The following is a 72,089-nucleotide window of genomic DNA, read 5'->3' on the forward strand; positions in this document are numbered from 1 at the left end:
ATGAGAGACAGCAAACAGCAAAGAGAGAGAGAGAGTGACAGGGACAGATTAGTCCCTAAAGAGTGACTGAAGATCACTTTATTATCTGTTGTTATGGCCTGTGCCTATATTATTGTTCTTGAAAAGCTGAGGTGGCTAGTCCAATGATTCAGCCTCTTAAAGGATTTGTTGGGAATGAGGAAGCTGTCATGCAGTAGCAATCCAACAGCAAATGTAAGAAAACAGACCTCACAATTCCTATAATAATTATATTACTAGGCAGGAGGCTAAACAGGCTAATCAATAGGGGTTCTGTGAAACGGCTGCTTAGATTACTTGCCTGGGGGAACATGAAATGCAGAACAGATTGCATTAGCTCGAGACAGCAATTCTTTTGCCAAGGTATGTAGGGACGTGAGTACAGCCTTATGAAATGTTTGTAAAAATCACCTGAGTCTGGGCCTCCTTACAGACTCAAAACCCAGCCCAGGTTTAGTAAAAAGTTCACTAACCTTTCACATGAACCTGGACTAATTTATAGATAGGCCTGAGTGTGATGATGTATGATTGAATATGACCATTTACCACTGTTACAGAATTGCAACAATTCTTATATGAAGTATATCATGTACGGTCTCAATAGAAAAGTTATGAATTTCTAAGTATGATTATTCTGTTTATATGCATGTATCATCTTTGTAGCTGAAGTTATGAATATTACCTGTGTACTGGTATCTTACACACATGTTGTAGTCTTGAGTAACACCCTCCCCCTCAATAGAATTTACATTAGAGCCAGAGAGCTATGTATTGATGGCCTATTAAGGACATTCAGATCACAATGGGCCATTGAAGAAATTCATCCTGCCCAGTAAGCCTTTCCTGTGGACACCTCAGAAAGAATATGGGCATAGACTGCCTCTGTGAGTCACCAAATCATGTAAGGATATGTGATATGCTTATGGGACCCCGGACTCCATCTTGGGCCACTAATTTTCCATGCACCTGGCCTGTGGGCTTTGTCTGAGACAGTAACATTCCTTCAAATGGCAGAGGCTATAAAAAGGCACCTGAGACATCTGTTTTTTCTTCATTTCCTGCTTCATTTCTCTGAACAAGATTTCTAACAAGGAAGCTTTGAACAAGGACTGATGGCCCCTAATCTCTTTGGGTAATTTCAGAGAGACTTTTGCAGTCTAGCAGTTTATTCCATCACTGCTTCAAACCTAATATTTGTATGTCCATGATTTATTAACCATTAATAAATCTCTTCTTCTTTTCTTTTATTATTAAACCTTTAGTTTTTAGTTACTAAAAAACTGGTATCAGCATGATTATTGGGTAAGATCTGAGTTATATATTGCTCTGGTTAAGTGGCAGGTCCCTTGCAATTAGACAGACCCTATAACTGATGAAACTGTTTTTCAGTAACCGCTCATCATAAAGTCCAGTGTCTGGGTGGAGAACAAAGGGCTGGAATGCCTTTTTGACTTCTTGTTAACCAGTGTGGTGAGACAGTTCACTTTTGTTAGTGGTTTGATATAATCTAATGATAGAATAATCACCAGTTTGAGGTGAGTCTTCCCTATTTGTCAGCAGTCTGTCTTGAATTTGGCATCCTCAGCTGTCACCTGCTGAGGCCTGGCGGCACCGAGTTGTAAAGCTTGGACCCATATCTGTTTCCAACGTTTCCTAAAGTTTATGGCTCAGATCAGGCATTGTAGTCTGAATGAAAATGATATGATAAGTGTGAGTGGTTTCCAATGGGTTTCATGCAAAGCCAAATGAAACTTGGCCATTTGAACTGAATTTTGCCTAGAGACTTTGAACTCGGAACTCAGAGTGAAACTTAGGTGGAAACAAATAGTGACTTAAAGATTTATAGCCTCATGGTGTGACACTATCAAGGTTTGCACACTCAGTCATTAGTGTGCCTTAAGAGTGAAAGTCACCCCCTCCACTGCATGAAGTTTTATGCATGAAACACCACAGGAGTGGTTGGGAATAGAAATCAACTCCTAACCTGTGGTCAAGTCCTGGAGCTGCAATGGCACCATGGCACCATGTCAGCCCCTGTGCTCATTGCAAGCCTCTCTGAACCTGGAGGCTGTGCTCTGCTTTCTAGAACTCATGCTTCTGGTCTTGACCTAGCCCAACAGCCTCATCTATGCCAGTCTAGTCAAAGCTATTACAGACTCGCTCTACATGATGGCAAATAAGGGGCGTAAGATCCCTCACATGCACCCTCTCCATCTGCACTCCCTCCCCTTACAGCCTCACCTCTTGGATTAAATCTCTCATATACTGTTGGCCATATATATTGAATTTCACCCGCAATGCCTATATTTTAAACATTCAGGAAACAAAGCAGAGTTTACCACTTTTCTTCTTATTAGCAATGTCTGATCATATTGAATTTTGTAATTAATGGACGTGTGCCTCACGGTGCATTTTATAAACTGGAAGAATAAACACTCTTACTGCTTTGATACTTCCAGTCTGTTTAGCAAAATTCAATCTTTAGTTAGCTAGTGGCAAAACAAGTTTGACTATTGTTAGTAGTAAATGGCGCTAAGGAAAAGAATAAATGTTGTTTTACTGAAGTGCAGGTGATGTAGTTAATTTACTCCAAGCACAGCAGATGGCATGAATAAACTGTTCTTTGAACTCGATGGGGATATTCACCTGCAGACATTTACTCAAGTGGAGGAAACATTTGCTTGATTAGGGTTAATAATAAGGAATATGCTCTCACTTGTCAAGCTGTCTTTTCTAGACTTTCATTCTGCTGTTCTATACCATAGCATTCAGATTAGCTCTTCCCATTTTCCCCATTCTTTTTATTTTGAACACTTTTAAAAAATGTATAGGTCTCTTTTTTGGCTATTGTGTTTCTTGCATGATGTTGGTTGCATTAATTGATTCTACCACGTTAGTTTTTTAAGGATAAGATTCAAATCTTTTTTGGATTTTTGTGCAGTTATGTCTTGCAGGCATTTTTACCTGTGCTGTTATCATTTCAGAGCTCTTAAATTAAGCAGGATGGGTGGGGTCCATAGCTAGATTGCAAACTGCTTGAAATGTTATTGGTTGGTGAAGACAGTGGTGCTCTATCCTCTGGACCAGTGCTGAACCAATGTCCTAGGAAGGGACAGTTTTCAGCTGGTATGTAACTCCTAGGTCCAGATATTTATGGCATTAAAGATCTTATGATGTTTCTCATAAGAGTATGAGCATTAACCTCATTTTCCTAATCAAATTTCAGCTCAGATAAATACATTCTACCTACCTAAAGTCCCCCTGCAATTTTAGCTAGGAAAAGACACAGTGTTGTTATTATTGGTTGCATGCAGTACATAATGTCCAGGTGATGTTGTTAATTTATTTTTAATGTAAGGGATGACTTAAATAATACTTCGCTTCATTTTTGTCCTAAAAATATCCCAGAGTCAGCCAAAACGCAGCCAGGATGAAGATGATCCTTACTTATTCCTTTCCCTCCTCACTTAGTTTGTCAATGCTTGTAAGTACTCTAGCACTGCACATTATTAGTAATACTAAAAGGTTTTGTTGTTCTTTTTACAGTCCAGGTCTCCAGCCTGCTTCCGCTGAAACCAATGGCAAAAATTCACTTGACTTTGATAGGAGTAGGAGCAAACACTAAATGCGAAGGGAAAAACACTGGATGTTACTAGACTGGCTTGGTGGATATACACTCAGAGCCAGCCTAACCCAGATGCAGTCGTTATGAATACACCCACTAAATGAAAGCGTATCTAATTGAACTCCCCAAGTTCCTTCAAAGTTTTATTTTTAAACTTCTGGATCCTTCAGTCACATCTGGGCATGAAATATGAGGAAATACTTTGGAGCTGGAGACAGACAGTAAGCAAATAGCTAGACTTTTTAAAAAGCCTGTCCAGTGGAGAATTTCCCTGACATAGGCTGTATGCCACTGTACCTGCTCTCCTACACCCCAGAAAAAAGGAGCAGTTTGGGGCATGGCTAATGGCAGGAGTAAGTATAGCCAGAATTGATCAGTCCTGCTGGTATAATTTAGAGCAGCCATTAGGCAGCTCTAACTTGCTCCAGGGTTGGTTCCAGGATCAGAGGAGCAGTAAGGTGACACAGAGCACAGCTCACCTGGATTATATTGCAAATCAAGTTTCTGCATGCTGGGTCAGTGCCAAAAGTCTGCCTGGGGATCTGGTCCACAATTCAGAAGCTTGATTTGCACCATTATATGAGTTATAGTGTCTTCATTTGTTGTTACCTTTGTTCACTCGTGTTTGTGTTTGTCTCATCTAAGGCACTGTTTATACTCCCAGTGAAGTCAGTGGGAATTTTGAAATTGACTACAGTGGGAGTTGGATGGGGTCCTAGACTGAAAGTACTTCTGTAAACCGCCATGCACAATTATGATACTATTGGAGTATTCAACATTTATAATAAAGCTAAAACAACTGTGGACACTTGTGAAACTACAGACATGCAAAGTAAAATTCATCCTCGTGCAGAGGACCAGCAACAAAGCCTGTGCTGCCTGTAACTCTTCAAAATAGGGCTTACATGAGAAGTGAGGGCTGCAGAAGCCTTGTGCTGGCTCTTGGCACAGGACTGAATTTCACCTGCTGCGGGAGAACAGTTTGCTCCTACTGTAACCATGTGAGGTTGATGAGGCTTGTATCTGTATTTGTATTGATGCAATCAAACTCAGCAACACTTACTGGCAAAATCCTTAGGCCCAATATAATCCAAAAAAATGGAGAGGAAAAATATGCATAGACAAACACATCTAGTTACATAACTTACCTACGACTTTCATTACAGTAGCTGGGAGCTGCCCTACTGAAAAGAACAAATGTATGTTGTAATTTTTGTACACCCTTGCCAGCAATGACAAAAATGGAGAAATCTGCTCACACTGATGCTATTTTAATTCCAAAGTTTATTGCACTTTCTATTGGAACTATTAAGATAGGAACTGTGAGTAATCAGATGGCTTCATTCCTTTACTATCTAATCTACTGATTTATATTGCCTCCATCCTCATAGTATTTGAGAACCTATTGCACATTCTACAGATGTAAGTAGGCCTTGTGCATGGGCATCTCTCTACTGACTTCAATAGAATTACTGATGAGTGAAATTCCCTGAACCCACAGAACCTAAGAATTCAAGCTTTATGCAGCTGGAGTACAGGTCAATTGGGGCTATAGACTCCACACCCATGCCTCTCAAAGGCAGAGCCAGTGGGCTATTCATGATCTGGAGTAGCCATTGCACGAGGGGGGTCACAATCGTGCAAGATGATGTAGAGCACTCTGATGCTTTACTTTGTAAGGAATGTGGATCCTGTGTGTGTGTGCACATACATGATATAAGGTAGCAATTACCATCTGATAAATTGCAGAACCAGATCATAAAGGAAATAATAAATCCTAGTCCCCTAGTACTGCTACTGACTCATTTCATTTGCCCTGGTAGGACCGCCAAGAAGATTCTTGAGGAAGCCTGCCTGCCATGCCCAACATTATAGTGCCTGAAGTGGTACCTGTTCTGGATGTGGAACTCCCTTTGAAATTAATGGAAGGTTTCATGTGAAAAGATAGCAGGATCAGGCTCCAGTTTCTTTTTCAACTCTGAGTAACAAAAGAAGTCATATGAAATATCTAGACATCCTAGTCCTGCCTTGTGCAGGAAGCCCACAGCATAAAGTGAATGCCTTTCTGTTATTTTTTGAATGGTTGGTGCATGCGTGAACATGGCTCTGTGTGTCTGTATATGTGGTGTCTGTGTCTAAATATGTAAGTTTGTGTGAGAGAGAATCAATATTCATGAAGGACAAAAATACTAGATCACAAAAAGTGATTACTAAAAAAAGGGAGAGGGGGAATGAACAAGTGTGGGATTTCCCAGTGGATTTCTGCCCTTCAAATTTCCAGTTGTATTGCACATAACGTTCATTACAGCCACTTCCAAATTACCACTATGTGTGTTGCTCTGATTTCCCATTTCTGCTTTGGCAGTCTCTACTTCTACTTAAATGGAATCAGACAAGTGAGAAAGAACATGCATATTTTTTTAATCAGTAAAATCTTTCAAGTATTTTCTGATAATCCTCCAAGAAGCCTAAGAAATGTCTTTATTTCTTCCAAGCAATTTCCTAGCTGGTTCATTTTGCTGTTAGTTACAGTAAATACAGTAAATATATGCACACGCTCTTCCCCTTTTACACAGAAAGACTTCATGGGACAAATTTAATTAGGTTCAATAAATCATATCCTTCCTGTGTTGTTATTCCACAGTGGACTAATGTAAAGTTGTTACAACTGAGTAACTCAGGGCAGGGTTCTCAAACAAACCCTGCTTCACCTCCAGCATTTATAATAGTGCTAAATATAAAAAAGTTTTATTAATGAGGGGGGGGTCACACTCAGAGGCTTGCTGTGTGAAAGGGGTCACCAATACAAAAGTTTGAGAACCACTGGAGTAACTAATGAATTTGGCCTCCTACCGCTAAATCAGATTAAAAACAAAACTAATACTCTTCATTGCATGTTGTTTTATAACTTGTTTGATGATGACAATGGGATAGCAGTGCCCTTCTGATGCAAAACTGACCAAACCAACAGGATATTAAAAAAGTTTCTATTGGGTCCTGTCTTGCAAATCCATATGCAAATAGTTACTTTACACACACAAGTAGTATTACAGCCTTCGGGTGCAATGAGGCCACTCCCCTGAAGTGAACTGCTTCATTTCTGTAAGGGTTTGCAGGACTGGATCCTTCAAGCCTAGCAATTAACTACTGTGGGGCTGGGCAATGTAGAAACACCTAAGCCATGTATTATTTTCTACTACTTTAGGTTTATTTTCACACGCTCACTGGATTGGTTTACCAGTCCTGCGCTGTTAGTTTCGGCTGGTAATTTATTCACCCCGAGTATATACCAAATGTTAATTCTCAAATGTGAACATTGAGCTAGGAGATGTTGTAAATGTAAACAGTGCAGCCCCACTTCAGGGGAAGTCAGGCAGGCCACCAGTCTCTGGATGTGAGCATAGAAACACACCATGAAATACTAGTGACTAATGTCTCTACTCAGGCGGGCCCATCCCCCTCCCTTCTTCAATGTTACAATTGTTTCGCTCTAATAAATTGGTTGAGACTATTATAAATCCCCCCTCCAAATCCCCAGTAATTGCTTTCAAATGTTGGCACCTCCGGACAACTCGGAGAGGATTAAACGTCTCTCGCCAGAGACAAATGCCCGGATTGCAGCACCTTATCCCTCAGCTCCCGACAGGGAGCAGCAGCAACTTAACTATCCCCCCCCACAGCAGCTTTCCCCAGGCAGCGGCTCCCGCTCCCGCTGCAGCTCCACACACCCGCCCTCACGTCCCAAGGTCACCGCGGGGCCCGCGCTGAGGCGAGGGAAGCAGGCAGGGCCGCGTGCGCACCCGCGCTGCAGGTGAGGGGCCGGCCCGGAGCTCTCGGGGAGGGCGGGCGCGGCGGGAGTCGCTCCCGTTCGCATCCCCAGGGCGGGTGAGGACAGCGCTGGCTCGCGCATCCCGGCCGCCCCGCGGGGGTCCCGGCCAGCAGGGGGACGGGCTGCGGCTCTGCCGGTCCCGGGCTGCGCTGCGGCGGCGGCGGGACGGAGGATGGCTCCAGCCGGTTATAAAGGGCTCGCTGCCTCTCCCCGCCCCCTGCGCGGGCTGAGCCGGAGCAGGAGTCGCCCTCCTCCCCCCGCCGGCCTCAGACGGGGGCATGGAGTTGGCAGGAGCCTATAAAAGCCCCTGACGGCGAGCCGGGGCCACCGTCCTGCAGGAGCGGCCGGGCCAGGAGAGCGCGGCCATGTCCCATCACTGGGGTTACGCCAGCCACAACGGTGAGCGAGCCGGGCTCCAGCCCTGGCTGCTCCGCAGGCACCTGGCCGCAGCCCCCCGCTGCTCTTTGCGGGGCTGTCCGGGGCATGCCCTGCCTGGAGCCGGGCGGTGCTGCGGCTGGCACTGGGATCGCATTGCCTCTGGCACCAGGGGAGAGCCGGCTAGGGGCGCTGCGGAGGTGGGACCGGCCCCAGCGCGATCTACCCCGCTGAAGCCCATGGGAGGGAGCGCCTCCGGATTTACCCCGGGGGCGAGTGGGGAGGGCGAGATCGGAAGCCGGCTCGTAGGAGCCCCGATTGCTCTAGCTGGAGGGGGGAGGGGTCTGAAGTGCAATCACTGTCCCCCTGGAAATGCAGTTCCTGGCAGAGGCTTTGCCACGCAGGTGCGCGGTCCCGGGGCGATCTTCATTTTTCCAGCCCCACGAGCTATTCCCCCAAAGCGCTGGACAGTTCAGCCGAGGGTGACTCTCATTTGTGATGAAGTTTCTCTAACAGATCTGGGCTAGTGGGGGAGGCTGGAGCATCTTCTGGTTTCTACGCTCTTACAAAACTCGTGACAGCAATATAGTGTAGCTCTTCAAACCAGATGTTGGCGGGGGGAGAGGTCCGACCTCTGTCCCCTGAACATCTCAACCTCTGCTAAATGCCGTGAGGGGCTGGGCGGGCAGTCAGTGCAGGATCGGGCCCGCCTGCATCCGAGTCTCCTGAGTTCTCTCATTTAATGCGCTTGAGACCAGCGCCTCCCTAACGCGAATGGCCAGTTCTCGGGATCTCTGGGTTTATGTGGCAAGGACCGGAGCTGGGGAAGACAAGTGCATCCTTAAATATTGACGCAAGAGTTAAAGCCTCAAATGCACTCCTCTATTGCATTTGTTATAAATTATCTCCACCCTCTGTGCCTTGCCTGCATCTTTTTCACACTGGATCTGTGTGTGCTTTCTCCTGCAGGACCTGCCCATTGGCATGAGAATTTCCCCATTGCCAACGGAAAGCGTCAGTCCCCTATTGATATTAATACCGAGTCCGCTCAGTACGACTCTTCTCTGAAGCCTCTGCATTTCAGTTATGACCCCTCCACTGCCAGAAACATCGTCAACAATGGGCATTCTTTCAATGTGGAGTTTGACGACTCTGCTGACAAATCAGGTGAGTCCTCACTTCCAGGGGCTCCTGTAAGGGATTGAAATTGGACAGATTGGGAAGGGGAGAGAGGATTTTAACACTTTTCTCTTACTAAAACTGTGTGGTGAAATCCTGCTCCCACTGAAGTTGATGAGACTTTTTATCTCGTGGGCTCAGGATTCAACCCATGAAGATTCATTCAGTTCATTTAGGCATCCTTTGCTCTAATTAAAAGAAAGTTGATGTTTTCTGACTTTTCTTCACTTACCCTGATCCAAAGCCCACTGAAGTCAAAGGGAATCTTTTCAGTGAATTCAGTGGGATTTGGATCATGCCTCAAATGCACAATAGACAGAAGTAAGGTAATTGATCAGGGATGACAAAGTGTATTTCTCCACCTGAAAAATACTAGCTTTGAGTGATACCTGCCAAATGGTTACAGTAAACTGCAGGAAAAAAGGGACAACAGAATAGCAAAACAACTAAAATTAGCAACTTGAAATGATTTGGAAATAGCTTCTTCAGTTTTATATTTTTGCTGCCGACAATTGTAAAGCAGAAAAATGGGGCATCTCTCCAGGTCAGTACTGGAACAGTCAAGAAATGAGTTTGATATTCTCTAATTTAAATCAGCATCAGCCCTGGCATTCCCTGACTCTGGGCTTTCTAGATAAAGATGGCAATACATGTAGCATGTTCCCACACAGTTCATTGAGAGCTAGCTGTTCTGTGGTATTTCAGGAGCCTGTTCATTGTACTGTACTGACAAGGGCCTGATCCTGCAAATATCTATCCACATGATCAGTCCTTACTCACAGAAGTAGTCCCATTGAAGTGGATGAGAGTATTTGCATGAGTCTGGGCTACTTATATGAGCAAGGGTTTTGCAGGCTTGCTCCCTAACTATAATTTCTCAGCTGGTGGGATTTGCAGAAATCACCACCCTTGTACAATGAATGTGCCTCTATTTTTAATTTAGAAAGAGGAAAACAATCCCTCTGTAGAGACAGTAGCTGCCTTCTCTAGACATTGCCTGATTTAACTTGCTTGAGCAAGTGCCCTGTTTTTCCTAAGCAGTTCCTTGGCAATGTCAGTTAGGGGATGGTGCTGAAAACAAATTATCAGTGCCTACAACATCTTTTTTGTGCATGTGTGAGAGAGAAGCTAGGCAGCATTGTAGCTGTTCAAAATTGTAATGAAAACTCAACAACATATGTTCCTACCTGCCTTTAGAGTAAATGGGACTAAATAGATAGCTAAATGTTTCACAAATGTATAGGCAAGGTTATACAATGCAGTCAGAACATCCACTGTAGCATGAATATCTGTTTTGTTTCAAAAGGTGATTCTGACTCACAGTTTTCTAGTGCCCAATTTTGTGCTGAGAACTCTTAAGTCCTGTTAAAGTTGATTGGAATTGACATTGCTCAGCACCATGCAGGTTCAAACCTTTAGTGAATTTTAACTATGCCATGAGAATTGGGAAGGATGATGATAAATTGCAAAAAGCAGATTTGCTTTCTGATAGTTTACTAGGGCCCCATCCTTCTCCCTTTGCACGTGTGTGTGTGTGTGTGTGTGTGTGTGTGTGTGTGTGTGTGTGTGTGTGTGTGAGAGAGAGAGAGAGAGAGAGAAGATGTTGTGAAACTTCACTTAATTCAGTAACTCAGAAACAGAAAACTGCCAGGGTATATAAAAGTTTTCATAAATATCCTTTGGAAGAACAGCTCCTAATGAAAAAAAAATAGCACAGAAATTGAACATCTCTATTCTGTGAGAATGATTCACGCACAGCTACAGCTTGCAGAGAGTGAGAGGAGGAGGGGATGAAAGTGAAAATACAGCAGCTCTACAACTCATCAAGCACTGGTCTGGAAAAAAAAAGAAGAAAACATTATACAGATATCTATATAAATTCACCTGAGGGTTGATTCTGCAATCTCTGATAGTCTTTTGAAAATCACCGTACATAAAATCTAGCTGGGTGCACGCTGAGTTGATTTATTTGCATGCATTTAACTAGTTAGCCTAGTTTTACTAGCCTAGTTTTACAACACAACAAACGCTGCTTATGACTTGATTACATTTCATGCACTTCCTATATACAACATTCTGATGCTGAGCAGGATTATTTCTTTACCAAGTTCCTGGTTAAACATAATGTAGCAAGCACAAGGAGAAATTTTAAGAATTTATTTTATCTGCTATCCCTTTTTACATTAAAAATTAAGGACCTGATCCTGCAAATACTTACTAAAGGGTGTAGTGCTCACTCCCATGAGAAGTCCCATTTATGCTTGTGGGACTATTTAATGTAGTAAGCACACCATGTAGTAATAAGTAAAGCCCTGAGTTGTGACTAATTTTATACACAAGTAATTTTATGCAAAGTAGTAGTCCCATTGGTCTAGATCCTACAAACACTTAAGCATGTGCATAGCTTTACTTGTGTGACTAATCCCATTGAAGTCAACAACACTACTCTTGTGACTAAAGTTATGCATGTACTTATGTGTTTGCAGGATCAGGGCCTTATTGTTTACAGAATCAGGCCATGTCACAGAAATTATAGGCACAGGTTCTAATGTCTCAGTAAAAATAGGTGCAAGAGCAAAAAGCATGTTTTTGGATAAAATCTTTTGGAATTGCATCATTGTGACCATTATACAGTTCTCTGATTCAGACAATATTTAATGTGGTAATTATTAATAAAATCATTAAAATAAATAGAAATTAGAGATCAGAATATCTAGATACTTGATATAAAACATAGCCCCTAGAAAAGAAAAGGTTCCATATATATTTGTTATATAATGCATTGCATGTGTCTTCTGCATGACTAGTTGAGTTCTTAAACACTAATACAAAAAAAATTACTTAAAAATCATCCCTCTCCCTTGCTGAGGCACCCAGGTATTGGTCAGTGTAATAAAAGTGCAAAATAAATGTTTAAATTTCTTTAAAATAAAACCAATTCCATGTATCTTTTACAAATACTCTATTGTCATAGGGAAAAAAAATCTTTCATCTGCTCTTTTAGAAAATTTGCTCTTTACTAATAACAGGAGCTTATATGTGCATAATTCTTGATTCAGTTTCTATTTTCATTATTCCAATATCCCAGGCATGTTCAATATTCTAAAAAACTCCTTTGTATAGTAATGTTTTAAGATGGTTAAACTAATCATGATAGAAAAAGCTTTGTGACAGCTTTAGAAATTTCAATTTTTAGAAACCACTAAGTATTGAGAGTAACCTTTTTTGAAAAATGTTTTATAAAAGCTTTCAGCCCAATCCTGCAGCTCTGTCTCATAAGTGTAGTTCTTCTGAAGTTCTTGGGACTACCGATATGAATTAGATGGGCAGGATTAGACCCTGGGCTTTTTAAAGTGTGTCCTTAATATTTTTGGTTACTAGTTCAGCCTTAGAAATGCTGTAAGTAATGAAATGCCCACAAATCAATAGTGACATTTATTTTACTCAAGCGTTTCTCTATTTTGAAAGGCCATGATTTTCCCTTAGTATGGACATTTTATGTATTTTGTTTTATTTGCTATTTTACGGAAAGCTTTCTGAGACTGTTTGTACCAAGCAGGATAAAAACTCCTCCTTCAATTATTTTTATCTTCTCTTCATCCACTTTAATTCTTGTGGTTGAACTTTTCATTTGGCTTCTCCGTGTCTGCACATCATTTTGGAGGAAGCAGGAATGAGCTTCCCAGCCTGGGTCAACAGACTTCTGTCAGCGGGGGTCACACTAGCACTCTAAAAATAGCTGTGTAGACCCTGTTGGAAGTTGCGGCTTGGGCTAGGAGCTCAGGCTCAGAAGCTCACCCCACTCTTCCCTAGGCATCAAACCTCGGGCTGCAGCTTCAGAGCGCTGTCCATACAGGTATATAGAGAGTGCTAATGTGAGCTCTGCTAACCCGAGTACATCGTCCCGGGCTGAGAGGCTTTCTCTCAGGGCCGGCTCCAGGCACCAGCTTATCAAGCAGGTGCTTGAGGTGGCAACTCCAGAGAGGGGCGGCACTTTCACGTATTTGACGGCAATTCGGCGAAGGGTCCCTCACTCCACCTCAGAGTGAAGGACATCGTGCTGAATTGCCGCAGATCGTGATAGCGGCTTTTTTGGGGGGGTGGGAAGGAGAGGGGAGCTGCTTGGGGTGGCTAAACCCCTCGAGCTGGCCCTGCTTGCTCCAAAGTCCTGTATAGACATTCTCTGTGGTCTTTTAATAATAGTGAAAGTGTGAGTATTTCCTAGCAATGGCATTTAAAATGTCTGATTCTTTAAATAAGGGAAAATAGTCTCTTTGCTACAAGTACAGTAGGAACTGAATCAAAGGCTACAGTGTATCCATTCTGATATCTCAGAAATGCAACTACATCAATGGAACTGCTCATGGTAGTAAGCATTACAATCAGTATTTAGTGTTTGCAGGATCAGGCCCAAAAATATCATAATAAATGCACCTTATTCTTGGGATCTGTCTCTACTGCATTTGTAGCAAAGAAGATATTTGCACCTAGTTAAAGTTACAGGCACTTTAAATCCTGTTGTGAGGAAATAGTTACACTTTCACTATTGCTAAATGATAGCAAGAAACAGCGACTAACCAAAGTTGACAACTGACTTGCTTCAGGACAGCTAAAAGTGTCAAGAAAACCTTAACCTGCTTATAACCTGATTTATATAAAATTTCTCAGAAATGTTTTCGCAATACACACAGGGCCTTAATTTCAATAACATTGCTCACAGTAGTGAGCACTATGCCCTATAGCAGATCTCATGCTTACAGAAGCAAAGAATCCTGTCAATAATGAATTTGTTTTATAATCATAATATAAACTGATCTATTTTTTAGCTATAAAGATACATATAATTGGAAAGTCTGATTTAAAGCTCTACAGCTAATAGTAAATAGCCAGGTAATTTCTCCTTATGGCCAACTCTTTTTTAGTCGTTTCTCTTCTTTTTTTATAATTGCTTTTAAGATAGAGAAACTATTCTAAGTCAAGCTACAAACTCATGTAAATTAGACATTTTTATGGAAATACAATCACAATAAAACCTTAAAGTTACTCTGCCATCCCTGGGATGTCAAAATATAGGGCCAACTTTGACACTAGTACCGCGTGGAAGACTCTCCTCAATAATTCTAAGCAAGTATATATTTTTCAAGTGATTCTTTCTATAATGGAAAAGAATGGGGGCCATTCATGCACATTTCTTTAATTATGACTCAGTGTAAACAGACCAAGGAGTATTTGTTATCCTAGGAGAGAGCGTGTGGGCACTGCTTGGTTTGCAGTGAGTTACACTGAAAGTTGTGTTGCTGTTGGATTTTTCCATTTCCTACTAAAGCAATGATCAGTTTAGGGAGGAAACATATAGGTCTGCAGTCTTCAAGATAAGACATTCTGAACACAGCCTTTGACACGGGAGGTCTATTTTTAGGCCCACAAACACTGATGGTATAACATTAGCTATTGCCCAATGTTACACACATATATGTCCAGAATTCTAAATCGGTACATTACTGCATGTCTAAACCAATCTTTTGAATCATGAGGGGAACTGACTGTATAGAACTCCTATGGCTAAAGAAATGGAGAGGCTAACCTCTGTGCTTCAGGACATACCTGTGCGAGTCAGAACTTTCTCACTGTTATCATAGTCCAAGGCAGCCGTTGTATTATGCCTTTCAGTTATGTTTTAAACTATAAATCTTCTGGCCATAAATCAATTTTGGAATGGGCACACAGAGTGCGAGGAAACTCCTCATTTCATTCCACTCCCTCCTTAAGAGTCACTTCTACTGTGACAACGGAAGAAATTAGTCAATTAATCACAGCTAAGTTGGCCAGCACTTATTTTTAAAATATACATCTAACGAGATGTGTGCCAGTCATCCCCATATTCTGTTGGTGAGAGAGACAAGCTTTTGAACTTAAGCAGAGCTTCTTCTACTTCTTCTTCTTTGTGTAAGCTTGAAAGCTTGTCTCTCTCACCAGCAGAAGTTGGTCCAGTAAAAGATATTACCTCACCCACGTTGTCTATCTAATATCCTGGGACCAACGCAGCTACAACAACACTGCGTACAGTCATCTCTGTCTTTTCTGTTTGTCTGATGTATCACTTTCCTCAGCCTCTTTCATTTGTTCATTTACTGGCAGGTGTAAAAGACTTGTAAGCTCTTTGGGGCAAGGGACCCTGCCTTCCTATGTCTCAGTTCATCATTCATCAGATGGCAAGGAAAATGAGCACTCGTTGGTACTATTGTAATGTTTTGCAATACACAATACACTTTTTTAGTAACAGTTTCTAGGATTGTTCCATAGATAGAGTTGCCAGGAGAGAAAGTGACATATTGTTACCACTAATACAATTTAAAATCATTTTCATTCTTACAATATAGCAATTATCAATCCAAGGACAGCTCATACAGGATGAAATTCACCCCAGTGCAGAGGGTGCACACAGGGTCTGATCATTTAAAACCCATAGAAATTCCTTGCTAAGGGATAATGTAGGACTTAAGTGCTGCGGTGGGCCTTGTGCCCTGGTGAATTTCAGCCATAGAGGTTTGGTGTTTCTGATCTGTTCCCCTCCTATGTTAACAGCAATGCACTTTACTCACATTTTTATTCATGATTAATAGGGATTTCTAACATACATTATGTTTAATATGCATAAGTTGTATCTGCAAATGGTTTCACTATAGAGAAATTTGTTTAACTGTACCCATTGAAAACAACCTTTTCTGACTCTGTTAGAAGTAGGGTTGCCAATTTTGGTTGGATGTATTCCTGGAGGTTTCATCACATGATATAATCTTTAATGAAATTTTAATTTTTAATTCCTGGAGACTCCAGGGCAATCCTGGAGGGTTGGCAACCTTAGTTAGTTATAAGCCATTTGGGGAGCCTGATAGAGTAGAAAGTGTGTTTTGGGGAGATAAGATAAACGAAATGAAACACTTCTCGTTATGTGCCATATTTACACATACTATATATATATATATATTGGCAGCTTGACAATGACAGTGACTCACCCAGACTGAATTTTTCAGTATGGCCTGTGTGTTAACTAGGGACAGCCCACCCCTACTTAAGGACTCAAGACTACTGGGTGAAAATGTTCTTCAGATTTTTCCTTATGCCATGAGTCCACTGTGCATCCGTAGGGAGGTGTCTGTGTACCTGTATAAGCATGGGTGTATGTATGTACTTATGTATGCACACATATACACATTATATATATATATAATGCCATTAAGTAGTTAACACAATTATAGTTTTATATTATATATGTTTTATATATAAATATAAAAATATAATTGCATTAACTACTAATGGCATGAAGAGTACTCTGGTCAGCCTGCACGGGGAGTAACCGTATATCCTTAAACAGGGCAAGCTATCCTTAGCTGACACTCTGGCCGTATCAGGGTGAGTCACGGTCACTGTCACGCTGCCAATGTACAGTTTGTGCAAAGATGGCACATATTGGGAGTGTTTAATTCTCTTATGTTATCTCCTGAAAACACCTTTTACCCTCTCAGGCTTCCCAAATGGCATCTATTAGAGTCAGATGAGGTTGTTTATCAACAGTAACTGTCACATAGTTTTCTTTTGGTGAAACTTACTGCAGAGGTTTCCCACAACTTACTGCATCACAAGGTGAACTTGTCCATTCAGAACCATTGGTCCTGCCTTACTCTCTTACTCTCTGCTTATTTTGATATATTCTCCTAGGAGGGATGCTTGGGAGAGATAAAATAAAAGGGGAACATCTCCCCAAAAGTGACATTCTGTCCTGTGTATTGGCAGCCTTACAGAAAGTACGACTCGCCCTGGCTGAACTCTTCAGTATATCAGCTGGGGAAGCCCACCCACTACATAAGTACTCAGAATCCCTGAGCATGTTCTTTAGTGTACTCCCCATCCATTAACAGTACAGTGTGTTCAAGTATGGCATGTTTTGAGTAATATTATTTATTTTATCTCCTCAGCCTTTTTTCTATCATATATACATTTGTCTATATGGCAGTGCTTATCATATATATTATACTGTGCATATATTTACATATTATACACACACAATGTATATCTCTTCTATATCCACATTCTATAAAATCATTGTTTTCAAAAGGGAAAGGCAGGTTGTATGGGGAAGGTTATTATGAAAGGCTAAAAATTGGTGTTCTGTGAATGCTGGGGTTTTTATTTGAGAGGACTCTGAATTAGTACTAAATTCCATGGATTTTGAGCAGTGGACTTCCATCTTGCTTGGATGACTCTATTTTTTCAGCTATAGGAAAATGTTCCATTTTTACTCATTTCCATTTGAGGAGTAGTTCCTTATTCTGCATTTATTCAAATTAACAAGCCTTAGAATAGTTTATTTCCTACCAGTTCGATTTGTGTAAGTGGAAGATTTCATTCAATGTCTGAATTATTTCATGAAGGAATCTTGCAGCTTAGCCATTTGGATACTTTCCAAGAAAAGCCTTTCCCTAAATAAGATAAATTAGGGCTTGCTCTTTATAGTGGGTACATCCCAGCAATGTTTGGAATCCCAGCAGTAATGCCACAGTATTTCTGCAAAGCTTAACATTAAGGACCCGGCTTGTCTCTAAATAAGGTCCATGCTACCCACACAGGGTCTAAATTACTAATGCTCTGAAATAAATGGGAGAGGTAACTGCTCAGTAAAACTTCTTTTACAGTGGAATGGCCTGGTCCATGTAACCAGATACCTTTGATTGTGTAGATATCTCTTAATCAACAAAATATCCTTTTAGTTCTACACACTCTACAATCTCACCAGGAAATGTTAGGGCCAAATCCAGTTTAATCTATTCATGCAAGGAATCCCAGTGACATCAATGGGATTTTTCACATAGGTAAGGTGAGTAGGATTTGATCATTAAACTTTCCTACAAGTTAAAGCACACTTAGCTCATTTGTGAAGTGTTTTGAGATCTTCTTATGCTAACTTCTATGTAACTGCTTGGGGGATTCATCATCATCAGAAAAAAAAACAACACATTTGTAGCCCATCATCTGTCACATGAGCCTTAGCCACAGAATAAGAGTTACTGCTGAATAGAACATCCTACTTTGAGAAAGGAACATGTGACAGAGATTGGCTGTTTCCTTTTTCATCCCACACTCAGCTAACAATTTTTTTCTGCTCACATTTACTTGTGCTTGTGTTGTGCACCCATGGAAGGGCTGCAGGTTGGTATGCAATGGGAGGTACTATTCCTGCACAGTCACTCTTCCTTTCTGTGTGCCACAGCTACTTTTTGTAATTTTGCCTTAAGGCAGACGGAAACATATATGCCTGGATCTTTTGCAAATAGATTTAAAATAAAATCAGTTTCAAGAAGAAATGGGTTAAAGCTAGGAAATTCAGAACTGGATTTAAACTTCCCTAGCATTCAGGAAATGAATCAAGAAGGTTGGACTTCAGTGTTTTTAGTTGCAAGTGAAATAGATGAAGCAAGTAAGAGGGAAAGTTCACAGTATAAATGCTCTTGCAGTTCTTCAGGCAGCTATTAAATTGTGGGAATGTTGACAGCTGATAACATTAAGGATTAAAAAAGGTCTTGCTGGATAAAAATGAATTTCTAACATGTATGTTTTGCATGTCAGATTTATTTTAAACTTCAGTTCTTTGGCATCACTGATAAGTGGTAACAAAAATTAATAACTGCTTAATATGCACAAGAGAGCTGTTTTTTAATTAAGCCTGCTGAACTGATGTTTGTTCACACTAATCTAATTATTGTTTTTGTTGAATGATCTGCTCCTGTCTTTTGAATCTTGTGACTCAAAATAAGCTAGCACTGGATTTGAGAACCACAGAACAAGAAAAAGTAAATAAAAACTTTCAGGAGATTTTTGTCCACCTTGTGAGTTTTGTAAAATCCTAAGAAGATTCCTAAAGAAACCATACTGCAGGTAGATTTAAGAATAATGTATAGTTCTGCTTCTCAGCACACCTTCCATTGATTAATAGCAGCAGGTAAACCTTCCACAACTATGTAAAATGTTATATGGGATTCAAGAATGGAGGAAATATTAGTCCTTTTATATCTGTAATGAGCAGCTACTCTGTTAGCCAAAGAAAAAGCAAGTATGGTATTGAGATGTGTTTCTATAACTTAGAGCAGTTCCCTCTTTCTTAAAATGAATCTTGGCAATAATATGGACTAATTGGTTTTAGCAATATTTTTAAAAAAGCAAAGTTATTTCATTTGGAAAAGAAACACATTCAGAACAACTATTTTTACTTAAAATGTCCTAACTTACAGTGCTCTGCTTGAAACAACCATCCTTCATAATGTGATGGCTTTTAAAAATGTCTATTTAGTATAAAATCTATACATGTCTAGCTACCACAGGCAGAGATCCACTTTTCTTCACACATTATATACACTTACCTTGTAGTTTGGCAATAGGTAGAAAGATGCATGATCTGTTCAGCATTGACTAATATGTTTGAAAATACAATGACCAAAATAGACCATTAAATCACAAAGAGAAATGTGTGGTGGGAGTTCTGTGGTTTGAATTTAGTTGACGAAGGAATATCAGGCTAGATTCCTAAAGCAACTTAGTAGTGGTAATGCTCAGTGTTTCCTTATCTAATTTCAGGTGCCTAGAAAATCTCTGGGAATCACAAAGCCTGAGTTAGAGCTCCCTATACAATGAGTGAAGGGAGACAGATGCCTAAAAATGGGATTCACAAAAGCCAGCTCCCTGCCTAAGCTAGCCAATGGGAAATAGCCAAGCAAGGATAGTATCATAAGCCCCGTTTCTCTCAGGGAATTTGGCACATAAGACCAGGCTACAGGATAGCACCACCCTTGGCTTGGGGTTCTCAGCTGTAAACACTTTCCCGGAGTTAGACAGCTATGCTGTTTGGCAAGGATCTCGGTGGGGGGGCGGGAGGGAGAGGACGGAAGGAAGAGATGAAAAGGGCTCCCTCATAACTCACATAGGATGTAGAAGACTTCTCAGTTCATATCTCTCCTCTCTACTATGGGGGAAAGAAAGGATGTGAACAGGAATCTACCACCTCTCAGATGAGCTCCCTAGCCACTGGGCTATGGGATATTCTGATATGGGGTACCTTAAGTCTCTCCTCACATGGGACACCCAGATACCAATGCCCCTTTAATTATTTGAACAGTGGAACAGCTTTAACAGGAGAGAATGAGGGTGCCTCCCCATATCAGAATGTCCCATAGCCCAGTGGTTAGGCCATGTGCCTAAGAAGTAATAGATCCCTCTTCTCATCCTGTCTCCTCCTAGTTCAAAGGGGGCTTAAACTGGCTGTCTTCCACAGCCCAGGTGAGTACCCTAAGCTAAAAGTTATGAAGGATCTCCCACAGCTTTTTTTGTGTGAGCTCGCATCTGGGGCCCAATCAGTAAGTAGCCTCCGACCACACTTGCTAGATTGGGCCCCGCAGGTGAGTTAGGCAGAGGAATGCCGGTCTTCCCCTGGTTTGTGCATCACATGAAAGCTTAGGCATCCAGACTCCTAGCGTAGAGCAGTACTGCATTTGTCTAGAGGCACAAAATTTGGTGCCAAGCCAGTTTAAGCACCTCTAGGTTCAGTGGCAGTGGAGTGGGGCTTTTATGATTGCAAATGGGGCCTGATTTGGGGATGTAGGCACCTAACTGCCACTGTAGATACCTAACTCCTTTTGTGACCCTAACCCAAAGGGTATATTATGCATATTGCACTTAAGTTTTTCAAATCTTACATTATACCTACAAAACTGTAGACTTGACAATGGAAGCTAAGGTTGTTGTATATATCTTAAATTGCATTTTCTTGTGACTAAAGTCTTGAGTCATTCCCTTCACAGCACTGTAATATCTCCTATCCCCAGTTGTCAATGGGTATTTTAGTCTGTACTTGCATATAGTCAAAGTTAGCCAAAACTGAACAGATAGTGGCCTATTGTAATCGGCACTCAATTTACATACTCTCACACATGCACACACTGGAACAGTTATATGTTTGGACTGTTTGCAGACAGAGAAAAGCATCTTTATTCCATTGACCTATTTTGTTCATGATACATAATCCAGGCACTTTTACGGTAACATATAGCACTTTTCTATCACTTTGCAAGTACAAAATTGGGTTTTAGGGTCTATATCATCTTAAATTTTATTCCTAAAATACCTTTGCTTTTCAGATAATACCAGCTTAAACAAACAATAGATTGTGAGACCTAAATGTTCTGCAGAAGAACAATTTGGCCTAAACCCTTCTGTGTTTATCCACACGATTTGCTCCATTGACTTCAGTAAACTTACTTATTACCTGTTTTGGGCTTGATGCTGCACATGAAGACATAGTTTACCTGCCCTGAGCATTTTCCAGGCTCAGGGCTTGATCCTGCATCTCACAAGGGTGGGCTGTTCGGAGTATAAACACAAGCTGAAAATTAATGAGCAGGATAGGGAATTCAGGGAGCCCAATCCTGCATAACTGAGAATGCTACTGAGTGCTCTGGTTACACTAGGAGCTAGTTACTGTAGTAGCAAGAGTAATACCAAATAGGTGCCTCACTTCCAAACCTGTGTTTCCTCAGACCCAACTCACGTTCCACTCCCTATTTTACCAATATTTTGGGGGGATCAAGGGAGAGGCTTGAGATTTATCTCACTTTCGTGAGGAAGGCTATGCCTAGCATTTAACCTCACCTGTGCTTGTGGTTGGGCTTTACTCATACTTACAGTGAAGCACAGCAACCTTGGGCTCCCTGCCATGCACCATGAGGTTTGCAGGATTAAGGCCTAAATAGGTGACATAAAATGAAAGGGCAATTTGCATGAATAAAGCAAACAGGTTTAGGTGTTTAAGAACACTTTGGTGGAACATTTCTATATGGCCCTAGAATTCTGGCTATTCATCTTTCTAGAATTTTTTATTTATATCGTGACAGGAAAGTTTCTCACAAACCTTTCCTAATTCCAAATCACCTTGTATTATTAGCATGGCTGGTTAATTGCTGATGAATCTCATACATGAAAGGCATTTAAGTTTTTAGATGTCTGGTATAGACTAGGGCTAGTATTAGTATTGTATTGTAACAAGTAATCCAGAGCAGCTTGGTAGTATGCAGAGCATCAAAATGCAGTCTCACTTAGGCTAGGTCTACAGTACACACTTACTTCATAATAACTATGTTGCTCAGGGGGTTGAAAAATCAACATAGCTACTCTCCCATGGGCTTAGATCATCTTCATCAGAAGCGCTACAGCAGCGCAGCTGCATGAAGACATGTAGCTGTGCCAATACAAGTTTGTAGTGTAGACCTGCCCTTAGAAGCCCTGAGTTCAGTGTTCTGTTTTAGAATAAGGCTCCATAACAAAGGAGGTGAGGCAAATACTAATGGAGACTGTTTGGTTTGCAGTGCTGAGAGGCGGAGCGCTTGAGGGAACCTACAGACTGATTCAGTTTCATATTCACTGGGGCTCCTGTGAAGGCCAAGGTTCTGAGCACACTGTGGATGGAGTGCAATATGATGCCGAGGTAGGACTGGCTTTTTTTCTTATAGGGGACTGTACACATTAGGCATTTTTTCTTAAAATTTCCCATCAGTGCAACTCCCCCAGTGGCAGCTATGCTGGGAGTTCTCGCTGGTGAGAAAACATGGTGGTTCAAATGTCGGCTGCTGGTCTACAATAGTTCTCCCAACTACACAAGCGGCGACCCCAGTTTGAGAAACACTGATTTAGAGAATTCTTTTAAAAAACCAGAATACTTAGATTTAAAATAATTAGGTCAAACCCTGCAGTTGTTGCTTCAGCAAAATTCCTGCTGAAGTCAACTGGAGTTTTACCAGAATAAGGACTGCAAGATATGGCCCATACTTGGCATTTAGAAATGTTTTTGAAAATAAGTATGAAAAGCAGTTCTTATAATTATAAATATCTGTTGCACAAATTTCTGCAAGAGACATAAAAGCAAATCAATGATGCAACAATTTCATAGCTGTATGCAAAATTTTGCAAGTTTCAGCAGTGAAACATCATCTGTGTTAATGTTTAGTAAATGGTCATCTGTTGGTTGAGATGCTCTGGTAGATGGAAGGTGCTGTTTATAAATATCTCTTGTCTCCTTGATCCTAGCTTCACTTGGTTCACTGGAACACAAAATATGGTAGATTTGGTGAAGCTGTGAAGCATCCTGATGGCTTGACTGTGGTAGGCGTTTTTCTGCAGGTTAGTTGAACAATCACCTTGTTATTATTGTAATGTATTGTTTGTATTGCAGTAGTGCCTAGGTGCTCCATCATGGTAGGTCCTGTACAAACACAGAACTAAAACATTCCCCCACCCCAACAAGATTACAATCTAAGGCAGTGATCTCCAACCTTTTTGTGGCTGGTAGCACATTCATGTTTTCAGAAGAGTTTGATGGGCGCCAACAATTACTCACATACAGGGCTGGCTCCAGGCACCAGTGGAGCAAGCACGTGCCTGGGGCAGCACATGCTAGAGGGCGGCATTCCGTCCATTCTGCAGAGTCAGAGTGGTTTGGGGTTTTTTTTTTTTTTTTGGGGGGTTTTGGGTTTTTTTGGCGCCAGTTCTGGGCAGTGCAGAGAGAAGCCAGAGAGAATCTGGGAGGACAGAGAACACTGGCACCCGCAGCCTGCGGCCCTGGAATTCTCTGTCCCCAGCAGGTGCGGTGCCACAGCTTCTCTCCCCGGCTGGGCACTAGGCGGGCGCACATAAATGCCCTGGCGGGTGTCAAGTTGCCCGTGGGCACCAAGTTGGGGACCACTGATCTAAGGCCTTATCTACACCCAGAAGTTGTACTGCTTTAGAAATACCGTAGAGTTAAAGAAGTATGTCTCCCAGAGTTACAGTGGTATAAAGGTGTTTATACTCAATTAGTCCTTCTGTATGGGAAGAGCAGTAATATATATTGATCTATGGCTGTTCATACCAATATAATTGTGTCCACACTAGGATTGGTATTGATATAACTATGCCATTAAAAAAAAATCACACGGTATAAAAACTATATGTAAACCAGGCATAAATAAATATCTATTGTCCCTTTCCTTTGTCACTTCTCAATGGCAGGATGTTTTGTGCTAGATTAATTTGCTTTGCTTTGCTTAATATAAAGGTTGAGAAATACACAACCAGCTAAAGAAGATGATTTGTCTCTATTGTTCTCCCTCTATTCTGGTCATGTTGGTTTTGTTGGGAGTTTAAATTTGACTTCTGAGAAATGGACAGTTAAAGTTCAATAATACATCCACATACTTTAAAAAGAAAATCATTTTATTCAGTCCCACAATTCTTGACTTCTGAAGATTAGTCAGCACAAGCCATTTGTGCTGACTGGCAAACTTCATATGCTTTACAATGTGAGGGAACAACCACTTTCATCATTCATCATTATGAGAAATCTCTGTGAAACTAATTGGTGCTGTGATGATATAATTTAAAATGTGTCTTCAGTCAACTATAGTGGTAAATCTGAGCCACCACATATACACCTAATTACTTTCCTTTCATATGGTTTGCATTACAGGTAGGAAGTGACAGGCCTGGGATACAGAAAATTATTGATGCTCTGGACTCCATTCAAACCAAGGTAGTATATGATCTCTATATCAACTGACAACAAGCACAGCTGTTTTCTATAGTCGTCATCTTCAAAAGTGCAAAACTGAAGTTCCCTACTTCTGCTGTCTATATGCAAGTAATAGAGTAGAACAGCTCTCCATGTCATCAGCACGGATGCTTTTGTAATCCCTACCCTGATGAGAGCTCAAATATCTTTTTTTTAAAATTAGGCTAATAGAAGATATGCAGCATTGTAGGTCATCCAGCAATTGGAAAGAATTTCTGTAAATAATGATTTCAGATCTTTATGATGGTGTGCTTCTGGCTTTCAGTTGCAGTGGAGTCCATAGTTGTCATACTGGGCCAGGTTCATCCCTGGTGTAAATCAGATGTGTTATACTAATGACTGAAGTCAATGAGAGTTTGGCCATTAATGTCACATAGCAGAACCAGACCCACAAATGTTTATATTTGCAGTGTCTCTTTTGCCATCTGTGTATGGGATATAGATTATGGATGTTTGTGGAGGAAGAGGTAGTAACTTTAGACATTTGAAACAAGGATTGAGGGCTTGATCTTGGAAGGTGCTGAGCAATTTTAACCCCAACAGACTTCAGCAAATTGTAGGAGGGTCTCAGTACTGTGCAGAATTAGCATCCCTCTCTCTCTCTCTCTCTCTCTCTAAAGCAGGGGACGCACTTGGCCAGAAATATCAAACCTCCCTTAACTAGCTCCACTAATGCAAGCAAGGTGTATTTTCCAACTAGTCTTACACCACAGTTTTAACAGGCTGTTCTATCTTTATAGGGCAAGCAAGCTTCCTTCACAAACTTTGATCCCAAGAATCTGCTTCCCACATCCCTGGATTACTGGACTTACCAAGGTTCTCTGACCACTCCCCCTCTACTTGAATGCGTTATCTGGCATGTTCTGAGAGAACCCATCCATGTCAGTTCAGAACAGGTAAATCTTCAGTAGCTAAAGGTCATTTTTCTATATGAAAATACTCTCAGTCGCCTTGGTTTAGACTTCTGTGGGATCTTCTGCTGAAGCTGCAGTTTACATTACTGGAACAGAATAGAGTCCGATTGCAAAGCTTTGTGAAAGAGAAGATAGCATCATGAATCATTGGTTCAATACGCATATCTGAAATGGTTATTTCCTCCCCCTTTGGTAACTGTGTTCATATGTGTGTTGAAGTGGACTTTGCTTCTACTCAGGACAGGAGTCAAGTAGAAATGCTATTGCTTGGAATTCAGAAAATTTGCAGCTTCCAGAAGTTTGCATTTTATCTCAAGAAACTGTTATATTATGCAGCTTGATGACACTGGCAAATGCTCTAGCAGAGGAGAGCACTGACAACCCTCGTGTCTCTGGGCATTAGTTCTGTGCACCATTCCTTAATGAAATTATGTAGATGCAAATTTCGTCCTCAGGTCTGCAGTGGTTTAGCTAAGATGATAAAAATAGGACCTTTGAGTCTATAAATATAAGCCATATCTGAAGGGCTTTAGTTTACCCTCAAAGGCTTAAATCAATTTTACCAATGGCTATTGCTCTAACAATAATAAAATAATTGTGTTCCTTTACTGAGTTGAGATGAAAAGAAGCTGTGATCTGGTGCTGGGCATAATTTAATAAAAGTGCAGGGGAAAGGAAGAGGATGAACTATTGGAAATGTTCATTAAACTACAGTATCTATTACTACTACTGAGATACTTTGGAGTGAGTCTTAAGCTTGACCTCTTTGTTTAAGGCCACAGGAACTATTACTGATGATCAAGGGGACATGAATGTAGTCTTACAACATGGGAGAGAGGGGAGGGGAAATACTCAAATAAATGAGTGTTTTTCCCTTAGGAAAGCCATCCCCCATCTTTTCCCATTGCAAATCCATTTATCACATTGCGCCTTTCTAAACCAACTACTCAAGACCAAAGCTGCACAGACCATGTATTTTGTCACTCCTAAATGCTGAACAAATCAAGAAATGATAAAACAGTTTGGGGGAAAAAGGAAATCCTAAAATTTAGCATCTGTTGGGAATGTTTTCACTGGACTTCAATTCATAGTTGGCAACTGCTTTTCTAAAGATAAGTAGTTTTTAAAGATTTGTCAGGAGGGGAGGAGGAAGTTTAGGATTGCAAATCCATAAGAATTGCTATACTGAATTATTGATTATTGGAACATGTAGGATTGCAGCATTCTGAGCCATGTACTATGTTTCTCACTGAAGTTAAAGGCCTCTCGTAAGGCAGCTCTTTGTCAATCAGAGTGTTGCATGATTTTGTGTCACAGAACCATTCTACGTGTTACAAAATGCTGCAGCCCCTTGCATACTTCTGTCAGCAATTTCTATTGCTGTATGTTCTCAGACATGGTATTCCGAATAAGTTAACTAAAATGAGGACTATTTCTAACCTGCTGGTCACTTGCACTGAATTATATTTGTCTGACCTGTGTCACACATGAGAAAGCAGCATGAATAGCTAAGTGCCTGTGACAAATCCACATAGTGTCCTGGAGTGCTGGGTTTTGCAATTAGTTCTGAATTAGCTAAAGTATGTGTTTAAAATCACACATAGGCAGATAGCTCCCTATGGACCACTTCTAAAGAGTCTCTTGTGTGTTGATTATTCTAGCAGGTACCTCAGAGGTGTCACAGCGAGACTTGTTTTTAATGGAAGTACATGAATAAACACTGTATAGGGTCAATGTCCTTCTGCTTGGGAAACCGCACATTTACTTCAACTATTTCAGGGCCTGGCTGTCCCAAGGCACCTTTGGAACAGAAGAGTACTATGGCACAATTAAACACAAATATGGTTCTATTTTAGAGGGCTATGGAATTGCAGATCATGCTTTAGGATAGACCTTCACCCTCTTACTGTACTTTCCAATGGAAATTGAAACCTGCTCGCCCCTCACACCAGTTTAACCCCAGGATAGCTTCACTGACTTCTGTTGAAGTAATTGCTGAGAAAGGGATCAAGTAAATGTTATTTAAAAATCAAACTGTCAAAAGAGTTTCAGCTTTCAAAATAGTCAACTGTTCAATTAACCTATAGACCTGGAACAAATATAGAGCCAGCTCTGGCCCACTTTGTGAGGTTCCTGTGATTCAAAAGGTCCAGAAAACTGCCCCTAGATGGATTTATACCACTCTTTCCCAGCTGTACCAGCACAGAGGCCGAAAAGGATGTGTCAGGGGCAGGAGAGGGTTTGGGTAAAACACCTTGCACTGAGTTCCTTGGCCAGCAAAACAACAAGGAGGATGATCATTTAGAGATGTCTTTAAGTCACCTTTCCCCATGCCCTAAGATTTGCACTGTCTCTGGCTCACAGTATATACCATAAATAGATTTTTGGAGGCATGAACATGCATCTGAAGATTAATGTTGATCTTTTCTTTTTTCTCCAGCTGTGCAAACTCCGTGGCCTTTGCTTCAGTGCTGAGAATGAGACCCCGTACCATATGATGGACAACTGGCGTCCATGCCAGCCTCTGAAGGGCAGAGAAGTTAGAGCTTCATTCCAATAAGCTAAGCACTGAGCTCATAAGAAATTGCAGTGTTTGTGAGGGAGGAGTCCCTTCTGCTCAGCACAAATCAAACCTTTGCCAGCTGTGCACTGGCAACATGTCTTCTCTAGATTTCTCACTTCTTCCATTCAGCATCTGAAGTTCTGGCTAATGAAATGTGAAAGACCCTAGACCAAGAGAAAAAGGGTCCTAATGTGTGGGGAAAGGGAAAATCTATGTGATGTTTGATGATAATTGCTGTGACTGACTCTTTGGCTGTTTGGCCATGCACATAATAACAGCAAAATAAGCCATTTTAAGTAACCTCATCTACAGGTGATAATACATATAACTAACTGTTCTCAGTAATGTGAAGCTTTTTGGAAGCACAGGAATACAGAATATTTTGGACATTTTAAATGTGATTTAAGAGATTAAGTTATGTCAACATAGACAGTGAAAAGCAAATTAATATTGATGATTAAATGTCTTAGATTTTAAGAAACTGAAGTATAAATATTTTTTAAATTGTTTTACATTTTTAGCCATGGTATTATCAACCTCCATTATGTCTTAACGTTAGTGTGTTGGTTTTTTAAATTATAAAATGTCTTAAATTAAATATCTATAAAACTTATTACCATAGATATAATACAGAGTATCTTTCAATTAAAATAATATATGTCATAATTTAAAAAAGAAATGAATATTGTATTTTAGATAAATTCTCTAATAAAAAAATCTCTATAATTATAGTCCTGTTTCGAGACTCTTATTCAATCCAGGCAAATGGGACAGGGAGTTTTGTGTGTGTGTGTATAATATATATATACACACACACATATAATTAGACACATAGTACATTAATAATTAATTAGAAACATATAATACACAGGGACCAGTCTCACAGGTTTTGTGGCAGAGTTTAAGAAAACAGAAGCTGAAATGTGGACCAGTTTTGGTAAGAGGGTGATTGCCTTATACAGTCTCTGGTAGCAAAAAGAAGGCAACTATCTTTAACATACAGTATTAGCCTTAAGCAACCACCCCTGAGGATCAGCAAAACCATTCACATAATAGAGCTGCTTCTTATCAGAAAGGAGAACAAAATCATACTGAAGACCAAGTTAGGTTCCTAGGGCCTTAGGAAGATCTGTCTAAATGGCTTGATTTTCAGGCATGCTGAGCACCCAGCAGCTTCCACTGACTGCCCTAAACCTACATCAGCTGACCCCTCATTAAAACATGTGCAACAGATTCAAAGATAATGATGCTGAAGCCGGGGGTGCTGTAACAATGTACATAGTGAGGGTGCTAAGGGCCATTGAAATCCTGTCTATGATGAAAACCACTTCAAGCCAGAGATTGCAGCAGCACCCCTAGTTCCAGCACCTCTGGCTGAAGCTGAATGTGAAGACAACACACATGCTCAGTCAGGTACAGAAGGTGACTGCCTGCCTTCTCCATGGCTCAGGCTGACTGTGCTCAAGTTCTTCTCCTGACTCCCAGTCAGCTTCTGATACCAGTTTAAATCTCTAGTGCTAAGTTGTAAAGTCTCAGCTATATTAGATACCAAATTTTGACCACTGAATCACTGCGACAGTTGTGGTCCTATGGGTCAATGCAAAGCTGAAAGCCTAGAGTGAAATGTGTGTAAGCTGTGGATAACGCACCCTCAGGTGAGGAGATCCAGCTATGGAAGGGACTTTCAGAGGAGATTAGGAGAATTCAGAATATGGCTATTTTGGGAAACCCTGCAAAACCTTCCTTTTCAAAAAGTCTTGCCAGCATATGAATGACAATCTCTTCTTCCCAAATCATTGGGAATTAGGCATCTAATCTGTTTAGAAGATTTTTTTTTGAAAATCCAAGTAGGTGCCTATCTGCATCTTTAGGCACCTAAATACCTTTGAAAATTTGGCTTTTAGGCACTTTGGAGCCTAATACCCTAAATGGAACTTATGTTCCTAAATCACTGGCACTTGTAAAAATTTTACCCAACATATAAGAAAATACAAACTCTATCCCAAGTAAAACACTTACCTCAAAAAGAGAAGTGCCATAGATACCATGAAATCCTCTAGGGACTCCTCTATAACTATGGATTTTATAGAACCATAGAAATGTAGGGCTTGGAAGGGATCTTGAGAGGTCATCAAGTCCACTCCCCTTCATGCAGGCAGGGTCAAGTAAACAGAGACCAGCCCTGATGGGTGTTTTCCCATCCTGTTCTAAAACTGCAGTGAAGAGGAATCCAGAAGCTCCTGTGGAAGCTTATTCCAGAGCTTAGCTACCTTTACAGTGAGAAAGCTTTTCCTAATATGTAATCTATATCTCCCTTGATGCACATCAAGCCCATCACTTCTGGTCCTACCTTCAGCGGAAACAGAGAACAATTGATCACCATCCTCATTGTAACAGACCATAACATATTTGGAAACTCTTATCAGGTCTCCCTTCAGCCTTCTTTTCTCAAGACTAAACATGCCCATTTTTTTTAACCTTTCCAAATAGGTTCAGGTTTTCTAAAGCTTTTTATATTTTTTGTTGCTCTCCTCTAGTTTCTCTCCAATTTGTCCAAGGTTTTCTTAAAGTGTGATGCCCATTATTGGACACAGTACTCCAGATGAGTAGACTGGGACAATTACCTCTCATTTCTTATATACAACACTTCTGTTAATACACCCAGAAAAATACTAGCCTTTAGTTTTTCCTACCTATGAGTAGTACTTTGCACTTATCTGTATTAAATTTCATCTTGTTGCATTCAAACCAATTATCTAATTTGTCAAGATAGGATTAGAATTCAAAACAATCCTCCAAAATGCTTGCAACCCCTCCCAGACAGCTGTCATCTGTAAATTTTATAAAGCTTACTCTCCACTCCGTTAACTAACTAATTAATGAAAATATCGACTCGTACTGGATCTAGAACTGACCCCTGCCAAATTCCACTAGATATGCCCTCAGTTTGACAGCAAGCTATTGATAACTACTCTGAGTATGGTCTGTCAACCAGTTCTGCACCTGGAGCTGTCCCTTGGGTGCAGCGAAGCCAGGCACCACCCCGGGCCCTGCACTTTGGGGGGCCCCGCAGGCAGGGAAGTGAGGCAGGAGGTGGGTGGGTAAGTGGAGTGAGGAGGTGAATGGGGAGGTGAGTGGCAGGTGGGCAGGTGAACGGGGAGGTGAGGAGGAGCCCCACTACCAGAACCTCTCCCTCCCCTCAGCGCCTCCTGCCCACTGGCAGGCCCCACTGATCAGCACCTCCTCCTCCCTCCCAGCTCCTACCACTTGTTGTGGGTCCGATATTTTGCAGTGTCAGGAGGTGCTGTGGGGGAGGGGGAAGGAGCAAGGGAGCAGTGCAGGTGGGGGAGGGAGTGGAACTGAGTGGGGAAGAGGCAGGACGGGGGGGTGGAGACTTGGGGGAAGAGGTGAAAGGGGGCAGGGCCTGGGCGATGGTGGGGAGAACCCCCCTGCAGACAGGCACCAAGTTTCTAATGTCCTGGGGTCCGCTCCTCGCCTAGGGACGGCCCTGTCTGCACCCATCTCTATAGTCATTTCATCAAGACCACATTTCCCTTGTTTGCTCATGACAATGTAATGGGGGAACTGCCAAAAACTGTTACTAAACTCAAAATATATCATGTCTACTGCTTCCCCTTTATTCAGTAGGCCAATAACCATGTTAAAGATAAAAACGGGTGCTCAGAAACTACAGTGATGGGTGACAGTATAAAGTCCCAAGATAGAAACTTACATTTCTGGGTTAAACTATCCAGTAAAGCACACTCTGTATTAATCATATTCAGGACACGTGTGGTTGGGGTGACCCATATGAAACTCTGATGAGGTGATGGGGAATATAAGAGGATGTAACAGCCAGAAAAACAAGACAGTGACTGAAATGAGCCACTGGTGTAAACTGACCAGGTGACATGCCTGAATGAGGTATGGCTGATGCCACAAAGAACAGCTGATGCAAAGCCTGCTTTAAAGATTGTAATGCAGGCACTAAGGTTTGAGGTGGAGCCTCATTCTCGGAGAGTGTGTTAATAATAATCAATCATTTAAAAAGTTACATTGAGCCATCAGGATGTACACATACCGTACAGAGTAACCGCATGGCCTGAGCGCTGCAACCCCCATCCTAACCCTTCCCTATTGTTTGTTACTCCCACACATTGCATTATTTCTAAAATTGGGGTAGGGACTATGTCTTTCTACTTTCTCTACGGAACACCTAGTGTATTTTTGGATACTCAGTAAACAATAAACCCCAATTAGCAAAGAAATCCAACATCACTCATATATTTACATTTCTGTTTGTGTGGGCATGTACATTGCCTATGCCACATCTTTGCCCTCATCAAATATACAGAGGATTGTCTACACAGCCTGGCAGTGAGAGAGAGTTCAGTGATGGTTGGTATTAACAGACTGGCAACAGTTTCCAGTATGGAACTGTTGTAGCCCACCCAGGAGCATTGCCACTGGTTGGTTATTTACAGTCAAAGTTCTTCAGACTGTCTTGCTTTCCCATAACTGAGGACAAACTAAAAAAGAAACAAGAATTCACAGCATAAACCAACATGCTGGTTCCCCTTATGGGTGTACTGTATAGCTTAACTATTTCACAACTACAGCTATTTTAAGGAAGATATTTGTGCTAAGGCCAACTCAAAAAGACAAACAAAATAAATGATTTTCCTGGTATTCATGGGTTGTATCGGCAATGATAATTTTGTTGGCGATGAAAGTGAGCAGAACAGTAGGGCTCTGCTTCATGACCTAAGTTCTCCTTCCTTGTTGATTTATGTGACGAGGTTATAATTATATTTCACAAGTCTCTTCCAGCAGAGGGAAAAGCAATGCCTACATGTATCACAACATGACTCAGTATGACCAGGACAATTGGTTTCTGGTATCTATTAGACCAGGGGTTCTCAAACTTCTTTGCACCGCAACCCACTTCTGACAACAAAAGTTACTACATGACCCCAGGATGGGGGACCAAAGCCTGAACCTGCCCGAGCCCTAACACTCAGGGGTGGCAAAGCCCAAGGGCTTCAGCCCCAAGCTCCAAGCCCCACTGCCCAGAGCTGTAGCAGTCAGGCTTTGGCTTTGGCCCCCCGCAGTGGGACTCGGGCTTTCAACAAGTTTAATGTCAGCCCTGGTGACCCCTTTAAAATGGGATGAGGGTCATGACCCACTTTGTATTAGACTAAAGATATCTGGCTGCCCAAAAGAGAACATTTCATGCAGTGTAAAACGTGTGCGTCATTACTGCCAAGTATGCAACTTCAGTACTAGTGAAACGAATTAGCTGTTGCTGATAGACAAATATTAATCTGTGATCTGTCCTTTTTGCACAGCTTGATATCCTGTTTCACACTGGCCCTTCAGGCCCAGGTATTGGAACGTTTTGTGATTTCTCCTTAGTTTTCAAGCACAGGATTTGTACTGAAATGCTATGAATGGGTAGAATGTGATCAGAGATAGTCCTCGTCAGAGTGGATTATGTATTAGTGCTTCATATGAAGTCAGAGACTGGAGACTTTGTAGCAGGGGATTGACACTCAATAAATTGAGAGGAGTAGGATTTTCTGTCACTTCAAAATGACTCAAAATGTGACCAACATCTTCACAGAGATATTTTCCTGGATTATCGTCCCAGCCACTCACAATCACATGGACCACTTTCTTTCCCCAAAATACAACCAGTCAGACAATCAGACAACGTTTCCTGGCAATTGCTGTAATGAAAAACTAACATTAGGAAAGTGTTGGATATAGTTCTAGCCCATTTTACTGCAATATAATAATCGGATGGCAGCATGCTCCAGTCATGTCTCCTTCCTCCCTCAGCACACAGAGGGTGGCTGGGAGTGCAGTTATACTGGCTCCCTCTTGATGGGAGAATCCACTTTAAGAAAGCCTGACTTCTTTGTTCCACCAAAATGGGGCAAAGGCAGCATAATGGAGGTCAGGAGCTCCATGGTGATAAATTTTTGCCTGGTTTTCCAGATTACACTATGATTACTTATTTGTATTACAGTAGTGCTGGGGGAGTGGCTAAGTAACCAAGGCCATTTCTACATTGCAGGGACAGTATCAGTACAACTAGGTGCCATAACAATGGCAGCATAACCCTATAATTAAGACACGGCCTAAACCAACAGAAAGGTGTATTTTTTCATTGCTGTTGGAACACCCCTTCCCTGAGCGACAGTAGATAGGTCAACAGAAGTATTCCTCCATCGACCAAGCAGCATCTACACCACAGTTAGGTTAGCATAGCTACAGCTCTGAGGGGTGTGTAAAATCCACACCCACTCCATCCTGAGTGCTGTACTATGTTGACCTAAATTTTAAGTGTAGACCAGGCCTATTTGCTTTGAGAGAAGCAGTCCCATTGGTTTTCTGAGTCAATTAAGCACTTTGGAAAATTCCACCCTAGAAGCTTGAACTGGGACTAGAATACCACCCCCATTGTACTAAGCATCAACAAACACATGGTAAGAGACAGTCACCTTATTATCTCAATAGAGAAGGAAGGGCTACAATACACAAACACGGTGATCAGAACAGATGGCTGGCAAAAGTCATGTTGATTCCATGCTTTGCTTGTTTGAGATGGGGCTTTAATAAGTCTGATGACATCACCAGTATCCAGGGACTGTAAAACTCTGCTGTGGTGGTAAGTCCACTTGGGTTTGGTGCATGGGGAAGGATTTGGTCCCTGTGATGGGATCATAATCAAATGTTGCCTGCATTTGGTAATGCTCTAGTGAGTGTTGCAATTTGGATGACGCTTCTCGTCACCACCTTGGTAATAGTATTCAATTGAAATAACATTTTAAACAATACGTGTGATTTCCTCTTAGAACAGCTAGGTGCCTCCTCCTGAAAATCAGAGAGAAAAGGTGAGTGAGGTAATATTGGACCAACCTCTGTTGGTGAAAGAGACAAGTTTGAGCTACTGTGTTGGCCCAATAAAAGATATTACCTCATCCTCCTTGTGTCTCTAATATCTTGGGACCAACACAGCTATAACACTGCACACAACAGTGGAAGATATTTAATTTTTCCTCCTGCAAATGCTTCATTTTACCATGGCCAGTAAGCACCATGCCCACAGGAGGAATAAGAAAACCAGACCAGCATTGTGTAGACAACAGAAAAATGAGGCATGAATGAAGACATATAAACATGTTTTTTGGGATCCTGGAACAGATTTGAAAGCACAGCATCTTGCGGTTCAACCTTAAGGAGCATGAAATACGTCATTTCCTTCTACTCTTTCTGGAACTATAATGCATTAAGTACTGAACAACTGGGAACGGAAATCATTGCAAACTACATATTTGAATTCAAAGCACTTTAAATGGTTTTCAAAAAACACAGTAAAATCAGACAATCATTCAGCAAATTATAAAACCAACAGATGTACCTAACTGATGCTATAATCCCAGAATGAATACAACTGCCCCCGCTGTGCCTTCTTCTTAAATATCATGTTCTACTTGCTGCATTTCCTAATCTACCCAAACCTTATGTCTGTCTCTGTGGGGGAAGAAATATATAAAATTGGGGTCTGATCCTGCAAACATTTATGGCTGTGAGTAATCACTCATATGAGTAATTCCATTAATTAATTTAAATGGGCTGGATTTTCCACCCCTAGGTCTTCCCTCTAATCTACACATGGATCTGTCCACTTCCACGCAGGGTGGAATGGAGAGATAATTACCATTGTAGCACTGTCCCCACCACCCTCAAACACACACAGATCCCATAAGGGAGCTGCACAGGTTTATAGATTCAGCTAGGGGGAAGGAGTAATGATGTCCTGAGGCAGTAAGCAGAGGAAGGACAGATCATCCCCTGCCTATGACAGAGATTCCCTGAACCAGCACAGTCCCACCCAGCCTATCTTTATCATGAAGCCAGTGCAGAGGCACAGAGCCTCTATGGGGAAGATCCCGACTGCCAAAAGATCCTCCATGTTTGGGGTCCTGCCCCACAACCTATGCAGAGGCATAGGGGCTATGGTTAGCCCTAACTCCAGTAGAACAATCAGGGAGAAACTGCATTAAGAACGCTCTACAGATAATTTCCTCTCCAGTGTCACCATGCCATGTGTGGGTGCCATCACAGGAGGGAATGATCTGAGCTGATGGAGCTACACATTTGAATAAAGTTACTCATGCTTGTTAAATGTCTGAGGAATCCAGCTCTTAGTTTCCATGGATTTCACCTTATTTCCATACAGTTACCCAGTTCATGGAAAATCCCCAGAGAACTAGGAAGGACGACAGCTCATTCCCACTTGAAAATTCATTCCTATTTCACTAGGGATTGTACTAGGACCAAATAATTATCTACATTACAGGCAGGAAGAAAGTAGTCTATGAAAAGTTCTTTGCCTTTAAGGCCTCGTCTACACTATGCATTTATACCAAATTTAGAAGCGTTAAACTGAATTAACCCTGAATTAACCCTGCACCCGTCCACACAACGAAGCCCTTTATATCGATATAAAGGGCTTTTAATACTGATATCTGTAATCCTCCCTGATGAGGGGAGTGGCGCGGAAATCGGTATTGCCATTTTGGATTAGGGTTAGGGTGGCTGCAATTTCAATGTCACCGTATGTCTGCTGGATGCTGCTGGTAGATGTGGTGCTGCAGCGCTGAACAGCAGCATCCCCACCCCTCCCTGGTGGCAGACGGTGCAATAGGCTTGGTAACCGTCCTCATCATCCCATGAGTGCTCCTGGCTGGCCTTAGTGAGGTCAGCTGGGCAAAAATGGGAATGATTCCCGGTCATTCCCTTCTTTAAGCTTTGTTTCCTGGAGATTCAGTCCTGCCTGGAATATCATAGTAGCTGGAAGCTGCACTCCTCTCCCAGCCCCCTTTAATGTCTAATGGAGATTCTGTCCTGCCTGGACTATCATAGCAGCTGGAGGCTGCCTCTCCCTCATTTTATCTTACTAAAAAGTCAGTGTTTCTTATTCCTGCATTCTTTATTACTTCATCACACAAATGGGGGGATAACTGCCACGGTAGCCCAGGAGGGGTGGGGGAGGAGGGAAGCAACGGGTGGGGTTGTTGTAGGGGCACCCCTTAGAATGGCATGCAGCTCATCATTTCTGCAGGATGTCTGGGGCTCTGACCCAGAGCGGGTGTCCTCTCTGGTTCTTTAGTAGACTTGCCCCATATTCTAGGCAGGACTGACTCTACTTTTAGACAAAACATAAAGAAGGAAATGACATGGGGAGTCATTCCCATTTTTGTCCATGAGCCCCCAGCTGACCTCAGCAAGGCCAGCCAGGAGCACCCATGACAGCAGCAGATGGTACAATAGGGCTGGTAACCATCATCGCCAATTTCTAAAGCAGCAGACAGTGCAATAGGGCTGGTAACCATCTCTGCTATCTTGCAAAGGCAAATGAATGCTGCCGTATAGCACTGCAGCACTGCAGTACTGTCAGCAGCATCCAGTACACATACGGTGAGAGTGAAAAAAGGCTAAACCGGCTCCATGGTTCCCATACTATGGCGTCTGCCAGGGCAATCCAGGGAAAAAGGGCGCGAAATGATTGTCTGCCTTTGGTTTCATGGAGGAAGGATTGAGTGACGACATTTACCCAGAATCACCCGCGACACTGTTTTTGCCCCATCATGCATTGTGATCTCATCCCAGAATTCCAATGGGTGGAGGAGACTGCAGGAACTATGGGATAGCTATGGGATCGCTACCCACAGTGCAACGCTTGGGAAATCGACGCTCGCCTCGGTACATGGACGCACACCGCTGAATTAATGTGCTTAGTGTGGCCGTGTGCACTTGACTTTATATAATCTGTTTCCAAATACCGGTTTCTGTAAAATCGGAATAATCCCGTAGTGTAGACATACTCTAAGAGAAATAGCATAGCGGGCAAAATTCCTAAGACTGTGGGATGTAAGGGTGATTTTTATACTAAGGAATTATCATCTTTATGTAATAACTCCCTGCTTTGCAAAGCACCTAAAGTAATAAAATAATATAATAAATTAAAAATGTTTGACTAGATTTTTGTCTTACACCTGTCTGCCTGGACTAATATCTGTCAGCCTTGATCTGGCACTCCTGTTCTGCCACTTCCTATTCATCTGACTTACTCAAATGTGATTTATTAGCTTGTCTGTTTTTTAATCCTGTCCTTCGATATGCTATGCTTTCTGATACAATCATTATGTTTTAAACATGTCGATGTTCTTATCATGTAACTATTATTTAGCCTAGACAGAGAGAAAAAAACCAATATACCTTAAGACCATAAAAATTAATAATCCATAGGAAGTCAAGAGATATGTAACATTTTCATCAAGCAGTAGTTGTGCTTATTATAACTTTGTAGTAGACATTTTGCACTTTGACCAAAAGTGCCCTCCACAATTTTAATTTTTAATAGCAAAGACAAAATATGAATGTAAGTCACAATTCTGAGTGCTCCAGTAAGATATTGTGCATTTCAGAAAATATAAACTTGTCTCTGGTTCTTTACAGGAAACATAGCTTCTTACCATGGCACAAAAACCTTATTCTGAGGGCTTGGCTGAAGCTGTTTGCACAGGAAATATAGTGGGCTAAGTCAGAAGTAGTGCTGTAGTAGCTGACAGCCATCACTCCTACTCAGTGCATTACCAATGATTGCAGATCTAATGAAACGAGACCCTCAGAAAATTCACAGACTGAAAATTTGATTAGGTAAGACAGCAAGTCTCAGCTGAAGTCTATGAAGCAGGCAGGCTGTCTGAGTCTGACTTTAAGATAGCAGTGCATAGGTGGAAAATGGCACATATATTTAGGATTTTATAAAAACAAGGTTTTCTAAGGCATGAGATCATGAAAGAGAAAACAGCTAGGAACTGATTAGACACAAAGTGAAACTCACTCAGACTCCAGTTCTACAATGTGATGTACACAGACCCTTAGGCCTGCATGGAGTCCAGCTGACTTCAAAGGGTCTCCAGAGAGACACTGGGGTCTGCCCACACATCCCACATTGCAGGATCAGGGCCTGAGTTGTTTACAGTGTCCAAACTGAGTGAAGTGAAGAAAAAGTAATACACCAATAAAAGGAAATAAAAAACCAGCACAAATAATTGAAAGTGAATTAGATGTTTAAAATTCTTTCAGTTTTAGTAATTCATGGTGTTACTATGTAAGGATTTCTTTTTAATGTGTGATGTTGCCCAAATATAGACGCTTTCTGGCAGGTGATGTCAGCAGCAAGAAGAGTAGGGTTCAATACCCAGGGGTTCCTCTTAACACTATAAAACATACCCGACTCTAGCCCCCACCCAAATACTTCTCTAAGTGCCTCTGACAAGCAATACTGCCCCACGCACAAACAGTGAGTCTGGTATAACTAAAATAAAAGTTTTATTAATGAGGGGGTAACAACATTAATTTGAGAAAACACCACCACAATGAGTCAAAGGTATGCAAACAATAAATAAAATGCCTAGCCCACAGTTTCTTGGACAGTGTCCTTTGCCTCAATTTCCCTTGCAGAGTGAAATTCCAAAGACCCTTTCACACACCACCAGCTATTTCCCTCTGCTGCAACCAGTTCATGGTTTATAGTCCAAGGTTAGTGAAATTCCATAATCCAGGGATGTGTTCAGGTGAGTTCAGCTTCAGTCCCGACGGATAGAGGTAGTGATGCCTTCACCACCATCTCTGCTAACTCATTGTGGCATCTCACCTCAGTTGCTTTTTACCACTTTTCTGCTGTATTAATTTGGTCCACTGCACCACAGCTACCTAACCCAGCCAGCAGTAAGATTTGCTGGATAGGGAGCACCTTAGCAGCTCTCAGCATGCTGCCTTCGGCTATGATGCCATGTTCTGGGTTACACCCTCTAGCCCAGATGATTTCAGCTCTTGTGGTTTCACTGAGTAGTGGGGAACCTTACTGTTCCTGCTCTCTCTGCAGTGTCTCTCAAGGCAACACTCTTACTATACCACATCTAAAACTCAGCCCCCTAGACCAGCTTATCAGTGATTTCAGCTCTTGTGATCACTGAAAAGATACATGCATACTCAATTAAAAGTATTTAGCTCTGGCTTTAAGCAGTGAGAGGCGTCAAACAGCATCTAGGGCTCACCACCAGGTCACTTTCCTCTGATTTTCACTTGGATATGGCATCACAACCTGTCACTAAGCAAGTGAGGTTTGAGTCATGGCGACACATCAGTTAGGGCATATTAAATACATATTAAGTGCCTTTTAGCCCTACAATGAAGATAACATTTCATTACCTCTGCAATCAAGACTTAAGCAAAATTCAATCTAAAATAGCCAAAATTGATTACCTTGACAAAGTCTATGCAAATAAGGTCTGCTCATGAGGTCTTTTTCTTCAGCTCATCAGTAGACAGCAGGAAACAGCTCATTTTGACCACTGGCTGCGATTTTTCAACTGAAATTTACTCCTGAATGTTTGCAGGCCGTAGAACAGCATTTGAGAGGCTACATTGACAGCTACAACCTATAATCCACAATAATGCTGCCAAAGCATGGGTTATTCCTGAACTTTAATAAGCATCCTGTATCTTCCTTGCTGTTTGGTGAGTGAACTGGCCTACTTAATGCTGACTGCTGTCTAGATTCTCGGTGGAGGAAAGGAGGTTTGGTGAAATGTACAGTTACCACCCACTTCAGCCTGGCCTCTCTCAATACACTGGCCTGTTCCCACGATGCAAAAATCACAGAAGCAGCACCAATAGCCAAAGAAAGTCACATTTGGACAGCTGAGCTGTGGTCCCTAGGGGAGACACAACGGCTGCTTGTTTACAGTATGCATCGGCTTTTCTCAAGTTAGTGTTACTGTAGTATCTGATCCTCACACAAATATTAATTTAACTAATCAACACTCTTGTAGGAGGTAAGTATTAGCCTCATTTTACAGATGAGGCAACTGAAGCAGAGACATACTAGTGACTTGCCCAAAGTCACTCAGGAATGTCTGTGGCAGAGACCATAATAAAATCCAGATTTCTGGAGGCCAAGTCCTATGTGCTAGCCATGAGACCAACCTTAGTCCCAGACTAAAGGATGAGCCACTGATTGAAAGAGGAATAGAGGCTCCTGATAGAACGCTGACTCGTGGCCTTTTTAAACAGTGTCAGGGGAGTCAGGATTACAGCCAGTCAGTGGCACATCTTGTCCAGCCTCACAGCTAAGCAGTCAGTTTTACAGTGTAGGGTTTTTCACCATGTGTGCGTAAAGCTGTATACATCATCAGGTATATGAGTCAATGTCTCCACAGACTTAAGGGGCTGAAAATATCAGCAGCCTCGACACCTTAAAATGTCTTGGAGTAGCTGAAGATGGAAGTGAAACCTGATGCAGCAAGCCCAGCGGGAGAAGGGCATGCAGAGGAAGCACAGTGAGCTAGGGTTAAGTATCTGCCAATGTTTCCACTATCAACCCTTAATTCCACGGGTTCGTAACTCCTCCATAAATACTTAGTCCCAAGGGAAGCTAAGCAGATAAAAGCCTGGCCTGTTGGCAGTTCTCTTTATTTACTTCCTTTTGCCTTTTAGCAAATCTGAATACATGACACAGCTTGAGAATGTGAAATATCTAAGATTTCGGTGCCTTGAGATTTTTTCATTTCAAAGTTTAATAAAAAGATATTAGAAGAAAGAAGAATGAAAGAAGAGATTTCTATTATTGTGCTTAGAACAAATAAAGAAACCTAAGGCCCTTCCTAGCACACAAATACTTACTCATATGTGACAATGGGACAACTGCTGTGCAGAAAGTAACTCACAGGTGTTTGTAGGATCAGGGCCCACATTAGTACTTGAAAGATAACTTTTTAAATTATGTTTCTGCTGTATATCTGCTGAAGAAGGTTGGCAGGTGGATTTGTTGCTACACATACTCATCAGCCCCACATCATCCCTCCTCTGAATGCTCTGCCCCCTCAAACCCCATTCTGCACCTCAGGACAGAGACTGCACTCTACCATATATAGCAACGCGCACATCCACAATCAATGTTTCTGCTTTCAGCACCTTACCCCCTTAGGGTTCTCTGCGCAGGGTCAACCTTATCATAAATATGATACAAAACCTCTTATGGCCCTCTTATGATTCAAAACCACAGGAGGGAGGCTCTGAGGAGGTAATATCCAAACAATTCTCTCATGGAGATCCACCTATAGTGTCTTGTCTGTGGGCATGGTTTGAAAACGCTGTCAGAGGCACCCCCAGATCTTGCAGATACTCAGAGAGCCATAAGAGGCCTGTGCCTCTGTGGCAGTTCTAACTCCTGGTAGAAGTTGTGCTGTCAAGGCTGATTCCTAAGTATGAATGTCCCGAGACTGCCCCAAGACTCTATATTCCACCTCAGCTCCACAGAATAAGAGGAGGAACTGTGAGTGCTTCTCCCACAGTCCCACTCACCCCATATGACCTACCTCTCCATTCTTCTACTCAGCCCATCCAGTCTACAATCCCTCTCCAGTGTAGATGCCTGACCCACACAGACCAACACAGCCTTCTTCATCTGGAGGAGCTGGGGTAATACTGCAAAGACATCTGAACCTCTCTTCCCAAGTGGGAGGCAAGGAAATTCAGTCACAGAGAGTCTCCTCTATGTGCAGAGATCATGGAGTGATTTTGTGTGGAATGATCCAGGCTTCTGCTCTTAGTTATTCTAGTTAGAGTAAATTTGAAATAACTTCACTGAAGTCAATATAGTTATTACAGATTTACTCTGACTGGTGTGAATGCAAAAATAATTTGGTCCATTGTATGGCACTTAGATCTGCTTCTCAAGGAGCAAGAAGAAAGTAGACTTTATCATCATTTGTTCCAAGTAAAGTAGACTTTGTTGCTGAAATAAAATTGGGGTTTATTTGTCTTAGATTACAATTCACATTTTTGCAAAGATACCCATTGCTCTGGTAACTGGACAAAGAATGTTATGCCACAGACAGGAAAGTAGTTGTTCACTCTGCATACATTTTTGATATAGAGTGCCATACACTGGTACATTACACGTGAGGTGGCTCCCTGTATATTGAGAAAGTTAAGTACAGGCGGCTAATGTAAAGTGTTCATTTTTTTCAGCAATGCTGTAACTCCTAATTAACAGAATTGTCTGTGATTTATCACTTCACATTTGTTTATGAATTTAGCAGGAATATGTATTAACAAATGAGATTCTTTTAAAATTTTTGTCCTATTAGTTCTGCCTTATGCTAAAATATTGTAAACGTTCCTTTAAGCAGTTTGGACAACAGGGTTGAAAATGTTATAAATTTTAGGGGAGATTGTCAAGTATTTGTATCCTAATTTTAAACTTCACTTTCTGTTATAAATATCACCTTATAACAAAGGATTTGCCATGCTATGTAAGCCCATGTTAAGTTGTCTCTGCCTGTGGCTGTGGCCAGGTTCATCAATAAGAAGCAAATAGAGAATATTTTCATTTATGTTGAACTAATAAATATACCAGAAACCTGATTCTAAGAATTACAGTAGGAACAAAAAACAATAGCATGTGCGTGACCCAGGGAGTTCCTCACTGCCAACCTACAGAGGGAACATTATATCATAACTCACATCAGGCCTAACAAACTTCTCCCAACGCTGTTATACTCTATCTAAAATGTGTCATGTAAGGCATCATATACAAACCAGTAACTAGCTGGTCATTAAGATTATTGTGGGAGGTACGTATAGGTGGTGTATAAAGAATTATAGAGGTATTCTTAAAATCAAGTTTTGCAAGTAGTGCATAAGCTTAGCCTATCCTAAACAAAGGAATGTTATTTTGCCTGTTTTCCTATATCTCCAATGTAAATTGAGCCAGGTAATACCTCTGATGACAATTACAGTACATTTACATATAAGGTAAACAAAGTCATCAAGCTAAATGTGTGAGGGAAGACTGTTTTAATTATCATGATAGGGGATGGAGCCTACATCCCCAGGAAGACTTCCTGGCTTTTGAAACAGACACAATAGACCTTGAGAACTATAAGCAGAAACAGAAAGCCATTTTGGCATCCATCCCCCAGGAGACAAAGAGAGAGCAGTGCCCTTTGGGATCATGAAAAGTGGATCCTCTTGGCCTGAAAACCAAGTGGGACTGTGACTGTAGGTGAGAAACCTGCTTAGACAAAGATTGTAATTTGCTGAAGTTAAGTTAATCACTAGAAAATGTGTTTTGTTTTACAAGTCACCATATCTGTCTTCTATGCTTACTTATCATCACTTAAATATCTTTTCTTTGTTAATAAACTTATTTTTGTTTTATTACAAAACCATTTAAGTGCAGTGTATTAAACTGAAGGGTGAAGTCCCCAGCTAAACTAACAGGCTGGTGTGTGCTCTGTCTCTTTGGAGGCATTGAACTTAATAACTTGTGAGTATCCAGTGAGACGGACTGGACACCACAGGTGAAATGGTTTTGGGGGAAGGGCTGTTGCCTTGCAAGGAGTAAACCAGGCTGTGGAATCCAGGCTGAGACCATTGTGCTGTGAGCAGGTGGCTGGTGTCACGGGTCTGAGCCAAAGCAGTACAGCACCTAATTACCCAAGGTTACAGAGCAGGCAGTGACAGAACCACTTACTGGTCTGGGTAAAACCCCAAAGCATCACATTGGTGTAGTCAAATAGGATTTACATATAGCTTGCTATTTGACTTTGGTTCACACTACAAAGCATCATAATGGGACTATCATAGAAATGTAGGGTTGGAAGGGACCTCAAGAAGTCATCAAGTGCAGCCCCCTGTGCTGAGGCAGGGCCAAGTAAAACTAGACCATCTCTGACAGGTGTTTGTCCACACTGTTCTTAAAAAAATTCCAGTGATGGGAATTGCACAGCTTCCCCTGGAAGACTATTCCAGAGGTTAACTGCAGTTACAATTGGAAAATTTACCCTATTAACTAACCTAAATCTTCTTTGCTGCATAGTAAGCCCATTATTTCTTGTCCTACTTTCAGTGGGCATGTAGAAAAATTGATCACCATCCTCTTAACAGGCTTTAACGTTTGAAGACTTATCAGGTTCCCCCTCCACCCAAATCTTCTTTTCTGAAGACTAAACGTTCAGTTTTTTTAATCTTTTCTCATAGGTCAGGTTTTCTAAGCCTTTTATCGTGTTTGCTGCTCTTCTCTGGAGTCCCTCCAGTTTGTTCACATCTTTCCTAAAGTGTTGTGCCCAGAAATGGACACAGTATCCAAGCTGAAGCCTCACCAGTGCCAAGTAGAGCAGGACAACTACCTCCAGTGTCTTACATGCAATACTGCTGTTAATACACCCCAGAATGATGGTGATCTTTTTTTGCAACTGCATCACATTGTGGACACAAGTTCAATTTGTGATCTATGATAACTGATCCTTTTCAGCAGTACTAACACTTAGCCAGTTATTTCTCATTTTGTAAATGTGCATTTGATTTTTCTTTCCTAAGAGTAGTACTTTGCACTTGTCTTTACTGAACTTCATCTAGCTGAATTCAGACAAACTGGAGAATTGATCAAGGTCATTTGGAATTCTAATGCTTGCAAGCCCTCCTAGCTCTGAAAATTTTATAAGCATACTCATCACACCATTATTCAAATCTTTAATGAAACTACTGATTAGTGCTAGACCCTGGACTGACTCCTTCTGGACTCTACAAGATAAACCTTTCCAGTCTGACAGCAAACCATTGATAACTACTCTGAGTACAGTCTTTCAACCAGTTGTGCACCCATCTTATAGTAATTTCATCAAGATCACATTCCCCTAGCTCAGAAACCTTACTAAAATCAATATACATCATATCTACTTTCCCCCCCCCCCCATTCACTAGGCCAGTAATCCTGTTGAAGAAGGAAATTAGGCTGGTTGGGCAGGATTTGTTTTTAACAAATCCATTCAGGCTATTCCATATTACCCTGTTATCCTCCAAGGGGAGGCGCAATGACAGGAGGGCACTAGAGGGCTCTGGTGGCAGGGGTGCATGGTGATCTGAGAGTCCCAGAAACGGGAGAGGGAACCAGAGGTATATAGATAGAATCATATTGGTGTGAGGATACCAGGGGAGGGAGAGGGAGGATGGTGATATCGGGGCTCCAGAAGGGCAGATCTCTCCCCACCCTAATACTAAGCATTCCCAGTATTCAAGTGCCCCCCCTACAGTCCCAGGGAAGGTGGATTATTGGGGGTGGAAGAGGTTAAAATGCTCCAGCGCACTGAAGGTAGCTAGGGTGAGTGGTGATGGTGGAAGGTTCACTTCCAAAATATCTCCAACCCTTCCTGCACTAACACCTCCCCTTGAGATGAGTAAAACGAGGGGGAGGCCCTGAGATCTGGGGAACATGGGGAACTGTGGAGTCAGAGTGTGGCATTCAGGAGGGGGACCTCAAAGAACGGAGGAGAATGGGAGCGGAGAACTGAGACCCGTAGGGCAGAGGGAGGGGCCTCTTGGGAGCTGTGTGGGCATGGAGGGATCCCCTGGGAGCTAGGGGGGATTGGCATTTGGGGCACGGGATCAGGACCCCCTCAGGCTTACTGGTCTCTTCTTTGCCCCAGTTTTAGTTCTCAGTTCCTTTCCTTCCCCCTCCTAACCTGGTCTTGGAGGAGGCTGGCAACTTCCAGCTCCCACTGGCTGGCTGAGATGCCACACTCACCTTCCATAGGTGGCATGGCTTTCATTCAGGCCTCTCATGGAAATTTCAGGTCTGGGACAGTCAGTGGCGGGGGAAGGAGGAGAGCTGGTTTGCAGTCGCAGAGTGCGGAGGCGGGACTAGGATCCAGGCTGGGAGGGACACCATGTGGAGTGGTGAGCTGGGAGCCTCTGCTCTCAGGAGCAGGGAAGTAGATGTTCCTGCCACATCAGACTGCACCCCACAAGCAGCAAGGGGAAGCCTGGAGTGCCCTCCTGGCTATGGTGCCCTGAACAAGGACCCAGTTTGCCCTGCCCTAAGGCCAGCCCTGTGGACAAATTTCCATCATCTCATTTAACAGTGGCTGATAACTTTGCTGGCAACTCCACAAATAGGACAAAAGGAGAAGTTCTCATCCAAAGCCCACTGAAGTAAAAAATGTCTTTCATTGACATCAATGGACTTTGGACCAGGCCCTGAATGAGTATGGAGGCCGAACTATACCCTTCCAGAGATGGCCAACCAGGACAGAACTGAGGTACAATGACCTTTTCCCTGAGACTTGCATTGCTAGTGGAATCTTCCTGGAGATATCCAGAAGACTTCATTCTTGTATCTTTTCACTAGCCCTACACTGGCTTAACATTAACATTCAAATTTTGTTTTAAATGTATCAGCAGGCTGTGGTGGAGAGTCAGTTACTTTCTGCGCAGTAGAGCATGGTTGGGGAGTGTGTGAAGAAAGCTCTTTTATGGGAGCCTTGCATCCTTTCAGTCATCTTCACCCTTACCCCACTGTTTGGTTAAGGGTACAAGAAATCATTCTTTAAAAAGGTCTTTTACAAACTGTCTGATATTGTTACTGATTCAGCCACTTGTTTGCAGAGCCAGTTTTACTGTATACATATCACATAAGCTCTGAAAAAGTTTTAATTCCCAAGTCCTGAGCTGGAATTCCAAGTCTTAGAACTACACTGATGCAGAGGTTATCAAAAGTGTCTATTGCAGGCCTGCACAAATGTGGCCTGCGGAGGCTCACTGTGCGGTCTACGGCAGGATTCAAAAGGTGGGGAGTCCAGAGCCCTTTAAATCCCAGCTGCGGCCGGGATTCAAAAGGCTCTGGGCTGCTCGCAGTAGCGGGGAGCCCAGAGTCCTTTAAATCCCAGCCGCGGCCAGGATTCAAAAGGCTCTGGGCTGCCGGCAGCTGCAGGGAGCTCAGAGCCCTTTAAATCCCAGCCGCCAGGGCCAGCTTTAGGTCAATTCAACCAATTCCCCTCAATCAGCCCGCCCCTAAGAGGGCCCCATGCCCAAGCCCCAGTACGGTAGGGTCTCTAGCTGCCTCTGCTGCCCTGGTCCTTTAAATAGCCCCCAGAGCCCCACCACTTCCCCAGGGCTCCAGTAGCTATTTACAGGGCTGGGGCAGTGGAAGCAGGGGAGTCCCAGGCCCTTTAAATAGCCCCTGAGCCCCGGGCTGCTGCTGCTACCCTGGTGGGGGAGGCAGGAGGAGAGGGCACTCACCACACAGGATGGGCTGTACCCACTGTACCTGCACCAGCTGCCCGCAGCCAACCCCTTCTGCAACCCCTGCTGCGCCCCCTGCCCGCACCAGCCCAGCACCTCCTGCCCTGCCTACACCAGTTCCTGTCTGCAGCCAGCCCTGCACCCACTGCCCGCAGCCAGCCTGTCTCCAGCCAGCCCCGCACCCCCTGCCTTGCCTCCAGCCCTGCACCAACCCATCTCCAGCCAGCCCTGCACCCCCTTCCCTGTCTCCAGCCAACCCCTGCCGCACCCCCCTGTCTGAAGCCAGCCATTCCCGCACTCCTTTGTCTCCAGCCCTGCCAACCCATGCTGCACCCCCCCCCGTGGCCCTGCCTGAAGCCAGCCAGCGCACCCCACACCCCATCTCCAGTATGCCCCACACCCCTTGCCCAGCCTGCAGCCAGACCCTATCTCCAGCCCCCTCCCCCCCACCTCCAGCCAGCCCTATGTCCACTGGTGCCCTGCAGTTCCCAGGGAAGTAACCCTGCACATCTGCTTCAATGAGGTGGGCAGGGAGCAGCTGCGATCCACACATGTGCACCCTAGCACACCCTCAGGGAGTGGCAGAGCTCATTTCTAATTCAGACCCATCTTTTTAAAAAAGAACTTTAGGTAGGGTTAACATACATCTGTATTTTCCCGGACATGTCAGGCTTTTTGGTTCTTAAATCACCATCCAGGAGGAAAATACAGACGTATGGTAATCCTATTGGTACAAAAAATACATACTGTGTGGCAGAACTTTTTATAGGGAACCGGTTGCTAAGAAATGAAAGGCTTTTTTTTTAAGGTTTTTTTTTTTCAGTCATCCCTGCCGGGGCCCCGCCGAAAATGTTCGAATTGGGCCCCGCACTTCCTAAAGCCGGCCCTGCCAGCCGTGGCCGGGAATCAAAGGGCTCTGGGCTGCCCTCAGAGATTCCCAGCTGTGGCTGAGATTTAAAGGGCTCAGGGCTCCCCGCCGCCACGGGCAGCCCAGAGCCCTTTGAATCCCGACAGCAGCTCCAGCGGATGGGCTGGGGCTGGGATTTAAAGGGCTCGGGCTCCCCTCAGCAGCAGGAGCTCTGGGTCCTTTAAATCCCTGCACCAGCCCCGCAAAGCTCCGGGTTCCCTCAGCCGCTGGAGCCTCGGGCCCTTTAATTTGACCTTGAGGGCTCCCAGCCAGCTCTTCAGCTGGGAGCCCCTGGCTGATTTAACATCAAGTATCACTTCCCCACTCCCAACCTTCCTTTTTGGCCCACAGCTGTTTTGGTGGGGCGGTACTGGGGAAGGAGGGTTTGTTTCTGCAGGGCTGGGCGGTGCTGGGGCAGGGTGTTTCCACTGGGCTGGGAGGTCCGGGGGGGGGGTGTTTCCGTGGGGCTGGGGTGGGTTGGCCCTCAGCTGTTTTCTTTGGAGTAATGTGGCCCTCGCCGCTTTATGAGTTGTGCAGGCCTGGTCTATTGTGTTGACACAGATTGGTTTAACTGATACTTTGTTGCAAAAGGACAAAAATAGGCACCTAAAGTTCTGTGCTTGCCATTAATGAGATAATTATCATGAGAACAAACTGCTAGAACCAGTTCTTCTACCTTTTACAAAATATTCTTACCATTAGGTTAAGATCACACCGCCACTAGCAGAGGTGCTAGTGCAATTATTTTAGATTACTTGCTATATTGACTGATCTATAGCCTCAGCAGATTTCAAAAGAAATAAACTTGGAGGTACCTTGTGCCTCTTTTGCTTTAATGTGAGAAATCTGTTAGATGGATTAGGACACCTAGGGTAGGGCTACATTTGGAATTTCAAAGCGCTGCCCCGGCAGCGCTGCGGGAGCGCTGCCACGGCAGCGCTTTGAAATGTAAGTGTAGTCAGAGTGGCAGCACTGGGAGAGAGCTCTCCCAGCGCTGCATGTAAACCACATCCCTTACTGGTGTAGCGTGCAGCGCTGGGAGCCGCGCTCCCAGCGCTGCTGCCCTGATTACACTGACGCTTTACAGCGCTGTATCTTGCAGCGCTCAGGGGGGTGTTTTTTCACACCCCAGTTGCAGCGCTGTAAAGTGTGAGTGTAGCCAAGACCTTATACATGGGTACAATATCAATGCTTAAGACAGAGCTAGAAACAGGTGATTTGGGACATATGGAACCAATTTGTAGCATAAACAAATTTGCCTCCCAGTGATTTCAAAGAGTTTCACCTTCTTATACCAGAGCTGTATTTTATTCATGGAGAGAATTTTGTCAAGCATGAGACTATTCTTGCAGTGATTACTGGTCAGATAATGCTAATGTTTTGTTCTTCTTGCTCATTAAAGAGACCAGGCAGTATTTTCTCAGGCAAAACTGTCACTAAAGCCACTAGGCCTGAGTTGGGTCTGGAGATTAGGCACTGAGTTATTTGTTCAAAACTGCATCAGAACAAACTTACTTCTGCCAGCCAGAAGAAAGAGAGAGAGGACCCTTGTTTTTAATGATACCATTTTTATCTGAGTTTAAAATAAAACAGGAAGTCTTTTGTAATTTCAAGGAGAATCATGCCTACAGAATCGTATCAGTTTCAAAACTGGCAATTATTAGACAGCTACATTTCTCCACTATTTAAGTCTACTTCATATATATATTGTCAATGCAAATCTTTTTCTGTGAGCTGGCACATAACAGAAAGTTATTCATGTGGATGCTGCCGACAGTACCTTAACATATAATTACAAGCACTAAGTAAATCCGCATGCAATATGTACTCCTAGCAATGAAATAAGCATAGAATGAAAGCAAGTACACTGCAGCTTTCAGCTCTGAAAAATAAAGGGTGGGTGAAATGATTGCAAATCTTTATAATGATTACCATTTTGTAGGCCCTAGGCCAGAGCAAGTGGGGGCCCTTCCTCAGCCCTTCCACCTGCAGTCTCCCCACTCTCCTGCTGGGGAAATGGGGTCAGAGTATGGGGGCTTGTCCTGCTCCACTCACCCAGTGATCCTGCCCAGTGGTTTCCCCTGCTTCCTGACAGGAGCACCGGGTGAGTGGAGCAGGCAAGCTCCTGTGCCCTGACCCTGCTCCCTGGCAGCAGTGCCAGGCAGGCAGACCAGGTCGGGGTGCGGGGATGTCCATTTTTCCAGGGTCCCCCAGTTGGCCGGGAACCCTAGGCATGGGCCCCTTTGGCCAAGAGGCTAATCCGCAGCTGAATGTAGTTCATTTTATTTTGCCCTGGAATTTCTAGTATGCTGGCATTCCCATAAATAGGCCCTAGATGTTTTAAAACAGTCTTCTGTCCTCTTTACAGTTTGACTTGTACTTTCAGACCTCTGGAGCTTCAATACATTTGTTGATTGTCACCAGTTTATGAAGTGTGTTTTCAAAATTAAGCGACTTCTTTACAAGGGTCATCTTCACATTAAATCAAATTAACATCTTTTTCACATATTGCAATCTAAAGCAATCATGCACAAGAGACAGAGTTATATCACCCTAACATTATGTCATCTGGCAGAATGTAGACCCTGTAAATTCATTGTCTTTGGAAGGTGGGAGTGGGTGGGAGGAGAGAAACCTTTCTATTCTGTAGGAATTCCTCTTATCTCACTTGTCCTGAGCTTTCCACATCCATGCTATAGGCCATACTTTGCCATGGGTTTTAAAGTAGAATGCCCCACATACACAAAACAAAACAACCAATAACATAGGGTTTTCTGCTTCAACACTGATTGCATAATATGACAAAGTAATTTCTAGTCCTAACCTTGGACTAATTTTGAATTCACTGCTAAGTTCTTATGCAGGCAAAACTCACTAACATTGGCTCTTGTCCATGGGTCCAAACTATATTTGACACAGATCCAAAAGGGCTAGGAGTGTTCAGGTTGGCTACTTACCACCTTTGTACTCCCCGAACACCATGTTTCATCTACAGCATAAGTTAGAGCAGCCTGAAAGCTGCTCTAATGTTCACCAGTTGATAACTCCCTCAGTGACCATTATGCCAAAGATGAGGAGAGCACAGCAGTGCTTCAACCATGCTCCCTCCCCTGGGCATGACCCAATGTGTCTGCTACCTCGAGGGTAGGCTCGGCTTAGATGGCATATAGATGACTATGCTGGCTCAATGCCAGCCAGAGACGGGTGGGTCTAGACATTTTGCTGCCCCCCAAGCGTGGAGGGTCCGCTGGTCCCATGGCTTCGGTGGACCTCCTGCAGGAGTCCACCGAAGCCGCGGGACCAGCAGACCCTCCGCAGGCAAGCCGCCAAAGGCACTCTGCCTCCCACCCTAGTGGCGACTGGCAGAGCACCCCCCGTGGCTTGCCGCCCCAGGCACGCACTTGGAGCAGTGGTGCCTGGAGCCGCCCCTGGCCAGGGATTACCTATGCCATCTAGTTTGTGTGCTGGCTGTCTCCTTAAAAATCTGTGATTGCCTAATATTTTATATAAGAGACAAAGAAAGCTTCTTCCCATCTCTTTGAGGACATAAAATATTTATAGAAATCTTTATTAATTAGATCTTTTTATTATGCCACCCACAGGCTGACACATATTGCAGATCTTAGTGCAGGGTTGACCTTGACTACCTAATGAGATATGTAATGATGACACTGCTGCAGAAGCAGGTCTGGCAGAACAAATGCAAGCAGGCACTGCACAAAGATCAGATCTCTTGCTTTCTGCAAATTAAGCTCTGGGAAAAATGAAAAGCCGGATGTGGGAAACACACTGATAAAAGGCTGGTGACACCATATACTGAACACTAAAAGAGGGGCTAATAGTATTTGCTGACCTACATTCCATTAGAATTCTTTTGCTAGTGTAGGTCTGCTCTGGAGTGTAACCTAGAACTCACACACGTAACGATAATACATTCTGATTGCAACTATTGACACGAATATCAGCATTGGCCAAAAAAAGCGTACTAGACTGGATTTTGCAGAATGAGTGTAACATACACAGAAAAAACAACCAGTCTGATCTGGGGGTGTTTTGCAACCATTTCACTGAGATATTAGTGACTATACTAGGAACAAGGCAGTGAAGAAGAGGGCCTGTTATATTATTTATACTACAGTAGAGTTCCATTCCACCAAAGAGCTTAGCGTTTAAGAGCTAGACTGTACCTTTACACACAGCCCTGAGTAACGGGCAATGTATCAGAATGCTGCTCTAGGGGAGCTACTGTGCCTCAGAGACACTGGACAGAAGTATAGTTCCTCTCAGCGCTCCTGTATTGTACTCGGGGCCTAATTTGCAGTGTGCCTGTGATGGGTGAGAGGATGGGCCTGTGGGTCTTTAGCCCCTGCCACATCCTGTCCACTTGCCCCCTAGGAGAAGCATCTGGCACAACCCTTGCCCTCCCCTCAGCACTCAGAGCTAGACCATGCATAGCTTTAACACAGCCACACATGGGGGGAATTTTTGTTCCCTTCCCCATGCCCTCCTATGGCTGCATTTGAGCTGGTCACAGTCTAAAGCCCAGGAGGACAAGCAGCATAGGCCGGGTGGGAGATTGGCTATAGCCCAAACCTGTATCGTTTGTACATACACTGCAGATCTTGCTTTTAGTACCATCAAAATAAGCACATCTGAATAAGCACAAATTGTCCTGTAGGAGCTGGCATGTTTCATAGTGGTGTCCTGGAAGGAGGAGTGTGAAGGAAGAGAGGGGAGTCACTTTATGGGTCAGCTCAGAGAAAGCAGTTATGGCTGGGGGAGGGAGGAACAGTGTTGAAGAAGGCTCAGCAAGTGCTGTGAGAGAAGGAAACAACTCTCCACACTCCCCCAAACATCCCCCATCCCGTGGTCAACTAGTTACATGCAGTGTTGTCAATCCCCCCCGACCCCGTAAATTCCAACACCTCCCTCTAATTTCAGTTCCTGGGGAAATCACTAAGCACGCTGACAGAGCAGTGGTGGGAGGGAGGGAGCACAGAGAAGTGGTAACTATAGATTTCTAAGACCAAAGCTAACACTTATTTTCCAAGTGAAAAGCTCAGTTACTGTTTTTTTAAAAAACATTGATTTATTCATCCATCTAGAGTGTTATGGTTCTGGGCTGTACCACACCTTTGGCCACTCTCTCGGTCTCTCCCATCGGCACCCTTTCCAAGTGACTGATCTAGAGCTGCACTCCTTTCAGGGCAGAACCTCAGGGGTCACCCTACTTTTAGACTGAGTCCCAGTATCCCCTGCTTTGCCAGCCATGTTACCTCAGCCTTCCCTGCTCCAAGGAGGGAGTCAATACCTGACCAAGTGTAGAAACTATGCTCACAAGTGCATTGGAGGGGGTGTTTTTGGAGATCCACTTCCTAACTCTCCCCACCCTCCTGGTAAGGAAGGGGATATAGCAATCCAGCAGAGGCTGATTTCCTACCTAGGGTTTGCCTGTGACCTGAGTAGTCAGCACGAAGGACTAAGAGGATGCTTTATACCCTCTTATTTCTTTGTGCAGCCATGCCAGCCAAAGCCCCTATCATTGGACAGTAGCTCCCCTGCTCCAGGATCAGAAATAAAATTACTCCCTGAAATACAATTAGCAACCTGAGTTGATTTTCTCATGGGAAAAACACTGCACTGCAATAACATCTGTGACACTGGCAGATCAGTTGACAGCTCATGCCAAAGCTCCTAGACCTCACTGAACACTAACAAATGCATAGCTGGAAATCTGTCTTGCTTTTCTGTGTGTTCGTACTATTAAACTAAATTTAAATTAGAGTCATAAGCTTATGTTTAGACTTTCTGGAATGCTGGTAGGATGTGGCATGTATTAATCCTATTTCTAATATCTATATCTCATGTTATAAGGTAATGTTTGATTGCCCTGTAACTATAAAAATATTTGTTAAGTCTTGCAAATTTCTTACAATCAGGGGAGAAACATTACCAAGTGTGAAATGCTAGTTTACCACAAAAGGTGTTATCTTTTCCCCAACAAGAGAAGGTTATAGCAGAGGTTGTCAAACTGGGGGTCAGGACCCGTCAGGGGGTCGTGAGGTTATTGCAGGGGGGGTCACTAGCTGACAAACTCCAACCCAAACCCCGCTTTACCTCCAGCATTTATAATGGTGTTAAATATATAAAAAAGTATTTTTAGTTTATAAGGGGTGGGAGTTGCACTCAGAGGCTTGCTATGTGAAAGGGGTCACCAGTACAAAAGTTTGAGAGCCACTAGTCTACAGACATCAGACAAGCCATTGTGGATGAATAACTTTGTTGATTGCTTCCCCCATGCCTCTGAAGAGTGTACATGCACAAGCCTGTGTCCCATCATAGCATGAATGCTACGGGAAGGGAATAAAAATGCCTATTAAAGACAAATTGGCATCTCTATGCTGTCTGGACTCTGAGGGGCAAAGCTAAACATAAGCAAGAGATACCCAAGCTGCTTATCTTGGGTTAGCCCTAAAGCACATAAAAGCTTATTATAGAACTTCTATTACCTTTTGCAGCTAAGATTGTACCTCATTTGTGTGTGTATGATCATCTGCTTTAACTTTGTAAATAGCTCATTTCTTTTTCCTAGTTAATAAGCCTTTAGTTACTTGTTACAGGATTGGCTACAAGCGTTGCCTTTAGTTTGAAATCCAAGTACAACTGACCTGGGGTAAGTGACTGTCCTTTGGGACTGGGAGTAATCTGAATATTTTAGGGATTGTTGCTGTAATGTGACCGTCTATCACAAAGTCCAGCTTGCTGGGTTGCCAGGTAGACTGGAATGCCAAAGGGGACTGTCTGTGACTCCCTATTAAGGCTGCTATAGTGTTTTAGGAGCTCACACTTGTTACTGGGTTGGTGAAATCTAAGTATAGAACACAGAGTCACTTTGGGATTCATGTCCTGTTTCTTGACAGTCTTCCCTGTGGTTGGCACTCACAGTCGTGAGCTATTCCAGCCAGCATGACAACATATTCATGTAATTTTTCAATATTTTGATCCACAAAAGATATATTTGTCCCCACTTAGTACATCTCCAGAGGCATTTTAAAAACATTTGTGGTACTTTTGTTATTCACTGGCCCTTGGGTATTTAAAGTTTGGCTTTTCGTTAGCTTCAGCGTGTTACAAAGTAGTTTTTAGCTCTGTGTTTTTCCTCAGAATAAAATCTAGGGAATCAAACAGTAAACTAGGTGGACTTGAGTTCCAGTGTAGATCTCTTTCAGGAAGCAGTTGATACATGGGAGGATTTATTGAATGACTCTTTTCATTGCAGGTGCCAAGAGCTAAATGCACAACTGCATTAAAATGAACTTCTCTAGGTTAAAGTGTCTTCTGCCCAGCCTACGTGAGAATTCCCAGACCACTGTTTGTTGGCAGCACTGGAAGATTTTGCCTGATTATTTAATGCCCATGAGGGCAATACTTCTCCTCCTCCCGGGAATTTTTTCTCTGTCACTGAGTAAATACTCAGTAAGGCACAGTGATCTCCCTGGGTAAGACCACTAATTAAAAAACAGTGATTTGCCTACTGTATTACCAGCTGGAAGATTCAAATTTTAGATATGGAACAGTGCATTTATTTATCTAGGCCAAAATTTTCAAAATAGGCCACTAAGTCTGGGTATCTTCATGTTTGGATCCTTCGCTCTGAGAGACTTTGGGTTTGACTTGAAGTGCTGATCACCTTCCCCCCAGTGTATTCAGTGGGAGCTATGGGTGCCTCACTCCTAGATAAAAACAGGCCAGTTTAAGGTGCCTCAAAAGGGACATGGAAAAATGGAGACATTGAAAAGCTGGAGCAACATTTGGAAACTTTGGCCTCTCTCAAACCATGTAATATTCCAAAGGAGAAAAATAGTTCACTGGTAAAGCGGGATTAAAAGCGGATTTCACGTTTTCACACTGCTTTGAAAACATGCATTTTGAAAATGTTACAACAGATAAAGAGTAGTGAAACTTTCGAGTGGATAATGGAGGAGCTACAACCCCACCTTTCAGCTGCCAGTGTAGGAGGGAGAGAGAGGATTTCCCTGTTCCCTATGCATGCACCATGTGCACGAGTTAGGAATATTTCCTGTCCCTGTGTTTGAGGGAGCATGAGGATTGCTAACTCCATGCATCTCCAAGAATGAGAGTCACTACAAAGAGGAATGGAGTGTGGTGAAGATCAGATGATGGCTCCCATAGCAGAATGCAGGGATGTGTATATCCGCCCCCGAAGCAGTGCACTGTTATAGCCCTACATCCATTCTGCACCAGACTGTACAGCTGGTGAGCTGCAGGGAGTGGGTCAATGATACAGTGGGTGTACTCTCCCCCATCCCACCTCCCTCCCCCCACCACCATGCACAGCACAGCGCTAGGGAGACTGTCTCTCCAAAGATAGCGATACCTGGAATGGTTTGGCTTCACTCAAGGCTGTGGCTACCAGTAAATGCCATGATCTAGCCCTTGCAGGGTAGTTTACACCCACTTACTGATGCACAGCTTCTTACATCACCCCTGAATTTGACCTCAATTGCCCACACCCTTTGAACTTTTTCCAACAGATGTGTTAGACCCTTCCATAAAACTTAGGAAGGAAAGCTATTGGCTGACTCTTTCCCAGGCACAAGAGTATCCTGTAACTCTCCCCCATAGTATTAAATGTATATTCAGATACCAGCCTGGGAATCATCCCTTTCTAACGTAGCCAGGACACTTTTTGCAGAAGAGCCAAATCCATCAGTTCTGAGCAGAAAGAAGCAAAATGTTCACGGAAGTAGCAGCATGTATCATTTCATCCAGTCATTGGAGAGGAAAGCAGTACATAAACCAGCATGTTTCAGAGACTCCAGACCTTTACCAGAGGCTTTGAGGAGAAACGTTCAGTGTCTGTTGCTTTATATCACCTTTAGTCTGAAGACACTTTTGCTTCAGCAAGGTTAAAGCCAGTCATATAGAAATGCACCTGAGGTTGGCACATATCAGTAAACAGTGTTTAACCCATTTCACATTGTCCTAACAGTGATAAAATGCACCAATTTCTACAATTACTGTCAACTTGTGCACCCCCTCCTCTTCCCACATCCCCTCTATTTCTCCATTAATTCTCAATACTTCATGTTTCCTACAATCATGTAAACAGTTTGTTATAAACTAATTTTAGTTTATTTGTCTTAATAGATGGTATATTTCATACTTCAAATCCCCTAGTGTGTTAATTTTTAGGATTGAAGAAGGTGCATTAGATTTAAAAGGAAACAATGACAGAACAGTGCCCCTACAAGTGTATTAAGTTCTCTGTATTTACAACACTGGTTACAATATACATATTTAGTCTGTATCTTGCCAGAAAACCACAAGTTCTACACAAACTCTTCTGTTGACTAAAGTTTCTGCTTCAGATACATTGTTGACCTACTGGTATTTTTAAAGACGCTTGCCTGCATGTCTTCATTCACTGCACCTCCCACATCCCATCCCCAAAGGTCTTCCATATTTATCCAGTCTTATTATGGAGGACTGCAGAATAAATATATATGTTGCAGATGTGGCAGTCCTTATTTTAGCTAAGGCTCTCAATAGGGCTAAGAATAGTGACTGCTTTGGGACAGAGTCCCAGGAGATAGTCATTTGCTGTTTTATAGCCAAAAAAAGAGCTGTAAATAATGCACGTGATTCACTCGAGTGAGGCTGAATAATTCTCAAAGTCTAGGGATGAGTCTGAAAATTTTAGAACAGCTGATTTAAAATAATATCACCCTCAGACACCACATTTTCAAAACCAAATTACTCCTGGTACATTGCATGAGGAATTTAAGCATTGCCTTTCAGTTTAGAGCTAGATGTTTTTTATTTAAACTTTAACTAAAAAATAGTTTGTTTTTTTTTAAAAGTGAAAATTTTCTTTTCTTTGAAATTCCACTGTTTCTTGACAAACATGTCCTATCCCCAACCCCTCCTGAAAACGTCAATAAACAATAAAAATTACTTCGTTGCAAGGATAGGTTCCTGGTTTAGTGTTTTTATTGTGTGGTTGCTGGTGAGTATTTGTTTCAGGTTGGAGAGGCTGAATAAATGGACACAAATCTGACATCAGGAATCATAACATTCCAAAACCAGTAGGAGAACACTTCAACCTCTCTGGTCACTCAGTAACAGACTTAAAGGTGGTAATTTTGCAACAGAAAAGCTTCAAAAACAGACTCCAATGAGAAATTGCTGAGCTTGAATTAATATGCAAACTAGATACTCTTAGCTTGGGTCTGAATAGAGACTGGGAGTGGCTGGGTCATTACACATATTGAATCTATCTCCCGAAGTTAAGTACCCTCACACCTTCTTGTCAACTGTCTAAAATGGGCCATCTTGATTAATCACTACAAAAGTTTTTTTTCCTCCTGCTAATAATAGTTCATCTTAATTAATTAGCCTTTTACAGTTGGTTTGGCTACTCCCACATTTTCATGTTCTCTGTATGTGTTTGTGTGTATATATATATATTCTTACCATATGTTCCATTCTATGCATCTGATGAAGTGGGCTGTAGCCCACAAAAGCTTGTGCCTATGATTGTGTTACAGGGGAGTCCTCTAAATCAGAGCCTCTCTTTTTGATCCCAAGGGAAGAGGTAGGGTGTCTGGCAGCAGAACTCTCTCTCATTCTAACAACAGGAGTAGAGGTTGCATCTGAGCTTCGGAGCTGGTACTGGACATCAAGGCTCCAAGTGGCTGCTGGCTTTGCTTGTGCCTTACCACAGCACTGCATGCAAAAACACCTACTTTTTCAGCCGGCCCGTCAGTCTGCACCCACAAGATTTACAAGTACCTCCATTTTCCAGTTGTCAGGATTCCTTAGGTGATTACCAGTTATCTGCTTTGCACTTGGACCTGTGAGTTTTGTAGGTGCACCTATCTGTTCTCTGCATGGAACCAGAGATGCTCCTGATTTTGCAAGTGCAGTTAAAGAGAGGCAGTGAAAATTTGTCCCTAAAAAAATTCAACAGTGGGAAAATTCTTTTAACAGGAAGGAAGTTCAAGGAGACCCCACTGTACTCATAGTATTATAAACAAGAAGTTTATACAGCAGGGAAGAAGTTTATACAACAAGAAGTGTAACAGAAGTTCATCTGCCTATAAATCCATTGAAATGCTATTCTTCAAGATAACTGAAGAACAGTGTTTCTGAGCCCAGTCCTGTCTGAAATCATTGATTATTGCATCACTTAAATAGGAGCCAAATAGCCTATAAACAACTGTAAGTCAATGAACTTTTCTGTTTTATTTACACAATGCACAGAAGTTGCTTGACCTGGCTTGCACCTGCCAGCTGAAGTATAAGGACAACCAAAGAGGTTAACACTGTAAATCATGTATGCGTACATGGGAACTTTGTGAGGCCATGACCCACTGGAAAAGCTTCCAGAAGCTAACCAATAAATAAGAATTAATTCAAAGAATGGCATCACTGTTTGTATGCTGAGCAGCCTGAGCACAAAAGGGCTGCAGGCTAGGATTGGAGCAGCAGCAATACCTTACACACTGATGTATACTCTCAAAACTATGGCCAAAAAGGGGGCGGGGGGTGGAAGTGTATACAGGATCCAGTTTTTTAGGTTTATTTTTTTTTTCTAATAATTGCAAGTGTGCACATGAATATACAAAATGTAAATGTTTGGTCACATCCCTACCTCCATGCCCTTCAGATGGCATTTTGTTCTTATAGTGTAAGCCTTTTAAGGCAGACACTGTGTCTTCATGTGTATTTGTACAGTGTCTAGCACAATTGGGAATCTGCCTATATTATGCCTACAAACTCAGCATCCAGAGAAGATCCAGGAAAGAAACCCAAGTCTTAAAATCTATTTCACAAAGTAAAACAGCACTCCAACAATGCAGGTGGCTTTGTTTCAGCTCTCTGATGAAGACAACATTGTATGCAGGAAAACTAAATCAGAAAAATATTGCTTGCCATTGTTGCTTCAAGTATTCTCTGTTCATAATTCACTATTCATACGCCAACAGGTCACTTAGGTCACATGGTATTGGTTCTGCTCTCTGACTGGATAATTTCCAAAGGCACAAAGAGCTTTCAAAATGGCCATACAAACATTTCCAGGATGAATACTAAGGCAAATACAGATTTCCAAAATCATTCATGACACATTTTGTCAAGCACATTTGGAAACAAAAGTCTCAATCAAGGGCAAGCAGAAAACAAATAAAAGAAATTTCAGATACCATGGACACTAATTCAGGTTTCGATAAAAGGAATGTTTAGATCTTTTATTAGAAGTCACCCAGTTCTGGCTATGGAAGCTGTGTGGCTGGCAAATTCACATGAACACAAGAGGATTGGAAGCTTGGTAGACTATAAGTCTCAGCCTCTCCTACTTGTATACAGTGACAATAGGGGAAAAGACAGCAAACAACTTAGCCAATGGATATTATCATTCAAAGTGTCTTAAAATGCAGAATACATGAAATGTTTTTGTATAATACATACAAAGGGTCTAGACTTTTACCCTTTTAATATCACACACTATTGCCATGTGTATGTAACAAGTAAAATAAAATCCAGTATTATGTGACACAAGAACTAGAAACAGTATACAGCCTTTGTTTCCATCCCTAAACAAATATTATAGATACACAGAAGGGACCACTGTGATCATCTAGTCTGACCTGATGTGTAACACAGGCCCTAGAACTAACCCATAGAGCATATATTTTAGAAAGAAATCCAATCTTGATTTAAACATTGTCAGTGATGGAAAATCCACCATAATCCCTGGTAAATTGTTCCAGTGGTTAATTACTCTCACCATTAAAAATTTCCACTCTGAATGTGTCTACATTCAGCTTCCTGCCACTGGATCATGTATATCTTTCTCAGATAGATTAAACAGACCATTGTTTAATATTTGTTCCCCATGTAGCTACTTATACAGACTGTAATCAAGCCACCTCTTAAATTTCTCTTTGTTAAGCTGAATAGATTGATCTATTTTAGTCTATCACAATAAGGCATATTTTCTAATCCTTTAATTGTTCTTGTGACTCTTCTCTGAATCCTCTCAAATTTATCAACATCCTTCTTGAACAATTGACACCAGAACTGGACACATTATTACAGCAATAAATCATATCAGTGCCAATACACAAGTAAAATAACTTCTCTTCTCCTACTCGAGATTCCTAGACTTTAAAACTGCAACATCACTTGTAGAAAAGCTACTGTAGGTTGTTTTTAGAGATTTTGAAAATGTAAAATATTCCTAAAATGATTTTCTGCAGAGTATGTGGCATGTATTGAATACACAATATATGGTGTGGCATAAAGATTTTATTGGAGTTCATTTGAAATAGCCTTCTGAAATTATTTCCCCATGCAAAAGTAACACAGCCATTCCAACTCATGCCAACAAAACCTTTATGCTGCACTAAGAACATCACTGGTACCTAAATACTTCAGTGTTTGGTGCCCTATAAATACCTTAAGCTAGATTGATAAAATAAAGGTAAAAGATTAACTGACTGACTCAAAATAAAACTATGGATCCAAACACCTGCAACCTTTGGTGATATTCTAGTCTGGATCATGTATATATTATGTATTCTTGCTTATATACACACACACATATATATATACACACACACATATATATATATATACATATATATGAGAGAGTGAGAATACATAATCTGTTTTTATTAGACAAAATGCACCCAAAGACTAGATATTAGAGTGCATATTTCTCACTCCTGTAGGGGCTGCGAGCTACAGAGAAACTACGTAGCTGCCTAGGGCAGCAAGTTCTGCTTAGCAGCAGCAGCACAGGGCTGGCTGGCACAAACTTGAGTGGAGCTGAAACCTCATGTGTCCGTGACCAAGATGTGGGCAATCATACCTAGAGCAGGAGTCAGGCCTAATTGTTAGAGCAGAAGTCAGTAGCCAGGATTTGGAGCCGAGGGTCATAGCCAGAGTCAGGACGTAGAGCCATGGGTCAGACCTGGAGACAAAGGTCAGATGCTGGTGACAAGGGACAGAGCTGAAGTCAGGAATTGCAGCAGGGGGTCAGAGCTGAGTTACCTGGAGCAAGGCAAGACAGGAGCAGGGCTGGGAACAAGCAGACACAGGAGCTAACACACCCATGAGCAAATGTTTGGAGCAGCTGCTGCGTTTAAGAGCCAGTCTGCTGATTCTTTCAACCAATCAGGAAGTGTAGTTAATCAGGCAGGCCAGCTGTGCTCATTAGGTTGCCCAGAGACTGGCTTTGCAGGAGACCCTGCTTCCAAAGAGTGCGTGCCAGGTCACAATGTCACTCACTCAAATTTAGCACAGCTGCCCCTTGTCATGATGGAGAGGCAGTGGTGCCAAAACTGAGTAAGTGGCACTGCAATCTAATACTCCCCACACATCGAACCAGCAGAAGGCTCACCATACCCCTACCACCACCACCACCACCACAACCACATCCCTCCCCATGGCTGAGAACCTCAGGGGGAGGGGCACAATTAAGTTTTGCCTTGGATGGCAGACTGCCTTGAGCTGCCTCTGTACTCATGCTCTCAATTACAACCAAAGGAATGCAAGACCGGGAAATAAAGATATTAGGTTTCGATTTTCCTGAGGATCCTTGATTTTTCAGTCTTCCCCTTTTGTTCTGGGTTGGCATCTCTCCTCGCTTTTTTAAAAAACACAATTCTTCCTATTCCTTGTGATATGGGGGCTTAATCTGCATGCATCTTACTAGCACAGCCCCTCCCCATAATCTTTCCCATTCACTTCCCAACAGACAGCATACAGAGTGTCACATTCTCCATCATGTAGGCATCGATGCCCAGAGATTGGAGAACTGTGCAGTGTCTCTTTAAATAAAAGACTTATCTCTGAAATATAATATACACAGAACTTCCTTTTACATTAATGGGATTCCTGTGCATGTGAGAATTGCAGGATTAGGGCCTAACTCCTCCCACCATAGCAAGTCTTACTACTGGGGCAGCTTTTCTGTGATAATTCTTAAGTGTGTGACATCACTTCAACAGGATCTCTCAGTAAAGACTGTCCAGGGTGGAAAACAGGAGTTGATTTAGCTATGCAGATCCTTAATCTTTTTTTCTAAAGGCCTTTCTGTTTTCCTTTCTACAACTCCCCTGTGTGCTGGAAATGACCCAAGATAGAATGTTCTCAAGATTAGAGAAAGTAACATTATAGAACCATGAAATTTCTATTATAGCCATAAAACAGTTGGATACTTGTGTTTTAAATACATCTGAATCTATTTAAAATAGAGATTTAATTTGCTGATATCAAAAGCATCAACCATCTCTTTATACTTTGGATAAGTTTAGGAAAATTGCTGTAATGCTTCGGAGGTCATTAGCCACCTTCTCAAATGAAAGCTTCTTAAGGAAAGAAGATCATCTTAAACCAGCTTAAGAGTTCATTAAGGTTCCACTCCTGCTCCCATTGAAGTGCATAACAGAATTTCCACTGACCTCAGTGGTGCAGGATCAAGCCTTGAATCACCATGAAAGCTATGCACTAGACAATGATTGCATGAAAAACAGCCAATAAATGAACTAATAAAAGTCAAGTATTTAGAAATAATGGAATATAATACTCATAAGCAGATAAGATTTGTGCTACTTTTGCACATAGTTTTGAGGAGAAAGAATCATCATGACTATCACTATTTTAGCCCCATGAAACAGTAACACAGAAGTGTGGAAAAATGTTTCCTCACTGTTCCATCCTGAGGGAAAGCACTGATCCAACTCCTCTTGAAGTCAGTGTGAGTCTTTCCATTGTACTCAAAGGGCACTAGAACAGATCCACAAAGAAAAAGTTGCTAGTGGCAAAAGACAGAAGCTTCTCTAAGAGAGCAAGGAATTCTGAAGCATCTTCATTGGTGCTGTAAATTTGACAATTATATATTAGTCCTCATGCGTACAGGGAAAAGAGAAGAAAGTGCATGTCCTGGCAAAAGGAAGACAAAGAAAAAAGTAAATATTATTAAAGTGTGTTGTTGTAATATAAAAAGTTGTAAATCAGTGAAAATGTAACATTACCCTTTGATCTCAATACATTATTTTCAATATGTGAAAGTTCCTACTACAAATCTTTCACTCTTCTGTTTGTGTTGGTTATAGCTTTGCTTTTTGCAGTCACACCCAGCACACACAAAGGAATTCTGAGAATTAGAATGCTAAAATAGCACTTAATTTATATCTAATGCAAAAATCCCTGTTACATCAATGGCCTCATTTCTGATTTAGAAAACAGAAAGATATGAAATAAATGAGGTAGCCAATTTTCAGAATAGGTTACGTTCATTCTGAATTACCTATACTTTCTATTAGGAGATGTAGACAAGCACGTCCTTGCTTGCTGTACAATTAGCCGGAGGCTTCTTATTTTGCAACCAAGTGTCCTTTTATTTCCCAGTGTTCATTCCCACCACCATCTATATACAATTCTACGTACAAGTCAATTGCAGTTAGATAGCCAGCCAGGGGACAGCTAGTGCCTGTTGCTAGCTAGGAGCAGCAGTTCCTTACTCCTGTTTCCGTTTCCCCCCACCCACCCTTTGCTTCCTTCCTGTCAGCTTTATAGGCCTTCCTCTCAGCAGGCTCCAGGTGATTGCTCTTAGGTTCCTTTAATGAGCCACACCCTACCGGCTCCAATCAGTTCCCCTGTATGGGAGCTGCGCTTGCAGGTTCTGAGCTAACACAGGGGCTAGTTCAGTGCCTCTTAGGCCAGCACCCTGTTACAGAAGGCCAAAAAATAAAGGAGGTAGGGGAGAGAGAGGGAGAGAAAGAAAGAACAAAAGTAAAGCTGCCTTGAGCAGGGCCGGCTCCAGCCATTTTGCCGCCCCAGGCCAGCGGCACACCGTGGGGGCGCTCTGCCGCTCGCCGGTCCGCGGCTCCAGTGGACCTCCCGCAGGCGTCCCTGCGGAGGGTCCGCTGGTCCCACGGCTCCGGTGGAGCATCCACAGGCACGCCTGCGGGAGGTCCACCAGAGCCACCTGCCGCCCTCCCAGCAACCTGCAGAGTGCCCCTCGTGGCATGCCGCCCCAAGCACATGCTTGGCGCACTGGGGCCTGGAGCCGCCCTGGCCTTGAGAGAGCACAGTACGTGTGTGTGTCTTCTCTAATATTTTGCCCTGAAACAACATAAGATGGTTGCCTGTGCCTGCAGAAACCAGAGTCCTTAGAGAGTTAGAGGTACAGTACATAAAAATCCAAAGAATAAGAGTGGCATAGCAACCCCCATCAGCAACCACATTCCAAAGGATAAGAGACCATCTTACCGACTAATCAGTTCACATATTGCATTTTTAGATCAAAGCCGCTATTTAGATCTAAAGCAGCACAGAAAGCTGACTCATTGTCATAGGTATTGCAAGATTCTCTAATATTAGTAGTTCGGACATTCTGTACTGGGCCTACCACAGCTCATCTAGATGCTATTATCCCAACATACTACTGTGTAGGTTTAGAATAGGATTTCAGTCTCTCAGCATTTTGGTTTCTTTGTGGAGCTAATGTATTTTGTTATGATTTGATAAAAGTCACCTTGATATAATTTTGCTGCAGTTCCCCACTGCACAATAACCATGTTATTACAATATCTCAACAGAACACAGAAATGGAAAATGTGTTTCTGTTGCCAGTGCAATTTGCCATTTGAGACTGCTTGGTATAACCCTATAAATCCTGTACATATGTATGAGCATGTGCCAAACTCAAAATAAATAAGACTTGTTTGCTGATAAACTTAATCCAGCATAAAAATGAAGCAGAATTGTAATGAAAAAAAGCGTGATGTGTGAATCATGCAGGGTTCGGTTCTTGAGGGATTAGCCACTTTTAGTTTACAGTCTCAAACTTCCAAGTGAACAACGCTTCTTCTTCTTCACCTCCTGAGTCTTCAGGGACTCAGACTACCTTCTCACTCCACCTTCAGAGGGACTTCCAAGCATAGTCATTGTCCCCTGCAAACTTCATCATTTTCTGGTAGTTGGGTTGGAAGCCATCAAAACCTCCTGCAGGGCAAAGAAAGAAGAAAACTCTCTTATTTCAGCCAGCTGTGCACAAAGCCTTTAGGGCAGATGGCCCTAATAAGGCCTGTCATGATATCTAGGGAACTCTCAAGGATTCCTCGACAATTGCATTTTAAGAACTATGGAGCTTCTCTCCCTTCTATATGATAGTTAGGGAAGCCCCAAAGGTTCCCCAGCTACTATTCTAGGCCTTATAGTCTGTCCCTGGGATTAGTGCAGAGCCCGCTACAACATGAGAATGAATATTTGCCCCTCCTGCTACCCGGACTGTGGGGAAAATAGGCCTCTTCCTGAGCTCTTCAGAACCATTTTAGTTCAGGCATTGGCCCTGCCTCATAATCCATTGCCTCTCGAAAAGTTAGAAGATGGGGCACATGAACTGATGGCACTTTTCTATAATGCAGCAAAAATGGGGATGAGGCAATTGAGCCACCCAATGACGGCAACAGCAGAAAAGGGGTGCTGTGATTTGATGTTAAAGTAAGATGCAGACCAGCTACAGGAAGAAGGAAAGTTGGCCAGAGGCCAAGAAGAATATTTCCTGGCTGTACAAGGTTTCCCTTATGAGATTTGCAAAATATTGCAACCTTAAATCCAAGCTCAATTTGAACCAAATTATAGCTCACTGCAAACATTTCCCATGTCTTACACAATGTGTGTTTTGTATAAGAAAAAGGAATTATGCAACATCTTACAAGGCTAAGAATAAGTATTATCTTCCTTGTTAAAAATTATAACAATAAAAAGTAACATCTAATAGAAATTTGTGCAGTTTGTCTAGAGAATATCCTGGCAATTACAAGCCAGTAAATTCATTAACAGGCAAATTGGTTGAAACTATAGTAAAGAACAGAATTATCCAGACACATAGATGAACACAATATGTTGGGGAAGAGTCAACACAGCTTTTCTAAAGGGAAATCATGCCTCACCAGTCTATTAGAATTCTTTGAGGGGTTCAACAAACATGTGGACAAGGGTGGATAAGACAGTTACTCACCTTTGTAACTGTTGTTCTTCGAGATGTGTTGCTCACATCCATTCCAGTTAGGTGTGCGCGCCGCGCGTGCACGTTCGTCGGAAACTTTTTACCCTAGCAACTCCAGTGGGCCGGCAGGTCGCCCCCTGGAGTGGCGCCGCCATGGCACCCAATATATATCCCTGCCGGCCCGCCCGCTCCTCAGTTCCTTCTTGCCGGCTACTCCGACAGTGGGGAAGGAGGGCGGGTGTGGAATGGATGTGAGCAACACATCTCGAAGAACAACAGTTACAAAGGTGAGTAACCGTCTTTTCTTCTTCGAGTGATTGCTCACATCCATTCCAGTTAGGTGACTCCCAAGCCATACCTAGGCGGTGGGGTCGGAGTGAGATGTCGCGGCACGGAGCACTGTAGTTCCGAAGGCCGCATCCTCCCTCGACTGCTGGACCAGGGCGTAGTGGGAAGCAAAGGTGTGGACCGATGACCAGGTCGCTGCCCGACAGATTTCCTGGATGGGCACACGGGCGAGGAAAGACAGCGACGACGCCTGCGCCCTGGTAGAATGCGCAGTCACACGGCCCGTAGGGACATGGGCCAAGTCATAACAGGCCCTGATACAGGACGTAACCCAAGAGGATACCCTCTCGGAGGAGATAGGAAGCCCTTTCATACGATCTCCTACCGCCACGAAAAGCTGGGGGGATTTTCGGAAGGGTTTGGTCCTCTCTATGTAGAACGCGAGAGCCCTACGGACATCCAGCGAGTGGAGCTGCTGCTCCCTGCCTGAGGAGTGAGGTTTTGGGAAAAAAACCGGAAGGAAAATCTCTTGGTTGACATGGAAGGCTGAGACCACCTTGGGCAGAAAAGCAGGGTGTGGTCTCAGCTGCACCTTGTCTTTGTGGAAGACCGTATATGGGGGGTCTACCACAAGAGCTCGGAGTTCCGACACCCGTCTAGCTGAGGTGATAGCTACTAGAAAGGCAGTCTTCCAAGAGAGGTAGAGCAGGGAGCAAGTAGCTAACGGCTCAAAGGGGGGCCCCATGAGCCGGGACAACACCAGGTTAAGATCCCAGGTTGGAGCAGGGGGACGGACGTTAGGGAATAAACGTTCCAGCCCTTTAAGGAATCTCGACACCGTCGGGTGAGAAAAAACGGAGCGACCGTCCGCACCCAGGTGAAAGGTGGAGATAGCTGCTAGGTGGACTCGCAACGACGATAAGGCCAGACCTTGCCCTTTGAGGGACCAAACATAGTCTAAGATTTCGGTTACCGAAACTTCCATAGGGCGGAGATTTCTCTCTACGCACCAACAGGAGAAGCGTTTCCATTTTGCCGAATATGTGGCTCTTGTGGACGGTTTCCTGCTGCTCAAGAGCACCTCCCTCACAGGCGTGGAGCAGCGCAGCTCGGAACCAGTCAGCCACGCAGGAGCCACGCCGCTAGGTGCAGCGACTGCAGGTCTGGGTGACAGAGGGTCCCGTGGTCCTGGGTGATCAGATCCGGATGAAGGGGCAGGGGAACAGGGTCGGCTACGGCCAAGTCCAGCAGCATGGTGTACCAGTGCTGCCTGGGCCATGCCGGGGCCACCATGATCACGAGAGCCCTGTCTCTGCGCACCTTCAGAAGGACCTTGTGGACCAGAGGGAACGGGGGAAACGCATAGTACAGGTGGGTCGACCACTGGATGAGGAAGGCATCCGCTATCGACCCCGGCTCCCTGCCCTGAAAGGAGCAGAACGCTTGGCACTTCCTGTTCCCCTTGGACGCGAAGCGGTCCACCCGGGGATAACCCCACCTCCGGAAAATGGAGAGAGCGACGTCCGGGCGAAGGGACCACTCGTGTGACAGGAAGGATCTGCTCAATCGATCCGCCAGCGTGTTCCGTACTCCAGGGAGGAAAGAAGCCCTGAGGTGAATGGAGTGGGCTACGCAAAAGTCCCAGAGTCGTATCGCCTCGAGGCACAGGGAGGAGGACCTGGTGCCGCCCTGCTTGTTGATATAGTACATGGTCGTCGTGTTGTCCGTGAACACGGCGACACAACGACCCTGAAGCTGATGACAGAACGCTTGACAAGCAAGGCGGACCGCTCTCAACTCCCGCATGTTGATGTGTAGCCACACCTCCTGCTGAGACCACCGGCCCTGTGTCCGCAGGGTCCCTAGGTGGGCCCCCCCAGCCTAGATCTGAGGCATCCATTGTCAGGGATACCGAGGGCTGAGAGGGGTGGAAGGGAAGACCCGCACATAATACGGACTGGTCTAGCCACCAGTCGAGAGAATCTAAGGCCTTCTGGGGGATTGTGACTAACATGTCTAACGGTTGCCTTGCCGGCCTGTAATGACTGATAAGCCACAGCTGGAGAGGCCTCATGCGGAGCCGAGCGTAGTCGGTCACAAAGGTGCAAGCCGCCATGTGGCCTAACAGGGTTAGACATGTCCTCACTGACGTCAATGGGGCTGACCGCAAACGTTGAACGATCGCCACCATGGTCTGGAACCGTTGCAGAGGCAGCGAGGCCCTGCCCACAGTGGCATCCAGGACGGCCCCGATAAATTCCACCTTCTGAGTGGGCCTCAGGGTGGACTTGTCTGTGTTTATCAAGAGGCCCAGACTTGCAAACATGCCGGTGATCACGCGGACATGGCTGTTGACTTGTTGTTCCGACGTGCCCCGAATCAACCAGTCGTCCAGATAAGGGAACACGTGGACATGGTTGCGCCGAAGATGCGCCACGACAACTGCCATGCATTTTGTAAACACCCTCGGGGCCGTGGATAGGCCAAATGGGAGGACTGCAAATTGATAATGAAGAGTCCCCACAACGAAGCGGAGGAAGCGTCTGTGGCGCGGCCAAATGGCAATGTGGAAATACGCGTCCTGCATGTCGAGGGCGGCGTACCAGTCTCCCGGATCCAGGGATGGAATAATGGTCCCCAGGGGTACCATGCGGAACTTCAACTTCACGAGGTATTTGTTGAGCTCTCGCAGGTCGAGGATAGGCCTGAGGCCCCCCTTGGCCTTGGGGATCAGAAAGTAGCGGGAATAAAACCCCTTGCCTTTCTCGCTTTCCGGAACCGCCTCTATAGCTCCTTTGCTGAGGAGCGTCTGCACCTCCTGCCGAAGGAATTGCTCGTGAGAGGGGTCCCTGAAGAGGGACGAGGAAGGAGGGCGGGAAGGAGGAAATGAAACAAACTGCAGGCGGTATCCCGTCTGCACCATGCTTAAGACCCAGCGGTCCGATGTTATTTGGGACCACGCCGGGAGGAAAAACGAAAGGCGGTTGGAAAACGGGGGGGAAGGATCCATAGGGGAAACTGTTACTGCGCCCTCGGGCGCACCTTCAAAATGAAGGCTTAGGTCCAGGCGGGGGTTTTGAGGAGCCTTGGTTCTGCCCCCCTTGGTTCCCCGAGTGCCTGCTCCTTCCGTTCCTGCTGCGGCGCCTGTAAAGGTCCTGCCGCTGGCGGAACTGGGAAAACGGCCTGCGTTGTTGTTGTTGCTGCGACCTAAAGGGTCTACGCTGCGTCACGGGGGTGTGCATCCCGAGGGACCGCATAATGACCCGGTTGTCTTTCAGACTCTTGAGTCTGGGGTCTGTCTTGTCAGAGAACAAGCCCTGGCCTTCGAAAGGAAGGTCCTGTATAGTATGCTGGAGCTCCGGCGGAAGGCCAGAAACCTGCAGCCAGGAGATGCGACGCATCGTAACTCCTGACGCGAGGGTACGGGCAGCCGAGTCCGCAGCGTCCAAGGAGGCTTGCAAGGCCGTGCGTGCGACCTTCTTGCCTTCGTCCAAGATGGCCGCAAACTCTTGGCGAGCATCCTGTGGCAGCAGC

The 72,089-nt window shown here is 43.3% G+C and overlaps 1 protein-coding gene across 1 annotated transcript; it reads left to right on the top strand.

Moving 5' to 3' along the window:
- The first annotated feature begins 7,728 nt into the window (after nt 1-7,728).
- On the top strand, nt 7,729-28,812 carry LOC115646931 (carbonic anhydrase 2-like). The gene is made up of 7 exons (XM_030553395.1): nt 7,729-7,871; nt 8,817-9,014; nt 22,436-22,554; nt 23,154-23,246; nt 24,571-24,633; nt 25,413-25,568; nt 28,027-28,812. Exons 1-7 carry the CDS (start codon nt 7,838-7,840, stop codon nt 28,144-28,146), a joined length of 783 nt encoding a protein of 260 aa, XP_030409255.1. The 5' UTR covers nt 7,729-7,837; the 3' UTR covers nt 28,147-28,812.
- The last annotated feature ends 43,277 nt before the right edge of the window (nt 28,813-72,089 follow it).

Source organism: Gopherus evgoodei, chromosome 2 (genome assembly GCF_007399415.2).
Source record: "Gopherus evgoodei ecotype Sinaloan lineage chromosome 2, rGopEvg1_v1.p, whole genome shotgun sequence".
NCBI lineage: Eukaryota > Metazoa > Chordata > Testudines > Testudinidae > Gopherus > Gopherus evgoodei.

Coding starts and splice junctions, on each gene's coding strand:
- LOC115646931 (XM_030553395.1), top strand. CDS start 7,838: ATGTCCCATCACTGGGGTTACGCCAGCCACAACG. Junction 24,634..25,412: donor TGGACTCCATTCAAACCAAG/GTAGTATATGAT, acceptor CTATCTTTATAG/GGCAAGCAAGCTTCCTTCAC. Junction 25,569..28,026: donor TCCATGTCAGTTCAGAACAG/GTAAATCTTCAG, acceptor TTTTTTCTCCAG/CTGTGCAAACTCCGTGGCCT.